The sequence below is a fragment of the Euphorbia lathyris genome, chromosome 4 (genome assembly GCF_963576675.1).
Source record: "Euphorbia lathyris chromosome 4, ddEupLath1.1, whole genome shotgun sequence".
Classification (NCBI taxonomy): domain Eukaryota; kingdom Viridiplantae; phylum Streptophyta; class Magnoliopsida; order Malpighiales; family Euphorbiaceae; genus Euphorbia; species Euphorbia lathyris.
Window position 1 is genome coordinate 11,870,212 of NC_088913.1, and position 72,089 is coordinate 11,942,300.

Sequence of the window (72,089 nt, forward strand, 5' to 3'; positions counted from 1 at the left end):
TATTGTCAAGTAAGATCAGTTTTACTTTTAACTAGCAAAAAAATTTAAACATATTATTTTATTGTTATTTAAGTAGTTATTTAATTATCATGTCAGACCTTACAAACATCTAAAATATTTATTCTATTACTAATACAGTTATAAATAACCTATCGAAATGATAATATTTAAGTCTGCTAAATATAAGTTAATCACAAAAAAACGGTATAAAATGTTTACTTTGTTATTAAAACAGGTATAAACAATCCGTCAAAATATACATAACTGCTTTATTTTATCGATAAACTTATTTAGAAGATCTATCTGATAGATTACTGAATAATATAGGCTTAATACATCATTTGCCCCCTGAACTTGTCCAAAAAGTTTAATTGGCCTCCTGAACTTTCAAAGTGCCCCGATAGCTCCTTTAACTTGCATAAAATATTCAGTTAACCTCCTGAACTTGCGTAAAATGTAATCAATTGACCATTCGATCGTAAAAAAAAAAAAGTAAGTTAAACACGGAAGATGTATTCCACGCATCTTAGAATGTTATTACATAATTCAAAAATAGATTAAAAATGAAGTTATTACTTACTCAACTATAAAACTCGTCTTCTCTAATATTAGAACCGCATACCTCGATTTTGGTCGTTTTACTTTTTTCTAAGACTCGTGCAATACATTTTCCTGATTTAACTTACTTTTTTTTTTTGCAACCGAGTGATCAATTAACTACATTTTGCGCAAGTTCAAGAGGCTAACTGAACATTTTATGCAAGTTTAAAGGGCTATCGGGACAGTTTAAAAGATCAGGGGGCAATTAAGCTTTTTGGACAACTTCACGAGGTAAATGATGTATTAAGTGAATACTATATATAAAAAATAATTATAAAAAAAAACATGATCATAATTTCCAAATTTTAGAAAAGCAAAAGCTCTGTATTATTAATTTCAATAAAAATTGAACAACAAGGATCATAAATCCCAGAGCACTATGAAATCAATACAACAAAATTAACAATCAAACACACAAAATCACAATTAATTTTTCAGGCTGCTGATGATTCCACAACAGGCACCAACTTTTCTACTTCCCCATTACTTGCCTCCACCTTTTCCCCCAAATCCACACTCTTCGGCTTGCCGGCCGCGATCTCAACGCTCCTTCTCCTAACCTCATCAACGAAATACTGAACATTACTGTCGGAGGAACCCCCTTCCGCCACAGCCGCCTCTGCCGCATCCTTCCATTTCAATGCATTGATTTTCAACTCCTCCGCTTTTGCCCCAACTGTTGCCTCTAGCAAGCATTTCTCAACCTCGTCGCGGAGAATCAACCGGTTCTCGGCCTCTCCCCGGCCCATCAAGACACCGACGTTAAAGACGTCGACTAAGTACTTAGCATCAGTCACTTGATCTCCCCATTGAGGGAAACACACCACGGGCATTCCGGATGATAGGGCTTCCATTGTTGAGTTCCATCCACAGTGAGTCACGAAACAAGCCGTTGAAGGGTGAGCTAATACCTGTCGGAGATTATAATAAAAGTTATTATTGAGCATTAAGAATTAGGGTAAATTATATACGTGATGTACAATCTTTGTCCTATTTCACATTTTGATGTACAACCAAACTAAAGTGCACGGTCGGTTGTGACTAGTCAACGCGCCACATCAGCAATTTTACCTCCATAACAGTCAAAATTGCTGACGTAGCACGTTGATTGTTCAAATTTTGACTTTTATAGAGGTCACATTGCTGACGTAGCGTGTTAACCTTCTGTTGACTAGTCAAAACTGCCGGCTTTACATTTTAGTGGAAGGTTACTAAAAAGTTATATACTTTTATGTGCAAAATTGAAGATTGTACACCAAAATGTGAAATAGGACAAAAATTGTACACCACAGTGTGAAATATGACAAAAAAAATTATACACCAAGTATGTAATTTGCCCTTAAAAATTAACTTAAATTTTTGGTTTAAATGACAATACCTTCTCCTGCGGACTCCATTGAACGATCTTCCCTTTGTCTCCGGCTTTTTCGAGGAATCCATCTGGCAAGTGAAGAACTTCGTAACCGGAATCCTTATGCGGAGGTTTCATCACCCACAGAAATGAAACCCCTGAATTCAATAGCCCAAAAGCGATTTCGTCCCATTGATCTTGCTTCAGGTACACCACACTTCCGAACGAAACATACACGACCGATGATTCGGGCTTGCTGTCGAGCCATTCCAGGCAGTCGTCCGCCTTCATTATGTCACCTCGGACAGCCGAGTTCGGCGCTTTCGGATTCATGAACAAAGGTCCAACTGTCTTAATCGGACAAAGCTTGGAGATGTATTCAATGATTTCAGGTTCTAATTCCTGAAAAGACTCCATCAGGATACAAAAAGGCTTGTCAAGATTCTTGTATTGTCCCAAAATTGCCCTTCTCAGAAAAGGATAAGGAGTTGTCGGATACAAGAAACTTGGAATTTCATCAAATTTCAACAAGGGCATACTTGGTAATTCAACATCAATTTCAGGATTTTCTTCATTTGGAAAAGGGACAAGGCCATGATAGTAATGATAATAAGCAGAAAAACAAGCACAAGATTGAACCCAAAGCATCGCCGACGGAACACCGACGGATTCCGCTACGTCGGAAACCCACGGGATAAAAGGATTATTAATCAAACAACTAATCGGCTGCCCGTTTTCTGCATTTCTCTGAATCATTTCAGGGAAGAATTTCTTCCCAACTAGCTCAAGCTGAGGGAGGTACTGATCGAGATCCTGACGCCTCGTTTCATCATCATCCCACCCGTCTTCGAAGAACTCGAAGCGGATGTATCCATCACCGACGGGTGTAGGTTCGTCGGAAATGCTACCGGACTTCCTCATTTGCCTGCCTGTGATTTCGGGTGTGGAAAACGTGACGAGTAGACCCTTGGAGGCGAGACGTTTGCCGAGCCGGAGTAAAGGATTGACATGTCCTTGGCCTGGAAAAGAGATAAGAAGAACATGAACAAGAGGAGATTGATCAGACCCCATTTATGTTTTCTTTGCTTGTTTGATGGATTTAAGGATTCATACTTATCTATATATATATATAGTATGTATATATACATGGATTGTATGAAAATTCTGAAAAATTAAGGTTTGAGGATATGGTTTGACTAGTAGATAGATAGTACATTTGAAAGTTTGTTTTATATTTTTCAGGGGCAAAAGTGGAAGAAATATAAATTAGGTAAATTACAGGATGGCCACTGAACTTTGCCCATATTCACAGTATGACCACTGAATTTCAAACTGGAACATAAAAAGTTACTGGATTTTTCAATTTATTACACCTATGACCATACCATGAAAATAAGTTTTATGTAACGCTTTTAAATTCAGTGGTCATACTGTGAAAATGCGTAAAATTAAGTGGTCAGCGTCAGCGTCATCTATTACCGCGAAGATTTTGAAGGTCTTACTTGTGTCATCTCTTACTTCAGAATGAAAGTGATCTCTGAAAAGAGGAGAAATCATTATGAAATTTCAATCTGTTGTGTTAGGTAATTGTGAATTTTTTAAATTGAGACCAAAAAACTTTTTCTTATTTGAATCCCTAAAGGGATATACAGAGAAAGTTTCAAAAGTCTCATGGATGGAAGTAGATCAGTTCATGGACCGGGCTGGACTGGGCTCGGGCCGGACCTAATCGGGTTTTAAACTAAACTACTTTGTCTAAGCCCAGCTCAGCCCGTGTTATATTTCTATGAGGCTCGGGCTGGACTGGGCCAATGTAAGAAAACTAATTCCCAAGCCCAGTTCAACCCGCCCACTTAATATATAATCATATTAAAAAATTAATTAACATTAAAATTAAACTATAAAAACATAAGATTACTATTATCTCTTGCATTCTTTATTAGTGTCTTCACTCCATTTTTTCAAACTACAAGTCTTATTTGTTGCTGCAAATATTAAGAAGAACGCACAAACTCTAGTCCAACATTGAGGAGCAAAATATAAATTTTTCTAATTCAATTCAAGTATATGAATTCCTATATAGGCATAGGGTCAGACTGTATAATGAATGTATGATTTAATACATGTATGAATAATAAAAAAATACAATAAATTTAAAATTTAATTAATTAATTAATTCAATAAATGTCAATAAAAATAATTTTAAATTAACTAAATAAAAAAGGTAATTAAAAGGTTTTATATAAAACGTATATAATATAATGACGAGTCGGGCTAGGTTGGGCTCGGGCTTTTGAGACATATCCCAAGCCCAAGCCATTCTATGTGCGGGCTTAGCGGGTCCGGGTCGGTCCAATTCTTAAATATATATGTCCAAGCTCAATCCGTGATAGACAGGTTTGGATGGTCTGAACGGGCCAACGGGCTCATGGACAGGTCTAGATAGAAATACGTATCTTGAGGTGTCTCACATATTTCGATGTGTTCCAATAAATACCCACTTTTTATGGAAATGTGAGAATATATATGATGTTTGACCACTAAACGCCGCGCGTTGCCATTGTCCATCACATTTGATTTCCAAAAAAGCACTGAACGAATTTTTGTTCTTCAAAACTAGATATAGAACAACGGCTTATCGTTACGGCTATTATTCATCTTTTTCTGTACCGAAAACAAAATACAAAATTGAGCAATATTTTTTCTCTATGAGTGTATTTAGAATGATTATGTACTGTGCAATTCAAAATCGAATTTCTAACTGAGTTGTTTCATCCTGGATATGACCAGCTTCTAGACTGCTTGCACACTTCAAAGGCAATTCTAATAATGTCTTAAAGAGAGTGACCTCATCCGTGACTTACCCCAGATACTTTTGTTTGGTAAATCCATTCTCTTCTATTACTGTGCAACATCAATTTTAAGACGTTTTTTGTTGCAATTTCTATCGAACAAACCGATGAGCGATTGATATCAACAAAATGTTTCGGTTTAAGGGGCTCACTTCCAACGGTGGAAATAGAAGATGTTGTTTTATTATCTCACCATAAAGTAGGTTGCATCTGTTCTTACGTTTGAAAAACCTGATGTTTTCGAAACTACCACTGAACCAGAAAAGCATGTTGCATCTGTTCTTATCTTTGAACTTATAGATCTCTTTTTTTCAGAGAAAATTCTTCCACCAAATATTTTAATCACGATTGTATTTTCATCGAACTCTAATTAAATAGTTAAGCTAATTTAGTAATTTAACCAATTCAGCTACATGCTTTGTTGTGCTATAAATTGAAATTGATAAGTATATTTTATTCAAGCATATTCTATTATGATAATAAAACAGAATATAAAATGAAATAAATGTTGGGATAAGTTAGTTAAGCCACTTGTTATTCTGTTTTTGTATTATTGGGATGTGTGAAATGTTGTTAAAAATGAGTAAGGACATTAAAACCATGAATTATTATAATTAATAAAGAAGAAAAATCCAAAAACATAATGGAATATCCTTTTAATTCTATTTTCATTTATTTAGGAATGTCATCCCACTTTCTTACTTACAAGTCAGCTAGGTTAAGGTATATTCATGTTATAATGTTATTATATAATTTAATATTGATTAAAATATATTATTTAACTGTAAAATTTGTCTTCTTTTATATTAAAATCTTATATTTCGTATGTAGCTTACTTTTTGAAACCGAATAATTAATTGGTTACATTTTAAACAATTTAAGTGAGTTATTAGAATAATTTAACCAAATTGAGAGACTATCAAAATATTTTAACAGATCAGATGGCTAATGTAAGTTTTTTTCATAAATTTCGAAAAAAACATGTATTAAGCCGAATATCAGTCATGATCACATACACCTTAATGAGCAAGTAGAATTTGCTCGTTCACCATTAGATCTAGACTTATTAGAATCATAAAGTGGAGATTCAAAGCTTCTGAGACTTCAATTTAATAAGCCTATATCTAACAGTGAATGAGCAAATTCACTTGCTCATTAAGGTGCATGTGAAAATTCTTAATAGACGGAAGGGTTAATTTCTAGTAAAATTATGTGGTTTCATATATTTTTTTTTTTCAAATCGGTATACGTAGTTAGTAAACTTTCCATTTTTCTAAATTTGGACTATAACACCTCAAAATGAATTTTTTTAAAAATTAAATGATATTTTAAGTAACTTTAATTCTTTAAACTTTTTAGGTTTACCGTCATTTAGATTGTGTTTTTTTACGAGAGATAAAGTTAATGTTTAGAGACAGAAAATTTCGAAAATGATGATTTTGAAAAATAAAAAAAATATAATTCCATAGTAAATATGATACTAAACGATTTAGTTTTTTAAAATTTTCATTTTGAAATCCTTAATGATTTCAAATAGTTGGAGTTTTAATTGAAAGATGTCAGAACAAAATATTCAAAAAGAATTTATTAATGATAGGATTATGATGCATATAGTTGGTATGTTATTAATTAAGTAATTAATCATCCTAGGAATGGAAGAGCTACTTGCAATTCGTCAATGTGCTAACTATAATTTTCATAAAATGTCTCATTCTTACTTATAAGTCAAACATCTAATAAATTTAGTCAAACTACTCTCAATTGGGACCAAAACTTCTAACACCAGTCACTAATATTGATTGTAATCTTTGACTTAATTACAAAATGTCACCTTAATCCTTATAATTAGATCACAACCGATATGAGTTTTACCAGTGATATGGTTTTAAGTCATTTGGGCTTTCATTAGAAAGACCTATCATGATCCCATGATTTCAGATAGGCCTTGGTCCATTCAAGATAGTGGTGATGTTTAGTCTTGTCATCTTAACCAAAGTTTGACAAAAGTCAAAGCTTCGAACATCCTAATACAGTCGAAAGCTGTTTTTGGAGGAGTGTTTGGGGACACGTGGACCAATCAGCGCGCTGGATTCCAAATAAACGCTCCTCACTATCACAAATACATTGGCACGCAAAGACAGGGTCCTATGACTTATCATAAGCTGACATGTGAGAGGTATTCCAGGATCCCATGTATCTGATTTCTTAATCACTTAACTTCATTTCTTTAGTTTGATATTCTCTGTAATATTACTGACTTTAGCATCAGATAGGGTTCGTCGAACTCCGACCCTTTTTCTGACGGTTGTTGTGGTTTCAGGTGACCGGAACTTCAATTAAGGATCAATCTTCAAAAAATACGATAACAACCAATATTCGATACCTCATGATTAAATAAGCTTACCACTTATATATAAAAGAATTTAGGAAAAGAATGAGATTTAAAAAAAAAATCTGCCACCAACAAGACTACCTTTAAGCTCCGAGCTGATTCTGAGATTTTGAAAGTCTAAAAGCGAAGTAATAGATGAAGATTTTAATAAATAAATAAAAGAAAAAAATCAACTATACAAAATAAAAAATTACTTAAAAATGAAACATCTTTTACTCATATAAAAAATATTTTATTTCACTTTAAACATCCGATTGCTCGTATAAAACATAATTTAAACACATTTTTTGAACTTTCTCCATGTTTATGTTGCGCATTCAAAACAATTTGCAGAAGAGTTTCTGGGCCAGTCCAATAAAAAAAATTAACAGGCCCAAATAGAAAAGAAGTGTAAAAGTGTTTTGTGGGCTTATTTTCAACTTGGTGTCTAACTTTTGTATGGGGTGTCAGAATTCTTTTATTATATAAATATTAAATAAATAATTTTAGCTAATTAAATATTAACATATATAATTAAATAAATAATTTTAAATTAGTTATTTATATAAAATTTTAGCCTCAGACTTTAAATTATAAACTTCATTTCTACATATCTATCTATCTATTACTAAACCTCACTTGACATGTGTCACTCTAATAGCTAATACTTTCTGATGTGTCACTCTGAAGATTTTTTGAATTGTTATTCCACGATTACTTCATTTCCACAAAATCTCCTCAACTATTCCTCTCCCACTCCCTTAATCTCCGCCTTCCATCTCTATCAACTCATATGCTTTTCCGGATTCACTCTCTCTGTACCTATCTTCATCTTCTCTACCCATTTCCTCAACTGCTTCTATCTCTCTCCGAATTAACTGCTTCTATTCATTTATTTTTGGTAAACAACAATGAGATATTACAGAGAAATGGTATCTTAATCTCTTCTTATACGGTGATAACCCCTTTCAACTGATGGGCATCTTCACTGCTTAGGTCGTCTAAGAGAGTTTATAATTAAGCATGATGTAGGTCATTAGTTCTCATTCTCGATTCCAAAGGTATTCTATTTCGTATCTAACCGTAGCCTCTACTCTCATTTTTTACGCACCTCCCACTCTCATTTCTATTCAATCACTATGAATCCTTAATTCGTTACAGTTTGTGCCTATCTGCAGATGATATATTACAGTCGGGAATATGCCAAGCATTCTTTATCCAATTATTCTGGTCAGTTTGATTTGTCTTTGTGCATTTGACCAGGGGTTTCAAATTATCCATTTTCATTTGGCTAACAATTTTTTATTCTTTGTGCGTTGGCTGTGCCAGTTTTGATTGAAAGGGGGTTGAGTGTGCTGTTTGGGTTTTTGAAAGACTCATTTTTTTTAGTTTTTAAGGCATGTCCAATGATTTCAGAGTCTCACAATGAGTTGATGTTGATTATTAAGTCTCAACAGGGTACTAATTTTGGCAGGTAATTTTCACTTCAATTTCAACTTTCACCTCAATTTCAGTTTTTGTTTCTTGAGTTAGTGGAGTTGATATTATTTAAGGCAAATGTTTCTTTTTTATCAGAAATTGCTGGAAAATCCAATGTTGTGTGTGCATTTCCAAGGATATGAGAAATCCTCAGCCCTCAATTGAAGAATTGGAAAGGGCTGACTTCATATTTGATCTTACATTTGATGTTGGGAGGTGCGTAATCTCAGATAGATGATGAAATTGCAGGAGTTCTTTCCTTTTAATCTTTTTCATATCTTTAATTATGTTTTTACTCATCATATTTTTATGTTCGCCCTTTTTGTTTGATTAGGTGGCAATTAATATGCATAAAGATGTATATTTGTTTCTGCTTTATTTTTTATTTTTTTGCAGTTAGCTAAATGCAAGTAGCTCAACATTTCTGCCGGAGTTAATATTAATATTATCTAATTACCATTACAGGCTTCTATCTTTTCAAGATTCCATTATAAAGGTTAGATTCTTGGTACCATGATCGAGATCATGCAAGATTTATGTTAGAAACTATTGCAATAGTTCCTTATTTTCGTGTCTGATAATGTCCTCTTCTTATCAGACATTACCATATTAGATTGATTCTAGGTAATATGATGATTAGATTTACTTTTTTCTCTCATCCTCAATCGATTTCTAACTTGGTGATATTTTTCTTTTGATAATCCTTGATTTTACTGTACCGTTTTTGTTATTTGTATAGTTGATCGAAACCATGAGTTTTTTTTTCTCAGTCCTCTATAAAAGGTATCCTGTTTCAGGACGAATGGCCTTTTGCTTCTCTTCTTTCTCTCTATCCCGATGCCTGGTAGCACTATTGGGTCAGAGCACGTGAAAATTGAAGGCAATACTCAAGTTCTTTTTGATTTTTTACTATTTCATTTGTCATTCTTTATTTCACACAAGTTTATTTGTCTACATGGCATTTTGATGGTTTTCTTGATTATATTGTTGAGAATGATCTTTAATTTGAAACAGATAAAACAGAAAAGGCAAGAGAAGAATTACTTGATGCATACATGGGAGACGCTAAAATTGGGGTTAGACCTCTTCAATTAAAGTTTTGTCCTTTTATATTAAACCTGATTATTAAGTTTCCCGTTGTCTGGCTATTCAAATTCTGTTTTACTAGATTTGTAGCTTGGATTTATATTTAGAATGATAAGCTACGTTTTAGATATTTCTGAAAAAAATAGTTTAGAGGTAAGGTATTTTTGAAGATTGTCAAATTCACTGCATGTTTAGAGGCAAGGTATTTTCTGCCCTTTTTTGGTTTCTCGAGACCAACATTGAGTCCTTAGTGTATCAACTTCACTGCATGTTTACAGGCTTGGTATTTTCTGCCATTTATTGGTTTGTGGACCAACATTGAGTGCTTAGTGTATTATTTCAATAAACAAAATTGAACTGAACCTGGTCTCCTGTCATGTTAGGCAAGCTCTTGAGCAGCCACTCAACTACACCAGAAATTACCCGTCTGTTCTGTTAGATAATTTTCTTTCTGTGGGGTTGCAGAGGTTTCAGTTGGTTTCTAAATTATGGAGACTATATGTCCAAAAAATTTAAAGTAAATATACACTTCTTTTTACTAACATTCAATTTCCCCCTTTTTCTTTGTATTTTCAGCTGCTGTTCATTTATTAACCGTATTTATGGTTGTTCTCACCTGCTGAACTCTGCGTCTTCGGAGATAATTAGATTGCAACACAAACCTTAGAAAAGACAGTTTTTTTAGAAAGAAAAGACAGATCTTCTATGCAGAGACATTATTGAATTTCCTATTTTCACAGGTTTTCCTGATTTCCTGTTGTATCTTTATTGGTTCAGTTCCTTTTTTTCATTTTATTCTCTAATGCTTTTTGTTCTTTAAAAAGTTGTGCAAAGTTTTATAAGGGATAAAGTATCAAAATAGGTGTATGGTTTTTGGGATGTATGAATTTGGCTCCAGTTACAAAATAGCACAAATATATGCCTAGCTTTTAAAAAGATATCAATTTAGGCTCCACTTACTAGCCTTTAAAAAATATATCAATTTAGGCCTCAGTAACGGAACGAGACACATCATTGATATCAATTGTACGTGAAGGGAGAAATCAGAACTTAACGGAATAATAGGAATACCGTGTCTAATTCGTTATTGATGCCTAAATTGGTAACGTTAAGCTTATATTAATGTTATTTTGTACGTAGACCCTAAATTCATACTTCTCCAAAAACCACATGCCTATTTTGGTACATTATCCCTTTTATTAATTGTTGATTACAGTGTAATGAACTAATTTATACGTCCATATTTCCAAGGATGCCCCTATCTTTTTATTGAATTTGGAGCTAAATGGAAGCAACTATAAAGCTGAACTCAAAGATGGTAAAGGAAAAATTGTATATAAAAAAAGGCAGTGCAAAATATCACCATTTCATTGAAGAGGTATTCTTCTTCACTCTCATTGCTTGACAATTTGGACACAAAATTCTTCATTGCTACCATCCTCAATTCTCTGAGCAATGGAAATTCAATTGAATAATGATAAGTGAATTTTACAATTGAAACTAACATCATACAATTTTTACAAATATTTCAGTCACTTAGCATATTATCGTCCATAAATTGGATTGTGTTCATAATTTTTTGGTCCAGATCATTACTCCTTACTCCTGTCTAATTGATTTGTTATATAGAGCTGGAAAATTGTCAGAAGCAAAGTGTGTGATGTAAGAAATGCCTTGTGAGCCTGCAGAATACATGGAAACATCCATCTCGGTGTTCAAGATACTGAACGACTTTTCGAGCTAAAGCCACATCATGATGGAACCTATATACAGTTGTCAACATGTATGCTGCAGCAGGTCGTTGAAAAATAAAGACGGATCCTAGTGATCTTCAATATTTTTTTTAACACATACGGATTTATTGCAACGAAAAATAAGGATTATAAATGTTAAGGTCGTTGAAAGCGGATTCATTGAAGGATCACAACAAGATTACAACAAAAAGATGTATCAAATTGGGCTTTAGTAGCTACCAAGTGAGCTGTCCAATTACCATTTCTACGAATGAACAAAAAATTACTAAACAAACTTAAAGTAAAAACAAAAAATAACACAAAAATCACTACACAAGAAGTCGTAAGCAAAGAGGAAGAAGGTGTGGATAAAGCTTTTATAAGCTCTAGAGAGTTCCCTTTCGTTTTATTTTAGTTTATTTAGTTATTTTAACATCGATGTCAAATCGAGTTAAGTTTTTCTTAGAGCTCATTTATATCTTTTTATAAATCATTTACTTTTTAAACTCAATCAAAGCATTTTGTATCATTTTCAAGATAATCTTTGTCCATTTACGTTTATATGTTTTTATTTAATTAATACTCATACTAAGATGAGATTAATTATGAACTTTGTTATTTTCGTCCTTTCAACATTCAGAATTCTATCATTGGAAGTAAAAAGACGGGCACTTTACATTTTTTCTGCAGTAAATTTAATTAATAGTTTCAAGAATTTGATATAATTTTGTAACAAGCTAACAAATTTCTTTTAATTAATTATGAACTTTGTTTGTTTATCGAAAAATATGATGAAAATACTTTTCTGATTTTTCACCGTTTGTTTCCTCAAGAACACAAGTAAACAGAAAATTTTAAATTATTGGACATGATTTTTTTTAAAGAAATTAAGGAAAATGTTTTATCCGATAAGAGAAGATTAAAACATTTTCTTATGCTTTTGGAACACTAGTCATTTCTTAGGATGTGTTTAGTAGTTTTTTTTTCATGTTCTTGTTTGTCTTTTCATTTTAAAAGCGAGAGTTTCAAGTGTTTGATTATGGACATTTTATTTGCATTTTACTCCCTAAAAAGTAGTATTTTATAAAAGCAGAGAATCTCCGCTCTTTGGAAAAACAATTTTTTCAATAGCAAACAACAACAACAAACAGTATGTATTATCCTTTTAAAAACAGTAGTTACTTTTTTTTTTTTTTTTTCGTTTTTCCATGTTTTTAGCCAAACAATAAAACAAAAAAAATATTTATTTACCAATCCAATTTTTTTCTAAAATAGATTATTTTCCAACAAACACACAATGGACCTTAATTTATAAAATCTAAACGATATGTTATTATATTATTGATCAGACCTATTGGAACCTTATCTCAAGACACCTTTGGACCAAAAAAATCTCGTTTTAAGGGCTCATTGGTCAGTTTGAAATTTCATTGGTTGGAAAATTTTGTGATTTTCTATTTTATTTATTTTCTGTTTAAGATTATTCTAACTTGTTGGAGGTTAAAGTTCAAATTTCTCCCTACTCTTTTTATAAATGTACAAATTTACTTTTCAACGTTTTTAAATAAGATATCTAATAGAAAAATATAAACATATCCATTTACTGTTATTTAATCCATTTACTAACGGTCACAAGACTTTCTAAACATCAATTATATATAAAATGTTAACTTATAAACTAATAATTATAAAAAAAATGCCTACAATATTTATCATGTTTTTAACACAGTTACAAATAATTTGAAAAATGCATGAAATTATTCCGTTAATCATAAACTTGTTTAGAAGGTATACAATTTCATACATTACAAAATAAATCTGTATTTTTTCAAAAATAATAGGGACAAAGGTAGACGTTATTCTAAATAAAAAGGAGATAAAGACCAAATTTAACCTTAATGTTTTAATGGAAATGCAAATTTAGCCTTAACATATGAAATTATGTAAATTTAACCCTAACATATCCAAACACGACCAATTTTAGCATTACGTTATCGAAAACTAGAAAAAACTAGCTTGACTGGTTTTTAACTATCACTTTAGTCCTTCCAAATATCAATTATGTATAAGATATTTACTGTATTACTAACAAAATTACAAAAAAAAAAAAATTGTTAAAATATTAAAAACTAAATCTGCTACATATAAATTAACAACATTTTTTTTTCGACAAACTTGTTTAGAATGTCAGACGTGACAGTTAAATAACAATTAAACCAATTTTGGTAGGCGGAGATAAAATTTTACTTGAAAACATTAGACTTACATCTAAATTTTATTTGAAACGTTAGAGTTAAATTCGTCCCTAATCCCAAATATGTAGAATATTCTATATCAATGTTAAATTTTTACAGAAATGAGTATATGAAGTTGGGTGCTTATATTACTTCTTTCAGCTGAATATATATGATCTAATTAAAAACAAAGAAGATAATTTGGGCCAATTTATTATTAAGTACAAGTTAAAGGATCAAATCATAAAAAAACCCAAATTATTCATTTGACTTTCTACTACTAAACAAAACCACTCCTTGCCTTTACCTCATCCACAAAAGCCTGTATATTCATATCGGAAGAACCACCTTGCGCCACCGCAGCCTCCGCCGCCTCCTTCCATTTCAAAGCATTTTTCTTCAACTTCGCCGCCTTATCTCCGGCGGTCGCTTCAAGCAAGCATTTTTCAACCTCGTCACGTGTGATCACCCTATTTTCAGCCTCTCCTCTACACATTCTAACACCAACCTTAAACTCATCAACCAAGTACTTAGCATCCGTCACTTGATCGCCCCACCGCGGAAAAGTCACCACCGGAACCCCCGAGGAGAGCGCTTCCATCGTTGAATTCCACCCGCAATGAGTCACAAAACAAGCAATTGAAGGGTGAGATAAAACTCTCTCTTGTGGACTCCAATTTACTACTTTCCCTTTCTCTCCTACTTCCTCCAAAAACCCCTCCGGTAAGAAAACCGCCTCGAAAGGCGTGTCTTTCGCGGGTTGTTTCATCACCCATAAGAAGGATACACCGGAATTTCGTAACCCGTAAGCAATTTCCTCCCATTGGTCTTGCTTTAAGGCGACAACGCTACCAAAAGATACGTAAATTACCGACGAATTTGGTTTTCCGTCGAGCCATTCTATGCATTCGTCGGCTTTCAAGAAATCACCTTGCACGGTTGAATTGATTGATTTAGCGACCGTTTTAAACAACGGGCCCACCGGCTTAATCGGTAAAATCTTTGACATATACTCAATAAGGTCATTTTCAAGTTCTTGAAATGTTTCCATTAATATACAAAACGGCTTCTCAATATTCTCGAATTGACCCAAAATCGCTCGTCGCAGAAAAGGAAAAGGTACCATAGGATGCAAGAAACTCGGGATTTCATCGTACTTCAAAAGCGGCATACACGGAAGCTGAACATCAATTTCGGGATTCTCCTCCGTCGGAAAATCGACAAGATTGTGATGAAAATGGTAGTAGCAAGAGAAAGAAGCACAAGATTGAACCCAAAGCATTGCCGACGGAATACCGACGGATTCAGCTACGTCAGAAACCCACGGGATGAAAGGGTTATTGATTAAACACGAAATCGGGCGACCCTTTTCGGCATTTCTCTTTATCATTTCAGGGATTACTTTCTTCCCATGGATCTCAAGTTGGGTTAAGTACTGTTCGAGGTTTTTTCGTCGCGGATCATCTTCTTCCCATCCTTCTTCGAAGAACTCGAAGCGTATAAAACCATCTCCGACGGGGACAGGCTCGTCGGTGATGTTGCTGTTGGCTTTTTGCATCTGTTTGCCTATGATTTCAGGTGCAGAGAAAGTGACAAGCAAGCCTTTAGAGGCAAGAAGTTTTCCAAGTCTAAGTAAAGGGTTTACATGGCCTTGGCCAGGGAAAGAAATGAGAAGAACATGAACAGGAGAAGATGGTGATGATACCATTTTCAAAGAAAATTTATGGGGTTTGCTTAAATTTATGGTTACTGAAATATCAATGTGAAACTTTGATTTATATAAGTAGTTTATGTGGAAATAAGTATATAAATAAAAGAGAAAAAATGGAAAAACTAGCAAACAAACAAATGCTTTGTTGTTGTGCTTTTGTAAGTGGACTAAATTGGTATTTTTTAGAAATAGGAATATGAAATTAAAAAGGAAAGATATTTGATGTGGTGATAACTATGCTTCTATTATCTCGGGATCAGGTCTGTTGGGTTTAGGGGCGGTGGTACGGCACTGTAATGACAAGTTTTGTGGAGCTTTTTTCAAACTTGTGCGGGGTAGCTATATGCATTCGGGAAGCTCTAAGTTCGCTCAACAGAAAGAGTATGGACGGATGTCTTATTGAAACAGGTGCAGAGGTAGTGGGTTTAGATCAACATGCCTTCAGGTCTTATTACGGTTTTGGTATTGATGATTGGAATAGGTTGATTCATTCGTTTAATGATGTTAGTATCATTTTTGATAGTCCTTCTACGAATAGTGTTTCCTGTGAACTTGCAAGGGCATCCTATTCTATGCCAGGACTGATGGAGTGGCATACTAGTCCTCCATATTTCATTGTTCAAACCTTTTATTCTGATTCTATTTAATATATGGTCTTTTCTTTCAAAAAAAAAAAAAAAAAAAAAACTCTCTACAATCGATACTTGTATAGGATAGGTAGGCAACAACTTTTGAACATTCCTTTGTAAAAGTAAATTTACTTTAAAGACTAATTAGTGATGTGAAGTCCTTGAACTATTATATTGTTTGCGGAGAAGGTGTTATACTTCACACAAATACCAACATAACACGATTTTGATTCTCATGGTTATGTTCATTATGATCATGAATGTCTTCTGATCCTGTAAGAACTTTAGATAACTATGTCCCATTAGTCTACATTAAAGTGACTCCACTTCACTCTCACATAACTAATTACTTTTGCTTAAACTTATGATGTTCAAAGAATAATTAAAAGCATATCTTAACGTTTTCCATTTTATATCACTACTTATAGCACATGAATGGACAATAGTTTTACCCCCATAGTGACCTCGCAAGGTCTATACAATTAGATTGTCCTTTTGAACCTAGATCTTGGGATCTCTAGTCAATAAGGTTGGATTTTCCTTCGTATAAAAGCTTAAATCTTAATAGGATTCAGTCATATTCTTTAGATTTATTTTCAACTTGATCTCGGTTTAACCCTTTTGTAAGCATATACGAGATATTATCCTTCGATTTGAAATAATCAATAGGGGTAACCCCGGTTCAGATCAGCTATCTAACAATGTTATGTCGATGACACATGCATGTATCGATTTTTTCATTATACATCACATTCGGTGCTCTATTAATCATAGCTTGATTATCACATTGTATGCAAATTGTGGACACATGATTAGATCATTCAAGAATATCCTCCAAGAAGTTTTGTAGTCACTCGACTTCTTCTCTAGTTTTATCCAATGCTATAAAATCAGACTCCATAATGGATCTCGTTATGATCATTTGTCTTGAGGATTTTCAAGACATTGTTCCTCCTGCTAGAGTAAACACGTATCAATTGTACTTTTGGAATCTTTTACCGTTGATGGTGCATGCTTCCAGGCGATCGATATGGGTGGCTACGGCTTCGTCGTCCGCAACTCGACCAACATGTTCCTTGTAGCATCAAACGACATTCTTCAATCCCCGTTTGATCTGTTACTAGTTGAAGCTTTGTCATACCGTGAGGCTTTGAGTTGGCTCAAGGATAATAGGTGGAGGAACGTCATTTTGGAGTCCGATTTATAGATTCTAGTGTATGCCTTGGGGCGAGAAACTATAGACAATTCGAGTCTAGATCCTATGATAGGTGATTGTCAATCCCTTCTTCAGGATATTGAAAATAGTTCTATTGTGTTTGTTCATCGGTCAGCGAATCTATCAGCCCATATGTTTTACTCGGGTTGCGGTTTCAAAGACCTATATTCAATTATATACATCAATGCATAAAACTGGTAATAGATGCAATCAAATCAGGCAATTTCCTGACTAACTCTCTCTATGATTCTTATGTTGATGTAGCTAATCTCAGTCTGAGATTTTCTTCTTGTTCTTTCAATTTCATTCATAGGGAGGGTAATTTGGTAGCTCATAGGGTAGCAGTTTGGGCTAGAGACCTTGTTTTCCCAATTTTTTATGAAGAATTGTTCTATCTATGTTTGGTCTTCAGTATGTTCTGACATTGCTGATCATTCCGATTAATGAATTTGCTTGATTATATATATATATATAAAAGATAGTGTAATAAAAACAATTTTGTAAATATATATACTTGATTTTATAATTAAATGAAAATGTGCTAAAGAATGCATATGCAAGAAGTCTACTTATTTCCTATATTAGTCAAACACAAATTAATATTATATTTAATTTATAAAAAAATGTTGACAAAAAATGCATTTGGAAATTTTTTCATTACATGGGATCATTTGTCATTGTTAGTATAGCTGCATTCATTATTAAGCAAACATATATTTTTCTTTTTCTAATTAAGAGGATTGATCTTACTCTCCACTAAATTATAAGAATGTATGTCAAAAATCAATATTTTATAAACAAAAAAAGAGACAAAACTATCAGTAAAATATCATTTTCTTAACCATACATTATCTTCTTGGTTGCATAAGCAAGTCTCTTTCAAATTAATTAGCGTTGATTGAAAAAAACCTGTTTGATTCAAGTTTTCGTAGATCGGTATCTGTGAGTGTTTTTGTCAAAAATAACCATATAGTTTCTACTCTATAAGCAAAGTCGCAGCAAATGACTTGATACCGTTATGTCTACCTATATGGCTAGGGGTACTTTAGTCATTAAAAAATTGAGTTATATATAAGCCCAAAAAATTCAAATGACTGAAACCTTCAGTTTGACTCTTTATCTTCTTCATCATCTTCCCAAAATAGCAACCTTCAACGATTTTCTAGCTCTAATTTACACCTAAATCACTACCTTATTCCTGTTAACACTACAACCAATGATCAAAAGAGTTACAAACGAAGCATGTGAAGCCGGAATTTGGAGTTACAAAGCACAAAACTTACTTCGATTTTGCTTTGCAAAAGGAGAAGGTCGCAACAAATTTTGAGGGTTCTTACATGGGAGGTTCCTTATGAAGAGATAGAGGATGATAATAGCGTAGGTTTTATGTGTCTAGTTAACAAAGATCACGATGAATGAGATATCTACTTTGAGGCTCCTAGCCATTGAATGCGGACATGAGTGATGTAGTGCACATGATATGATGTGAGGTGATGATGCAGGTGGTGATGTACATGTAAATCAATATGATAGTGGATAACTTGTTGAAGTTCCAACTCGGCCTTCGGATATCCACCATGATGAAGCCCTAAATTTCTTTGACCCGAAGCTTTTGGTGGGGAGACATCTGATACTACACAATTAATCATATTACATCTACACCCATGAGACCTCTCTTTTCTCAACAATAACCACCAAACCCACGTGGACGAGTCCAAAAAAACCTCAAGGTCATGCACATCCACTCACATCAGACGTTGTTGCAACCGTTTCTAATTGACAGCATGCTCTCACCACTAACTGACCACCATATGGATTTAAGCTCTCATTTAACGCACACAACCTGATTCTTTTATAAACAAAATGTACATTATACACTAAAAAAAATTATTCAATTCATTCATTTTGCTCATCTAAATGTTTACTAGTATCTTTCTTTCAGCAAGTTAAGTATCAAAGCGGAACCCTAAGTTAAGTATCAAAGTGGAATCGTTGATTTTTTTTTCTTAATCTTTTTTTTTTGTGGACATTTAAAAGATCGCAGCAAGCTCAAGTGAGATTGTATCCATCAATATTAATTAGAAATTTGGTTACGCAAAATAATTTATAAATACCTACAAAAATATCTTTATATGGTTTCATCTTGCATCATACCATACGTTTTTTTCAATGTCCACAAGATTCTATCCGGTCCAAATTATTAATTATTAAATTCAGTTTCTACTGGAACTATGAATGGCTGTGACTTACATTCCAAATAAATAAATGACTGGAGTGTGACTTAATAGAAAAAAGAGAAGAAAAATATAGGTTTAATACCTTCTCAGTCCCCCTAAGTTATCCTAATACTATAATTGACTCCCAAACTTAGACTTGTGATAATAAGCTCTCTTAACTTGTTTATTTGGAACAAATAACCATTCAAATAGGTTATTTCGGGAGTTTTTTTTTTTTTTTTTTTGCCTTTTAGTTAATGTATTAGTAGATTAGTTAAATGTAGCAAACGATATTTTGAAACCTTTTATTTTTGATATAATATTATGTTGAATGTTTTTTGGGTTTAGGGGTTATTTGTTCCAAATAAACAACTTGAGGAGTTATTTGTTCCAATTGAGCAATTTGAGGGGTTATTTGTTCTAAATAAGCAAGTACCCAAGGTTAGTTGTCACAAGTCTAAATTCGAAAAGTCAGTTGCAGTATTGGGACAACTTGAGGAGGCTGAAAATGTATTAAACCAAAATATAATTAAAGTGGATTTAAGTGGTTAAAGAGCTCGAGTACATTGGACTTAACCCAGAGGTTATGAGGGTTGAATTCATTTGATCACTGGGTACGATCCTTGAGAAGGAGTGGCGCCGGCCTCTAATAATGCCCCTAACATTCGTTTAGTATCCTTTTAAAGTTTAAGGATGATTAAGTGTAAAAGGTCGTGAGTTCAAATTACATGAAATATATTTTTTTATAAAATTTCTTCAATTATTTTTTTAAATAACTATGTTATCACTTTATTTTTAGACTGAAAAAATAAATTTAATTTATAAAAATGATAAAAAAATTTATATTAAAAACAAAAAGTAAATAAAAATTTATAATTAAAAAATCATTGGATTTATAAAAAAAATTAAAAATGTTTGTTCCTTTTTAGGTGAGAACTTTTTATTATTTAAGTCCTAGCATGTCAAAACTTCATCGTTTTGGCGTACTGAGCCAAAAAAAAATTACTTAACCCAAGTACCATTGGTTTTGAGTCGCTTAATTAAAATATTTAGAAAGTTATAATGTACATATAAAATTTTAATTGAAAACTAATATATTTAAAAGTGTCTAATAAATCTCAAAAGTGGAGCCAGATAAATTATATAAAAAGAAATACAATATCCAAAATGTAGATATAGCTTGGAATAGTTAATTTATTGAATATATATAGGGGAGGGATCAAGTGAGAACCCTCCCTTAGGATTCGAACCTGGCACTCCTTAACTACACTTCACATTGCTTATCACTGAGCCATTTGTTTTCCTTGTGTATATTGTCACGCGCTGTTTAATATACCAGTACCTTTTAGCTTCTATTGTTTAATATTTGACGCATACACTTATTAATATCGATTAAATATGCAAAATAATGAATTATTAATAGAAAAAAAATAAATTTGCATAACATGAATTATTAATAGAAAAAAATGCATATAATAATGAATTACTAATAGAAAAAAATCCAAGAATATGCTCTAATTTCTTATTTATTTTATTCCTTTATATTTTTGTAATTTATGTTATATAAAAAAATATATTTTTTAAAACATACGTTAGAACATATATTTTAACTTTTAAAACACGAACTATGAAGTTTAGAACGTACGTCATATTTTTTAGAACATACGTTATGTTTTTTTAGAACATGCGGTATGTTTTTTCGAACATGAGTTATAAATTATATTATAGAACAAATGAAAAAACGATCCAGATATCTACTGATTGTTTTAGAACATTATACATAATTTTTGGAACACAAACTATATATTTTTTAAAACAAACGTTAGAACATATATTTTAACTTTTAAAACACGAACTATGAAGTTTAGAACGTACGACATATTTTTTAGAACATACGTTATGTTTTTTAGAACATACGTTATGTTTTTTCGAACATGAGTTATAAATTATATTATAGAACAAATGAAAAAACGATTCAGATATTTACCGATTTTTTTTAGAACATTATACTTAATTTTTGGAACAAAAACTATATATTTTTTTAAAACAAACTTTAGAACATATATGTTAACTTTTAAAACACGAACTATAAAGTTTAGAACGTACGACATATTTTTTAGAACATACGTTATGTTTTTTAGAACATGTGTTATGTTTTTTAGAACATGTGTTATGTTTTTTTGAACATGAGTTATAAATTATATTATAGAACAAAGAAAAAACGATCGAGATATCTACTAATTTTTTGGAACATTATACTTAATTTTTGGAACACAAAATATAAACTTTAGAACATACGTTATGTTTTTTAGAACATACGGTATGTTATTTAGAATATGTGTTATAAATTATATTATAGAACAAATACAAAAATGGTACATTATTATTTTTTTAAAACACTATATTTAATTTTTAGAACACAAATTATAAAGTTTAAAACATATGTAACAATATTTAGAACATCGTCCTTAATATTTTAAAATATAAATTACAAAAATATAGAGGAATTAAATAAATAAAAAATTAGAGTATGTTCTTGGATTTTTTTTTTATTAATAATTCATTATAATGCACATTTCTTTTTTTCTATTAATAATTTATTATTATGCATATTTAATTGATATTAATAAGTGCATGCATCAAATATTAAACAATAGAAGCTAAAAGGAACTGGTATATTAAACAACGCGTGACAATATATACAAGGAAAACAATTGGCTCAGTGGTAAGCAGTGTGAAGTGTAGTTGAGGAGTGCCAGGTTTGAATCCCCCTCTATGCAGCAACGTTTTTTTAAATTTCATTACTCAAAACTACGTAGTTTTGAGTGAGTTCTCACCTAGGAAAGGGTTCTCACAAAAGCTCTCTCCTATATATATATATATAATGCTAATTTATTATTTGGATATTATAACTGTTTTTTTAGAAAAGATATTGTAATTGTTAATGCGTGTAGATTTTTAGGCCAAAATAATCTAGTAGAAAGCAATTTGGACACGTCGGAATGTTCATGTTTATGGTGAGAATACAATGTCAAGTTGCCTATGTAATTCCAAATGTATAATGGGCATAGTGTATAGAGAGCTTCTTGGATTTTGTTGAGCAAGCTTTTTAGATTAGAAATCTTCTCTAATTTGATTTTTTAATTAGAATAAAATTGAAAATTTACTTTTTAGCATTATAATAATAATAGATAGTCCTCGAAACTATAATAGATGTTCGTAGCTTTTTTTTAAGGAATGATTTCGTGATTTTCAATGAGCCAGATCTATGTGATGATAGATAAAATTCTTGATGCGGACATCTCCTTCAAGAAATCGAGTCAAGACGAAGGAAGACTTACACAACGTGTGCCGTCAGCCACACATCGTGTGAGATACGAGGTGAAGGATGAATGTGCGGAAACTGACCCACATGGCGTGTCACCAGGGGCGCATGCAGTGTGGAGGAGCTGCTGAGCCCCTGGTTTGAAAAACTATAATTCATACGGCGTGACGTCGTGTGAACTCATGAAGGGCGGGCATCTTCGAAGCGTCGTCAAGCTGACTATCGGAGATTCAGGAGCCACACGCCGTGTCATAGAGTCACATGCGCGTGTGGGAGTGATTTACTCGGCAAGGCTGGGCTAGTGGACAAGAGCTGCCAAAGTTGCTAGAATTCTGATTTCCTTTTAATTGATGTGTATACCATTCCTTATTTACTCTCTTACCATTTAGGCCTAATTCCTAAAATGCCATTTTGACACTCTTGCACATTCTATCCCTGTCATTTACTTTATACTTGTTAACTCTAGCTATGTTATTTGAGTCTTTTACATTATTAATTGGAAGAGCTATTTAAGCTTCCTTATTTGTAAGGATGAATAACTATTTAAGCTTCCATTTAAGCAAGGTTGAAACCTTTCCTTGGGATTAACTTCTTCAAGTTTTAGTTTTAGAAGAAACTCTTTAGTTGATTTAAGATCAAAATCAACAAGTTCAACATTAATTTGTATCAATTCTTCAGTTTTTTTCATCAGGAAACATGATAACATATGTATAGAGAGACAAACAATAATCACCTATATAAGAAAACATACATTGTTCAAAATCATTGCCGTATGGACTGCCTAGGTTCCGTCTAGTCGCTCGAAATCAAGATTTCGTCTATATTTTCTCCAATTAGTCTCTTTTAGCGTTTTTTTTTACATCTATGTGATTTTTAGCCGTCTGGACGTCGCCTAAGCGATGATAAACAAAAACGTTTTTTTATTAATATTTTTTTTTTGCTTTATTATAATTTATTTTAAAAATTGTCTCATGGTTATTCCTAAACTATGTTTGTTATTTTCGAATATTTTGAAGTATGTTCTTTACTTGTTTTCATGATATGATTTAAGACTTTAAGGACATTGTTTAATAACTTTGGTGAATTATATTACTGGATAACATTATATTTTATTTGTTTGAATTGTTTCAATGATATCATTGTTGAAATGTTGATTTTACACATTCATAAAGATATATGTCATATATATACATTTTTAGATAATATAATATATATTTTAATTCAATTTATATTACAATTTTGTGATTAAAAAATAAAGGGTAATTAATTTATTAGTCCCTATATTTTGACAAAACACACTATTTAGTCCCTGTATTTTCAAAAACACACGGTAAAGTCCCTAACGTTTTTCTCGGTGAACTGTTTAGTCCCTAATGTTTTTCTCGGTGAGCTGTTTAGTCCCTGTCGTTAGACTCTCATGAAGATTCTGTTAGTCAATTTGGATTTGCGTTCTTCTTTTCCTTTATTTTCTTTTCCTTTAAACTCTAATGCATCTGAAATCAACTTTGAGTGTTCTTCTTCTTGATTTTCTTCTTAATCGTTCAAATTCGTAAGTATTGGGTCTGTTCTTTTTCTTGTTCTCCATACAAATAGCTTCTTCTTCTAAATTGTATTTCCTCTTCTGAAGTTTGAAGGTAAATAGTAAAGGGTAATTTAATCATTTTCGAAGTCATAAACGGTAAAAAATCTAACAAACAGACGGAAGGACTAAACAGTTCACTGAGAAAAAGGTTAGAGACCTTATCATGTGTTTTTAAAAATACAGGGACTAAACAGTGTGTTTTGTTAAAATATAGGGACTAATAAATTAATTACCCAAAAATAAAAATTACAAAAATATAATTATAATTAATTCCTAATTAATCTCCGATTCAATCGACAAATGTCCTGCCTGCCCGACTAGACATACCACAGTCACCGATAAACTTCCTAAAATTAGTTCTAATTCGGGCAATGCTAGGTTGCATATGCACATGAAATTGTTTAATCTAGAAAAATATGAATAACACAAAAATGAAAGTTGGGCCAAAAAGAAAAAACACAAAAAACAAAAAGTACTAATAAAGTAGAAGTAGAAGTTGCTTTTATTGATGATGTAAGGCTATACCATTAAATATTAATAATGGAGATGGGTCCAAAAAGATAAAAGTTAGACAGATACTTGTTAATAGTTGGATGTAATTGAAAATGTCATTAAGTTTTAGGTCTCTTTTTCTAGAAACTTTTTTGTCTCTTCTTTCTTGTCTTAATTTCAGTGCCTCTTACTAACCAAACAGATTTTTGTGGCTGTTCTTGTTCTAAGTAGAGCTTTTATGTCGACAGTTTAGTGACGACAATAGTGACGATATTATATTTGTCGTTTTTTTTATAAAATGTGATACTAAACTTTTAGAAATGAAAAAGCATAGACGGAAAAATTGTCTTTATGAATTTTTATGTTTCTGGGATGATATGATAAGGTGAAAAAAAAAAATACTTCTAACGTTACGATTAGAAGCAATTTTATTCCTAATGTCTAAAATATATAATTTTATATCTGATATTGACAAGTTGAGTAAATTTGAGAAATAATTCATTAAACTGTCTTCTCAATCATAAATCTTGTCATCTATAATTCACATGTGCTGTTAGATATGTAATTATCTTGTTTAGAAAATATATTATTTGATTGATTTATAATTATCACATTTGCTAATGTGATAATTATAAATCAATCAAATAATATATTTTCTAAACAAGATAATTACATATCTAATATGTGTGTTATTTTATTACTCATTAGTAACAGATAAAAACAAATGATTGGACGTAAACAAAATAAAAATATATATTATCTTTTGTACGAGTTGGAAAAAAAATCACATATTTTGTCGAATTTATAAATATTAATCTCCAATTCTATTATTTTTTTTGGGATGAAGGAAGGCACTAGGCCTAGGCACAAAAAAGAAAAGAAAGAGTAAAAATAAATCCTAATGTACAATCATTCTAGCCGTCTCTCGGCTTTGCCGATCTTCGAGTAGAATGTGCTGGAGACCTGCAGGAGGCGCACCACACTCGTGGTGACCCAGGGCAAATGTGCCTGCGAAGTTTGCCATCCAGTCAGATACCTAATTACCTTCCCTGAAAACATTCTTTAGCTGTACTTCCCAATTTCTATTTATGAGTCTCTTTCATTCACGTATTAAATTATAAAAAATATGAGTTTTTTTTAGAACCAACGGATATGTTATTTGTGCAAAATAAGGAACAAAATATTTATGTTTTATAATAATGTCTGAAATTGACCTCACTTGCCAATATTATGAGTAAAGTTGCTCTTTGTTGCCAACGTTAGGAGTAAAATTGCACCATTTTAAACGTAATAGGTAAAATTGCTTCTGTTACAGATATTTTTTCATATTATAAAGAATACAATAGTTTATAAAGAATACAGTATAGATTTCATGAATTTTTCAAAACCAAATATTTAGTCCCTTCATCTAGAATTATGTTAAGCTTAAGTTTATACACAAAAAAAATGTAGGGCCCGAGCCAGCTCAAAGCTCGGGGGACCAAAGGCCTCTCCCTTCTCCAGCTACCGACTCTACCATTAAATATCGTGATTTCACTCCTTGTAACCTCCGTAATATTGATTTATATTTAGTCTATGTAGTATCATTACAATAGTTGAGATTGGTTGAGTTTGTTTAAGACTTTTAATTGAAAGTAAGAGAGTATGGATTCAAACTGCACTTGTTTTTTTTTTAATTTTTTTTTATTTATTATTATTAATTATTTTTCATTGTTTATTTTCATAACACTTTTTTGAAAGGATTTTATAACACTTTTTTTATAACCATAAAACTTGTATTACGAAGTAAGAAACACAACATCATTCTGAATACAAGATGTAACACAAATAGAGAAAGCTTCAATGAGATTTCCAAATGACAAAGAGAGCATGCCCAAGCAGTTAAATTATGTGCAACAACGTTCACTGAACGTCTCTCATATACGAACTCAATTAAGCCAATTGCTCATGCAACCTTAACAATATCTCCTAGAATTGCAGCCAACTAATTTGATAACATTTGATCTCCTTTAAGTAAATTGATAGATGAAACTAAGTCAGGTACAACCAAAATCGATTGACGCCCACAATCCTTAACCACATGAAGAGAACAGAGTATAGCTAATAATTCCGTGTGCAATGCAAAAATTGTAAATCCGATTGGACCTCCACCGGACAATAAAACCACACCGTTGCAATCCAGAACCACCATGCCAAAAGAGCCTTGGGATGTTCTCAATACGAAAGCAGCATCATAATTAAGTTTATAATAACTTGATTCCGGAGGATGCCACCTGCAAAATGATGGAACTAAACGGACCCCTGCATCAGTCCTTGCCATACCTCCTAGTAAACAACCCGCAACACACAAACCAAAGCCAACAGCTCTTCTAGTAACACCTATTTGAGCGGCATGAGCAGACCTTGATCGAACAGCACCTGCAAAATTTGTTTGTGAAGCACCAAACGACAGGTCAGCACCACTCGAATGGGTAGCACCAAACATTGGAGCAGCACCAATGGACTCTAAACGAACAGCACATGCAAATTCTACATAACCAGCACCGCACAACTGAGTAGAACCAACCAACCAACCAACCTCTAACGACAAATCCACGTAACAAGGAACATGACCAGCATGCTTTTGACTTGCCCATATCACGCCTTTACCCGTCGAGCCATCACTCAAAACTTGTCCACTACCTGCACCAACATTTGCACAAACAAAACCAGCATTGTCACCAGCCACAATCTAATCCAAAATACAACTTCGTCCACCCAACCGTCGACCCCCTGTAAATCAGAAAATACGTTACCATTTCCCAGACAATAGTCACTGATTTTATTTCACCCAATCGCATTTTTCCATGAATAACCTGATTTCTCTCAAACCAGATAAAATGAATAATTCCACAGAACAATGCAAACTCCATCAATAATTCCAAAACAGCAACAAACAAGTCCAGACAAGACAAGCCATCAACCTTATACACAAGATATAAAAGAATCGCTTGTCTCCAATATGATTTTGTACCAAGACATTCTTTGAATAGGTGAATTAAAGTTCCAGTTTAAAAATCACAACAACAACATTGACCAATAGACATTAATTCCTCTTTTTTCAAAGGATTTTCATAATAAGGTAAGATATTCCTAGCAGCATTCCAGACTGTATGAATAAACTTTCAAAGTGCTTTGACCTTCCACAGAAAATTCCAGAATTCATTAGCACCCAAAGAAGAATTAGTCATTGAAGAAAAAGCCTGCAAAGTTCTATGAGCAACTTTATACCCATACTTCATAAGATATTGCCCATATTTTTTGTAAAAAGACCAAAATAAACTATATGTGTTATTCCTTCTAGTCAATTGAGTTTTCAAAATGGTTGAAGCAACATCTGAAGTAAAATAAAAGTTAATCAACTCTTCTTTCCAACAGAATTCATTAAAATCAATCAAATAGGAAACACTTTGTGAGAGGTATCAAAATGGATAAATGGGCAATCCATTTAATAAATGGATCAACAAAACCCAACCCATTTAGTAGATGGGTTGAGACAACCCATTTACATATGGATTAACATGACCTAACCTATTTATTAAATGGGTTATATGAGTTGACTCATTTAATTCAATTAACAAAATCTAATTAAAAATTGAAAAAAAATAAAAAGTATGTAAAACTATAAAAACAGAAAAAAAAACTTATGATTCTACTGGAATTTCAGAATTTCTAGAAATCTATAATTCTAGATTCTGAAATTCTAGAAATTTGGAATTCCAGAATTCTAAAATTTCAAAAATACTGCAAATCTAGATTTTGAAATTTTGAAATTTCAGATAATACTGAAATTAATTTTTATATTTTTTTGGAATTCTAGAAATATGGAATTTTAAGAAATTCTAGAATTTTGAAAAATATTGGAAATTCTAGAATTCAGAATTCTAAAATTTCAGAAAATACTGAAATTCTGGAATTCCACAATTCCAAAACTCTAAATTTCAGAAAATACTGGAATTCTGAAATTTCAAAATTTCAAAAAATACTAGAATTTTAGATTCTAGAATTCCATAATTCTAAAATTTCAAAAAATACTAGAATTCTGAAATTTTAAAATTCGGATGCAATAAGTCTCGCCTCTAAAAAGTTTGATAAATGACAGTGAAACAGATAGAATCTATGAGCAACATCATGAAGAATTCAGATTTAGTCTGTCGCTTCCGTCTTTCACCAATGTTCGCCGATAATCAATTTTGACATATCTGAACCGAAATAGAACCATTAGGGAGAAGAAATAAATAAATGAAATGAATAGAAGATAAAGAAAAGAAAGAAGCAGAAAAACAAAGAAGGAGATCGGGGAAGGAGATCAGAAATAAGAGAAAGAGACCGGAAATAAGAAAAGTAGATAGGAAAAGTCCTTATCACTGTGAAAATATTTACAATAATGTCATTAAAAAGTGTTCTCATATTAGATATGTGATTTATGTTGTTAACAATTAAGAAATCTTTCAACCAATGTCACTTAAAAAATACTTACAATTTAATTCTTTTGCAAAATTAATTCTTTTACATAGATGTTAAGGCAGAAATATCTTTCTTGTTGATCACTCATTTTTAGATAGATAATTTTGATGAAAGGAATGAGTTTCCAAATGACACAAATCGCATATACCTGGTTTATAAACTTTTAAAATACACGGCTAATTTTGCAAATCGAATAAACCACGTATAAACTCTTATTCTATAATTTTTTTATTAACATTACATATATTGGATATAATAATAATATCTCTATGTGAAAAATTCCACTATACACGAAGACCAATACATTGATCTATTAAAAGATGTCACTTGTACATATTTAACAACTCTCACGTAATAGTATGCAAATCTCTTTCAATTTGATCAGATACATTTCTCTCGGTGTATAGTAGAAAGTCTCTATATTACCCAACAACTTTACAATCATTGTCTCCCTCTTTACGTTCAATAATAATATTCTTAGCGAACTCTTCCACTAAACCACAATCTTCGTTACCATTGTCCCTATCATATTGCAAACAACTTCTCTCCACAACTTCTTGAACAAACAACTCAATATTCCGGTCCGACGAGCCGCCACTAGCCACTGCCTCCCTCGCCGCTCTCTTCAATTCCTTCGCATTCGATTTAAACTCATCCGATTTCGGTCCATCCATGATCTCTCTAATACATCCTTCAATCTCATCACTCCCAACAATCCCATCTTGGTTTGCCTTAAGCCTTAAACCTGTCCGGAAAACATCCGTAACAAGCTTCGCATTTGTCGGCTGGTCCGTCCATTGTGGGTACGCGATCACCGGAACACCGGCCACCGTCGTTTCAAGAATCGAATTCCAACCACAATGAGTAATGAAACAAGCAATAGAAGGGTGAGCTAAAACCCTAGTTTGTGGTGACCATGACACAATTAGCCCTTGATCTTTTGTTTCCTCGGTAAATCCCGACGGTAACTCTCCTTTTCCGTCGCCTAAAGATGGCGACTCCGGCAACTTAACCACCCAAAGAAACCGTTTCTTACTACTCTTCAACGCATTCGCGACACATTCCATTTGTTTCGTCGGTAATACGGTAATACTTCCGAAAGAGATATAAATAACAGAAGATGAACTTTGCTTATCTAACCATTCAATACAACACTCTTCAGCTTTCCAAAACTCAACCCCAGCATTCTCTTCTTCATCATCACCTTCCCCGAGTAGCGACGGAGGAACGATCGGACCCACCGAACGAATTGGGGAAATTTCCGACATCGAATCAACCGCATCTTTCTCAAGCTCATAAAACGAACTCCCTAAAACCCAATCATACTTCTCCAAATTCAAGAACAAATCGGAGAAAAGCTTAGGGATACTGCTGAATGGATTCGACGGAAGAACGAACGACGGGAGGTCTCCGGGGAGCAACACCGGCAGCCCGGGCAATTCAACATTGAATTCAGGGTTAATCAAAGTAGGAAAAGTGTTCAATTTGTTGTAAAAACGATAATAAATCGCATAAATTGAACAAGGTTGAATCCAAAACATAGCACAAGGAATTCCATGATCGATTCCAACATCAATTACCCAAGGAACAAAGGGGTTATTGATAATGCAACTGAGCTTTTTCCGGCCATTAATGGGGAAGTTTTCTCTGATAAGATTTGAGAGGTGAATAGGTCCGAATTTCCCCAAAGTTTCGAAGTAGAAGTCTAGGCTTGCCTTGCGGTCATAATCAAGACTTAGACCATCGGAGAAGAAGAGGAGATTGACGCCGGAGATTGAAGTGGCGGCGGAATTGAACATGCGGTGGCGGGTGATTTCGGTGAGAGCAAGTGAGACATGAAGTCCTTTGGAAATTAGGCGTTTTGCTAGTCGGAGTAATGGGTTTATGTGACCTTGAGCTGCGAATGATACCATTAGAACATGAATTTCTTGTTTGGTTGCTGCCATGGATTTGGATTTGGATGTGGAAGAGAAAATTTGGAGAAGAAAGAGAGATTTAAAGGCTTTAAGGTATTAATTAAAGAAATAAATTTTTATGGAAATAATGGTGAAAATGGCATCTCTTTAACCAAATCTATCAATTCAGTAAAGAATCAAACCTTACAAGATCTACAAAGAGACTAAAACGACTAAAAGCATAAAAAAACACAAAACAATAACGAAACATATATTTCTCGTAAATCGAAATCTGCAGAAAAGTAGATGCAATCCAATCTTTAGTATTTAGGTCAATTCGAATATTCGGATCAGAATCCTTTTTTGTTGATGCAACCACGTAGATCTATTAATCCACTGACAAGATAAATCGTTTCCGTTCTTACTAAATTCGAAAAATGTATAAATGAAAGAATAATAGCAAGCAGATACAATTCAGACGGATAAAGAAATCCGATAAAATATATGGAACCCGACTAAAAAGAAAAAAGCAACAAATTAAAATACATAAAATCTAACCCGGAATGGAGTAGGAAGAAGGAAGACAAACTTCATTCATCCTACTCAAAATAGATCATCAAAAGAAGAAAACTTTGAAAACGTGATAGATGATAAATTTGAACAAAAAATGAGAAAAGAAGAGTGGAAATAACTGAAGAGAGGGGACAGTTATTCATTTTGTAGAGAAAATGATGTAAGTTTAACTATAATGCTTTTAAGCAAGATCATTTTTAACTTTACATCATCAAAATTTAGAAAAATTGTTTTGACTGATATTTAACTGTCATTTTTCCAGACCTTCTAAATATTAATTAAGCTAAAATATTTGGTTTAATATTAACAAAATTACAAAAAAAATATGTTAAAATATTGAAAACGGAATCTGCTCCATATAAGTTAATCACAATTTTTTTTTATCAAATTGAGTAAAATATTTACTGTGTTATTAATATAGTTACAAAACAACAACAAAAAATGTACGAAACTGTTTAAATTTATTGATAAACTTGTTTGGAAGGTCCGGTGTGACAGTCAAATCAGTTTTTTCAAAATTTCTATAGTGCATGACTCAATTTGATTTTGGTTGGAAACACTAGGATTAAATCTGCAATTCACTTGAAATGTTAGAGTTAAATTTGACTTTTATTCAAATATTACCAATTTCAAAACTGAATTGATACTTAAACTTTTATTTTTGGGCTAAACTGGTTCTATCTACCAACTTCATAAGTCATTTTGACCTTTAATTCGATTTATATGATTACAAAAAGTATCACGAGATCTCCAATCATTCTTTTTTTGATATATTATGTATTTCATCGTTTATTCAACACATTAAGCTTTTGGTATTTTTATTTTTGACCATATTAACCATCTTATTATTAGAAAAGTCACATTTGAACATGAAATTCCGTTAATACAATGTGATTTATTTTATTTACATCCGAAATTTGTATTTTAATTGTTTGAAAACAATTTTTTATATGCTTATTGTCACTATAGAGAAACTGTAAAAAAAATATGATTTCAGACGTAAAAGAAATTAATATCTCTTTTTACTGAATTTGAGTTTCACTTAATATGATAAAAATAAATAGGGTAAATAGTTATAAAGTCCTTATGTTTTTATTTAACATACTAGTAGGTCCATTCTATTATTATAAGTCCTTAAGTTTTATTTTAATCAACTCTTTAGTCCTTCCATGTGTTTTTGTAGATGAAAGTCCAAATTGTCCCTAGTTATTTACATAAAAAAACTTATTTTTTAATTTCAAATTTAATCGAAATAGTTTTAATAAAGTTTATGAAGTATATATATACCGAAATTTATGTAATTGTATATACTAATCATTAAAAATGTATTTTTATTCTCTTAAATTTTTACTTTTTTAATATAATATCTTTAAACTAGCATTAAATATTAATAAAATTTTTAAAAAATCATATTTTTTTTTCATTTATAAAATTTATTAGAGATAAATAAAGATTACTTTTTACAATTTATATAGTTTTGCTCTTATTTTGATAATTTTTGAAATATTTTTCATTCGTTTTTTTAGTCAATAAAATTTAGGCTACTAAATTAAATTTCTATAATTATATAAAATTTAATAAATTAATTACTCAATATTGTAGAGATTATGCAGGAAAAAAATATTGTAGAGACTATGTAGAAAAAAAGAAAAAACATAAAATAAGAAAAATAGATGTTTTATTATTAAAATATAGAATAAAGGGTAATTTTGGTATTTTAAAATTTATTTGGTATAGTTTGACCATTGACTTAAACATAAGGACTAAGGAGTTGATGAAACTAAAAACTAATGGACTATATAATTATTTCTAAAAACAGAGGGACTAACTAGTATATTAAGTAAAAACTCAGGGACTTTATAATTATTTATCCAAATAAATAAATAAAAAGTCAATAACTTAATATATTAAAAAATAAAAGATAAATTAATAGATAAAATAATAAAAGCCTCAAAATGCATTTTACCTTTTTATATGATGTAAGGATATATGGCATATCCTTCATGGCAGGAATCTGCCCTGGCGTTTTCTCTATCACATGTTCCGGCAGAGTAAAGATTTTTATGGATAAGATACAATTACAATATGTACCACTTAGGAAGTGTTTGGGTGCTCCTTTTCGTGCTCCTGTTTGTCTTTTCAGTTCGAATTTGAGAGTTTTAGGTGTTTGGTTAGTAACATTCATGTTTACCTTTTACACTTGAAAAGCAGTATTAGATGTTTGGTTAGTGACATCCTGTTTGCTTTTTACACCTGAAAAGTAGCCTTTTACAAAAGCAGAGAATCTCTGTTTTTTGAAAAAGCAGCTTTTTCCAACAGCAAACAGCAAACCGTAACAGCAAACAACAACTAGCAACAGCAAGCAGCAACAACAAACAGCAAACTGTAACAGTAAACAGCAACAGCAAACAATAGGTAAAACAAACGGGACATTAGTTTTTCATCACATTATTAAGGGAGTTTTATAAAGTATTATATTATCATTAATTATTATATAAAGTCTTCCATAGTTTGTTTTTTCCACAATTGGATGGTGACGAACTTTGACAAAGTAAGCTCATCCAATGGTAGAAAAAACAAAGTAAAGCTTACTTTGTCAAAAACAAAGTAAGCATAGAAAATACTCCATTCTCAAACCTATTTTGATATCGAAAAAATCCTTATTTTTACAAATTACAATTGTTACATAATACGTATTACAAAATGTTTATGTTTTTCAATTATGGTTGAAATTTATTCCGTTTGCTAAGTTATGATCTTAATTGCGTCGTTTATGATATTAGGGATAAATTTTTCTTCGCTGACAACAACATGGGTATTTTATAATTTATTCCAATAAAATATGCATTTTAAGGTATATTTGATTCAATTGTTAGCTAATAATTATATATTACTATATTTTTTTTGGTATACTTTTTAGAAGGTAAGTTCTGAACCCACAACGTCTCACCTCTTAAGTTAAGAGGTACGCTTTATTTAGTGTTTATTATTGTTGTTTGTTATTAGCTAATTAGTAAATATTAGTGGTTTATAGAATTATGATAAATTTGGTGTTGTTAGTGTGTATAATTTTAATGCGAAAATATTTTAAATTAATTAATAAATAATTAAATAATTATAAAAGTAGAAAATCTAATACAAAATGTTTATAAAAATAAATTAAATAATAATTTATTAAGTAGAGCAAACCTTTATCTTTTTCGAAAAGAAAAGTATTATAGAATTTAAAAGAACTTAAACAAATTTTGTAAAATATGATAAAAAAAATTGAATAAATATTTTTTTAAAGCTCTAAACTAAAGTTTTAGTGGAAAACTTGAATACTATCGGTTTTACACATATTTACTCAAGTCCTGTATTTACACATTTAAATAGATTTGTCCATGTATCAAATAAACGCATATATTTATCTTATAAATTTTAAAAAAACAGTAAAAATACACTAATCTAAACGGAATGCTTATTCGACATAACACAATTTGTAGGTTCATTACACATCTAATTATCTACATGCGTGCAGCCGTCCCTTCGAGTCCTATTAGATTGGGATTTGTTTTGTTTATTTAATTAAATTTGAAGAAAGATAATTAGAAATAAAATAGGTTTATTTTATTTTTGAATTAATTAAATCTACTAATAAGTATATAAGGTTTAATTGGACTAAACCTAAGTTCACCCAAGCAAAATAAGGAAGCCTCTATATACTTATTTTGAGAAATAAGAACGTTAAGAAATTCAAGAGAGAGCGTCCGCCCTTTAAGAGGAATTCAGCCAACATAGGTTCTAGTCTCGGGGAATTTAGTGATTGCGAGCCTCGTCTAGTCGTTGTTCCTGTTGAATATACAATGGACATTGATACAAAAAGATATATTGTGTTTAATGAATTTTCCTAAAAAATGGTTGATCATAGAACCATGTATATATAGTGGATTACATGCGTTAGAGTTTATTAAGATTGACAATACGTAATATAGATAAATATAAACACTAGTTATTAAATAACTCTAAACAATCCTAATTGTTATCCGTTAATATCTAATGAACAAATAAACGAATAAATAAATCATATTTTTCAACATTTTTTTTTTTCGTTTTCTCACTTTTTATGTTTTTTCCATTTTTCCATTTTTCATGTTTTTTTTTTCATTTTCATATTTTTTTCCATTTTACATTTCTTTCATTTTTTTTTAACATGTATCATATTTTGAAGGTATTTTTTTTACGTTTTCGCCTTGTTTCACTTATTTCTTTTTCCGTTTTTTCATATTTTCCAATTTTTCCATTTTTACAGTTTTTCATGATATTTTTTCATAAAAAGTAGAGTTTTATGTGTTTGGTTAGTGACCTCATGTTTGCCTTTTACACCTTGAAAGACAGCATTATATGTTTGTTATCCTGTTTGCCTTTTACACCCGAAAAGCAGCATTTTACAAAAGCAGAGAATCTCTGCTTTTTGGAAAAGCAGCTTTTTCCAACAACAAACCATAACAGCAAACAACAACAACAACAAATAGCAAATCATAATAGCAAACAGCAACAGTAAACAGTAGGTAAAACAAACAGACCCTTAGTTGAGCCAAATAAACATTTCGTTTATTAAAAAAATGTTTTATAAAAATATTTTCTAAATTTTCTTTATATTTAATATTTTTCTTTGATTAATTTTTCCAATCAAAATTAATGTGATTAAAACTGCCTTATAAATATAAAGAAACACTGGATTCCCTAGTGATCCGAATAATCCACAACTCATCGCTATCACTCCATAGAAATACATAATAGCTACATGTTCAAACCAAACGTACACAATGACGAAATCAAAGATTGCCACTTTCACTTAATATAACTTTATTTATAACTATTTTTTTTATTTCTCCTACCAATTGAAAAATCATAAAAAGAGTTCTCGACGAGGACAGCGGGGGAGGCTGTGGATTTTACGGGTACGAAATTCTTCACCCACCATATTAAAATGTCTTTTTAAACTGACCAGAGGATATAGATCTTATTACATTATACTATTCTTTTTTCAGTTTAAGCTAATATCTATATTTGACTAAACACGTATTAAATTTTGGAACACTTATAATTTTGAGACCTGTGCAGAAGGGCTCCTTGCACACCCTCATCTACCCTCCTGCCAGTCGTATTGTCGATCCGCCCATGAAGCTAATAACAAAAGAAATAAATAACTCATTATATGTGTGAGACAATTCTCACTTTTTAAGTATATTTTTGGAGTGAGTTAAACTTTTGATTACATAGCTACAGAGCAATGCTTCATTGTGGCTTTTTCTGCTACAATTAGCTTCACGCTCTGTTAAGCCCAAAATATACCTAAAATATCATCGTTAATTGCATCAATATTGCTATGAATTTATGCTATTCATACCTATTTAGAATACTTTTACTCTCGAATATGTTTCTTTCATGCAAGGTACATAAATATTTGGTAAAATCCAAATAGGAGTAAAAAGAGCTCAAAAATAGAAGAAAAGCCCTACAAAAGGAGTCGAAGACGACGAAAATTAATAACGCCAAGTCGAGGACACGAACGAGAGCCGAAGAAGTGAAAAATGCTCCGTGCCGCGACCGCGGCCCCCACTATTCACGGTCGCAACACGCGTCCCTCAGCCCTCCTTCCCTTCGTCCGAAGAACAATTTGTTGCTCCCCCATTCTCGGTAGAGAATTTAATATTCTCGGTACGAGCATGAGATTTTAGAAGCCTAGCTACACACTTTCGTTTTTGACGAAACGCGATCGTTCGGGTGGATAAAGACGTCCTTTCGCAGCGGACACGATCCTTCACAGCGGACACGATCCTTCACAGCGGACACGACACTTCAATCAAGACTCTTCAACATCTATAAATAAAGAGTTGATGGAGAGTTGATAGATAATGTAATATGTATAGAAGAAAGAAATTAGTGTAGAATTTATGCAGAAATTCCGAGTCAAGTGATTCAGAAGTTAGATTTAGATTCTGTAAAAAGCAATATGATGTACACACATTGTTTACTAAATAATAACAAATTCAGTAGCGTTTAGAAATTGTTCCAGTTTAGTTTTCATTTTGGTAGTAGACCGACCCAGTCTCTATTACGAAGATTCAACGAGAAGATTGAGTAGAGGATTCGCCCCTGAGCCTGACAAACTCTAACGAAACCCAAGGAAAGGATTGACAACCCATTCACTTACACGCCGTCGAAGAATTCAATGCTCCATGTTCTCTGTAAACTTGTATCAATTTATATTTCATCTAATAAAGTCCGTTCTATTCGATAGATTTTTATGCAGCACTTATGGTAACCAATCCACTAAAGTGACTGCTGGTGTTTTCATTAAAACGTATTTAATTCAAAATCTTTACAAGGAAACTTTGTTGAACACTTAGGCAAATTATTATCTCGGTAGAGTTTTAATTTGGTTAAGGGCAATTATCCCGGATAAGGGTTTTGTCGCGTTCAAAGCCAATTAATTAGAGGTTCCGTCATTTATTTTATCTTTATAATTCGTACAAAGTTTAAAGTTGTTTTCTTTGCTTAATGCAAACAAATATACTTGTTTACTTTTCTAAAGTACTAAAACGTTCCTGTTTTGCAAATTCATTCTTAAATCAGAAATTTTCTAACATCTTCATATTCTAATCTAATTCTTATTCTAGCAATTTCAAAACCAAAACCGATTAAACGATTTTCCCATATTATAGACCTAAAAGTAAATTTAACCGATTCAGAATAAGTTTTTGTTGAAAAACGTTCCCTATGGGATCGATATCTTTTATTACTACAAGCGTATACCGTGCACTTGCGGAAATCGCTCAACACACTCCAAATGAATTGAATTTGAAAAGATATGTTAAATATCACACATTGCTTAACTATGGGGCTAAATTGCTCATTATATATGTGAGACAATCATCTTTTTTTAGGTACACTTTAGGATGATTTAGACATTTGCTTACATGGTATCAAACTGATGGTTCAATGTTATGCCCCGATGATATTAGAATCATGCTCTAGATGAATTAAGCGTGATGAGATAGTGTTAAATATTTACATTGCTTAATAATCGAGCTAACTCCTTATATATATGAGACAATCTTCATCATTTAATGTGTATTTTAGGTTGAGTTAAATCTTTATTCACAAGTTGATTTTGCGAGAGAAATCTCTCGTTTGATTCCTTGCTACTAAATATATGAGTCGCATGGAGCAGTGAGAAACCTTAATTGTGACAAAATCCCTGACCATAATTATTTCAAGGGATAAGGTTTAAAAATGCTCTAGCGTTTATAGCTATGAGCAATTTTACTCTTAATGTCTAAAATGTTACAATTTCACCCCTAACATTGACAACAAAGATAATTTTACCCATAAAGATTTCATATTTTTTGTGATTTAATAATAGAATTGAAGATTAATATTTTTAAATTCGATAAAATATAGTTAGACCCCAAATTAATGCACATCATTTTGAAATTAAGTCTGCGTTGCTTAATATGTTGCAAAATAATGTAACGTTTTACGGGTTACCTAACGAAAATCCTAATAGCCATTTGACAAATTTCTTAGAAATTTGTGACACTTTTAAAATTACTGATGTAACTGCAGAAGCAATCAAACTTCGCCTTTTTCCTTTTACTTTGAAGGATCGAGCCAAAGAATGGTTAACTTCTATGCCAGCCGCATCATTTGAGACTTGGGAGCAATTAGCCCAATCATTTTTATCAAAAAAATTTCCCTTAGCAAAAACCGCAAGAATCATTAAAGAGTTAACGTCTTTTTCTCAAAATGATAGTGAAACTCTTTATGAGGCTTGGGAACGTTTTAAAGAACTTCAACGTTTATGCCCACACCACCAATTGCCCGCTGAACTTTTAATGCAAACATTTTATAATGGACTAAATCCTACAACTAGAGGTTCATTGGACGCTATGTCTGGAGGATTATTCATGAAGAAAACATCTGCCCAAGCAAGAGAACTTTTGGAGGAAATGGCAATCAACAGCAGTATGTGGCCCGCGGAACGTGGACACATACCAGTAGCGAAACCATCATCCTCAACTACATCATCAGTTAAAGGTATAGTGAATCTTGATCCAGTAGCGATGTTGCAAGCCCAATTTTCTGCCTTGTCGCACAAAATTGATAGGTTTATGACACCGTGTGACCCAAATGGTAAGCCAATCCAAACGGATGTGGATTACGAAGGTATGAGTGAAATCGAATAGGTAAATTTTGTCCAAAACAAAACCAAACTAATAACTCTTATTCCAATACATATAATCCTGGATGGAGAAATTATCCTAACTTTAACTGGAGAGACAATAATAATGCTAATGCTAATCAAAATCGTACTACCAATTATCAAAATCAATCAAGACATACGATTAGCACTTTATCTTCTAAAATCGACAAATTCATTGATGCTATGAGCGGAAAAATAAGTAATCACGACGATGGTTTTAAACGGATCGAGACTAAATTCGATCAGCTTATTAAAAACCAATCATCTAGCATCCATAATTTGGAGGTTCAAATTGGACAACTCGCTAAATCAATTCCATCCCGCAAAGAGGGAAGTCTTCCAAGCCATACGGAAGAAAATCCGAAAGAGCATGTTAAGGCTATCACTCTTCGTTCAGGGAAAAACTACTTAGGCCCGGAAATGCCCGGAAATTCGACTTTATCTGGAACTGATTTACCAAAGTCCAAAGAAGATACATTAAATCAAAAAGATGCACCGATTGACTCTAGTACAAAAACTTTTGTACCCAAACCACCTTTTCCACACAAAGTCCGCAACAAGGACTATGACAAACAACTTTTAACATTTTTAGACAAACTTAAAAATTTGCATATTAATTTGACGTTTATGGATGCAATTACGCAAATTCCCAATTATGGTAAATTCCTCAAAGATTTAATTTCAAAGAAAATCAGTTGGGAAGGAATTTCATCCATTTTGCTAACTGAAGATTGCAGTTCGATTGTGTCAAGCAATTTGCCCACAAAACTCAAAGATCCCGGATGTTTTACCATTCCGTGTAAATTGGGCGATATAGAATTCCCAAGCTGTCTTTGTGATTTAGGAGCAAGCATTAACTTGATGCCATTATCTATTTTCAATAAGTTAGGTTTAGAAGAAGACATCAAACGTACCAATATGGTTTTGCAATTAGCGGATCAAACCACTAAAAGACCATACGGTATAATTGAGGATGTTTTAGTTAAAGTTGACCAATTTATTTTTCCTACCGATTTCGTTATTTTAGATTTTGCTTATGATGTAAATTGTCCGCTAATCTTTGGTAGACCGTTCATGAACACGGGACGTGCTCTAGTTGATGTGTCGGAAGGGAAAGTAGTTTTACGAATAGGAGATGATAAGATCAAGTTTGATATGAACCAAGCGATGAAATATCCTATGGAAGATTTCGCTTGTATGAAACTTGATTTAATTGAAGAATGTGTAAATGACATTGTTCAGAAAGAAGAAATAATAGAACCTATAATGAGTGAGGAACTAGAAGATAAGGACCCAGAACCTTTGATTCATGAAGATGGACCAGTTCCGCCTTCGATCGTAGTTCCACTTGAATTAGAACTTAAGGAATTACCAAGTCATTTGAGGTACGCTTTCTTAGGCGAAGGCGACTCTCTACATATAATTATCTCTAACAAGTTGACACAAGTTCAAGAAGAAAAATTGAAAGAAGTTGTTAGAAATAGGATATGAAGTATGGGTTGGAAAATTTCTGACTTAAAAGGTATTAATCCAAGTATTGTAATGCATAGAATTCACTTAGAAGAAGATAAGCCACCTAAAGCGGATAGGCAAAGACGCCTAAATCCGAACATGAAAGAAGTAGTAAAAAATGAGATTACTAAACTTCTTGACAATGGAATCATTTATCCTATTTCGGATAGTGAATGGGTTAGTCCAATCCATTGTGTACCTAAAAAGGGAGGCATAACAGTTGTAAGGAATGAAGAAGGTGAATTAATACCCACACGAACCACCACTGGTTGGAGAGTTTGTATAGATTATAGAAATCTAATAAGCAACTAGGAAATATCATTTTCCTCTTCCTTTCATTGATCAAATGATCGAAAGGATAGCTGGTCATGCTTTTTATTGTTTTTTAGATGGTTACTCCGAATTCTTTCAAATATACATTTACCCGGATGACCAAGATAAAACAACATTCACATGTCCTTACGGAACATTTGCATATAGAAGAATGCCCTTTGGTCTATGTAACGCACCTGTAACATTTCAACGTTGTATGACTGCAATTTTTAATGATTTCATTGAAGATATCATGGAAGTCTTTATGGACGATTTTTCAGTTTATGGAGATTCTTTTGATTCGTGCCTAGAAAATTTGGATAAAGTTTTGTCTAGGTGTGAAGAAACAAATTTGGTATTAAATTGTGAAAAATGTCATTTCATGATTGATGAAGGAATTGTTTTAGGTCACAAAATATCTGAAAAAGGATTAGAAGTAGATAGAGTAAAAACCTCAGTAATAGAGAAACTACCCCCTCCAACTACTATTAAAGGAGTAAGATCATTTTTAGGACATACTGGTTTTTATAGAAGATTTATTAAGAATTTTTCTGTAATTTCCAAACCACTCACTAATCTACTCATGAAAGATTCTACCTTTGATTTTAATGAAGAATGCGTTAAAGCTTTCGAAACATTGAAAACTGCTTTAGTCAGTGCACCTATTATTGCTAAACCCGATTGGGATTTACCATTTGAAATTATGTGTGATGCAAGTGATTTAGCTGTCGGATGTGTCTTAGGTCAAAGGAAAGATAAGAAACTTCATGTCATTTATTATGTAAGTCACACACTGTCTGGTGCACAATTAAACTACACCACAACAGAAAAAGAAATGTTAGCCGTAGTTTTTGCATGTGACAAGTTTAGGTCATATTTATTAGGTTCGAAAGTTATTATTTATACTGATCATGCAGCATTAAGATATTTATTTGCTAAAAAGGATGCAAAACCACGTCTAATTAGATGGGTTTTATTATTACAAGAATTTGATATAGAAATAAAAGACAAAAAGGGAGTTGAAAACCTTGTCGTCGATCATCTATCGAGACTTGAAGATGAAAACGGTCCTATAGGTGAAACTATCGGTATACGAGATGATTTCCCTGATGAACACCTCTATCAAATAAAAAGTGCCATGTCACCGTGGTATGCAGATATTGCTAATTATCTTGCAGCCAATATTGTTCCAGAAGGATTAGATTTCCAACAAAAGAAGAAATTTTTCTTCGATATTAAACAGTATTTTTGGGAAGATCCTTTTCTGTTCAAAACTTGTGGTGACGGGATAATTAGGAGATGCGTTGGTGAAAATGAATACGAATCCATAATGTCGGAATGCCATTCTAGCTCTTATGGAGGACATAATGGAGTTAACAAGACAGCAGCTAGAATATTTGAAAGCGGTTTCTTTTGGCCTACGATGTTTAAGGATGTCCGTTCATTTATTACTCATTGTGATAAGTGCCAAAGAACAGAAAATCTAGGAAGGAAAGATGAGATGCCCCTCACAACCATATTAGAAGTTGAAGTCTTCGATATGTGGGGAATAGATTTCATGGGACCTTTTCCCCCTTCTAGTGGTAAAACTTACATATTAGTTGCCGTTGATTATGTTTCAAAGTGGGTTGAAGCAATTGCAACCCCGACGAACGATTCTAAAGTTGTCGTTAATTTTCTTGACGATATATTCTGTAGATTTGGTTGTCCGAGAGTCATCGTTAGTGATGGCAGTACTCATTTTATAAACAAGAGTTTTGAAACGCTTATGAAAAAATATGGAGTACGCCACCGCGTATCAACGTCGTACCATCCTCAGTCAAATGGTCAGGCGGAGATATCAAATAGAGAACTCAAATGGATTCTCGAGAAAACAGTTTCATCTTCTAGAAAAGATTGGTCTTCTAAACTCAATAGTGCATTATGGGCATACCGTACTGCATTTAAAACACCAATAGGAATGACTCCGTACCGTTTAGTGTATGGGAAGGCATGTCATTTGCCTGTCGAATTAGAACATAAAGCCTATTGGACTATTAGAGAACTTAACTTTGATTTACAACAAGCAGGTAAGAAACGTTTGCTCAATTTGAATGAGTTAGATGAGTTACGTCATCTATCTTACGAAAATGCAAAGATTTATAAAGAAAAAGTGAAAAAATGGCACGATGCCAAAATTAGAGTTAAACACTTTAATGTTGGGGATAAAGTGCTGTTATTTAATTCACGACTTCGTTTATTTCCAGGAAAACTTAAGTCCAGATGGATAAGACCATATTTAGTCGTCAAAACGTTCGATTATGGTTCTTTAGAACTGGAAGGTCCTACCGGAGTTCGATTCAAAGTTAATGGTAATTGATGTAAAATCTATTACGAAAATATTTCCCAACTAGGAATTGAGTTCGTAACAAGATTGTCTGACATATAAATTACTCAGTTTTTCTTACACAGTATTTTGTTTTATTACTTTTTATATTTTTGTTTATTTTATTTTATTTTTCAAAATGCAAATTTTATGATTAGATGACTTTATGTTATGCTTTAAAAACATAAAATATTTTTATTTCATGATTTTAGATTTAATTTTTAGGAATTTAAGATGATTTTGAAGTTTCAGGAAATTCTCTGCCGAGAATTTAAAATTCCCTGCCAAGAATCCCCTTTTTAAGAATAGTACAAACAGGTTCGGATTTCTCTGTTCATACCGAGAATTTTAAATTCTCTACCGTGAATTGGGAGGTAGTTTCGATGCCCGATTTCCGCAAGGAAATCAGCGTGTCGCGACCGCGGCTTTGCCATTCTCGGTCGCGACATGCGTGTTTCCTGCACTATCAGGGCTGAAACACTCTAACCCCTTCGACGAACCTCTTGACAAACGAAACATTAAGTTTCTTCATTCCCGAAAGGTGAAATTTATACCTTTTCATAATTAAAACAATACCTCTTTTCATCTTAAACTCTTATAAATTAATCCTAGAGGATTCAAGTTCTGTTACGATTCATTTCATCTTTGTCAGAACTCTGATTTTCTTCGCAAACACCGTTCTTTGCTAAAGTAACACAAACTTTGCACCATGCCTACCAAATACAAACCATCTAGGCACAATGCTGCCTCAATCAACAAACGCCCAGACTTATCTAAGCGATATGGGGCGCCTTTTCCTATCTTCAATCACGATGAAGGTAGGCGTTATTGGAATCACCGTTACAAATTCTTCGCCGGAATGTTGTATATGGATGAATTTCTTAACAGCCAATTAGGCATTTCTGATGACATAAGCCGCTATATGGAGCGCCTAGGGTGGACAAAATTCGCCCAAATGCGATTTCCAATAATAGGCGACTGGATACTCGAATTCTTTTGTACCGTGCGTTTCACTAATAAACGACGAGTACGTCTCAGTTTTCGTCGAGAAGGCGAAATCTTCACTTTCGGCTATCCCGAGTTGCATGCTTGGTTTGGTTTTCCCCCGAGGGATACAATCAAACGTCATCCTGGAAGAGACATGACATCCACTGATATTTGGAGAATGCTCACTGGATTCTGGCGATTCAATTCAAAACTCGCCTACAATAAGTCTTTTCGCTCAAACTCCATGCTGTATCTGCACAAATTCTTGTGTCACAGTTTATTCGTTCGCACGTTCAGTAGTGTAGTCCGTGACACAGATCTCTATGTCCTTGGGGATATTTTCCAGGGAAATGCAGTAGATTCTTTAAAAATTCTGATGGAGGGTCTGATCGCCGCTTCTCGATCCAAGGATAAGAAGATTGGGTTCGACAATATAATCTGTGGGATAATTCTCGGTACAAAGGGTACCATTGATGTTCCCTGGAGTGATGATGAATTCTTCCCGACAATTGACTATGACGAAGGACTTGTTAAACGTGTCTTTCGAGCAGGGCCTCACTTTCTATCTGCACCAGAACGTGAAACTTTCGTGCAGTTTCAAATTGATCGTATTAAGGCTAGAAATATCCCGCTTGATAGGGATGAGTATATAGAATAGTTTAGGTTTTCTTTTTGTAAATATTTATGTGTTTTTTGTATTATTTGGTTTCACTCTTTGTTTTTATAATTTTATTTTATTCAATAAAATTCTATTTCATTTGAGTCCATTTATTAAATTTACAAAGGTTATATATATGTTTGATTTCATTTTTTATAATCATGGTTAAAACTCTATAAAATCTATAATATTGAACATTCATGGTTTTCTATTGAATACATAAAAAAACTTCATTCATTGAGTTTAAAGCATTAATTCATTCAATGGATTAAATTCATATTGTTACTATGTATTAACATGCACTTATTATGCATTTAATATGGTTCTCTTAACTTATATGCATAGATGAACATTTAAGTTTCATTAATTATTCATAAACCAATTTATTACACTTTAATTCAAATTATTAAGGATAAACTTTTGGTTTTTCTTGCAATTAATGTCATTTATTCTAGTTTTTGAGTGCAGGGACACTTTATATTAAATTCAGGAACCAAATCATCAACATAATTGCACAAACCATGTCAAAAGGCACCCAAATAGGCCATTTTTACTAATTCTCTACCGAGAATTAATAATTCTCGGTATGACCAGTAAGTTCGGCCAATTTTCAGGGCGAAAATTGCCTAAAAGTCGCGTGCCGCGGCTTTGCCATTCGCTGTCGCGACACGCGTATAATTTGCCCATTTCAATCCGATTTTGACACTAAATTTTGCCTATTCCTATTCCTATTCTACCTATTCACCTGCCTATACAACCCTATATAAACCTACCTCTTACACAAACCTCACATCACCTCTATTTTTACCCACTCCCTTACTCTAAACTCTTCCCCAAAAATCTACTTTTACTCTTCCCAATTTATTCACTCCCATTTATATCCTCTTTTCTATTTTCAATCACTTCCAATTCAACACCCCCAAACTCATCTTCAAGCTTTAGTTTTTCTCTCAATTCCTTTTTCTTCTTCTTCTTCATCTCAAACCCTAAAAACCACTAAACACCATCACTATGGTTAGGACTAAGCGTGTTGGTAACAAACCTGCTGTTACGGAAGCTAATCGCCTTCGGGTTCAATGTGGGGCTTATTTCGACATCTATTCAGAGGAAGAAGCCGCTCGTTTCAAACATTTTTCACAAGCCGACCGCCAATTTGTAGATATGCACTTCTTAGACTTCCATTCGGTAAGAGTATTAAATTTCTCTACTCGAATTGATGCCTTTCTTGAAGCTTTGGGTTGGCAAGAATTCGTTAATATGCGTTTCCCGCGTATTAATGAATATGTGGTGGAATTTTTGGTCACTTTGACCATGAACAAGAAGAAAACTTCCATCTCTTTTAGGAATAATGGTATCACATACACCATTGATTATGAAGCAATGGGAAATATGTTTGGTTTCCCTACTTCTAATTTTTATGATAAGCCTAAAGATTTTGATAATGATGCTGTTTGGCAAACTCTCTCGGATCAAGATTATTTTAATTCGAAAAACACTTCAAGCAAGTTGATTAAGGACAATTGTGTGTTCTTCTTTCATAAGTATTTCAGTATCTCCTTGTTTGGTCGTGTTGAGAGTTCCAAGATTCAGGTTCGGGATTTGTATGTTTTGGATAGTTTGCTTAAAGGCTTGCGGATTGATAGCATTGGTATTTTGTTTGATAATTTGTTCCGTGCTTCGAGGGCTAGTACCATTCAAATCCCTCTTTGTAATTTTATCACCGCTATTGTGTAGGGAGCACGGGGTGAATTGGCCGACTATGACATGTCCACCTACCGTGGGTATGTTCCGCTTTTGGACATCTCGGCTCTTGAGCGAGCTCATTTATTGCTTCCACAAGGACCCCGTCTTTATTTCCTATGCTACCCGCATTGCCCATCTTCGTGGCACTATGGGTGGTGGCGCTTCAAGTTCTCACTTTGTAGGTACCGAAGGCGGCGGAGAGGCGGAAGGCGAGGAGGATGAACCACCGGCTCAAGCACAACCCCAAGCACCTCATGCGGAGGATGATCCGGTAGATTTGCGGAGGATTTTGAACCAAATCAATTCCAACAATCGTCAAATGAATTTAAGAATTGATGATTTGGTTGAAAACAATATGGTGATGAATGACAACCTCAACCTTTTGAGGCGTGAGCATCGATCAACTCGGCATCAGATGCTTTCCTTTTTCTGACGCCGCAATGTGGAGACATCACCTACACCTCCCGATTCCCCACCTCAAGCTTAGGTTGTTTTCTTTCATTTTATTATCTTGTTATAATTTGGTACAATTTCATTTTCCTATGTTTGGTACAATTTTCAATTTTTCATTTTATGTTGAATGTTTCATTTGTGCCATTCCTATCTTTATTTCGTATGCTTACTTTTTGTGCTTATTATTCTTGATATCTCGCTTTTGCACCAATGAGGACATGGTCCAATTTAAGTGTGGGAGGAGATGTACATCATTTTCGTTTTTCTAGCACAAATAACAAATGCAACGAATCATTTATAACAAATGCAACATATTTTGCAACATAAACTCGTTTAAAACGCTATTTTTTTTATTAACTTTACATTTTCATATGTTCATAAACTAACCATAAGTTATATGATTATTTATTTAGGTTATCATTTTCGATAGAAATGATATTTCTATATGGGTTTTATTTTTCAAATTTTTCACAAATCTCCGTTACGATTTTAAGTAAAATTGTCTCGAGTGAATGTATTTTAATTAAATAAATTTTTTATTTTCAATCTCTATTTTTATATCATGAAATCATGATTCAATAAATCTTATTTTAAATTTTCAATTAGGTTTATAGGCATTGAATTGAACTAACAATTTTTAGCTCGGTTTGATTTCGTCTTACATTAACACTAATTGAAGTTTTTAAGGAAACTTTAGCCATAATACATGTTGAATTTTAAATCAATATAGGATGAATGTGCTATTTTTCTTTTTTCCAAGTTACAATTTTATAATTTATGTTAATTAATCGATTAGTTGAATTCTTAACTTTTGGCCACGATTGAGACCAACCTTATCACAGTCGAGGTATGAAAGGGAAAAAAATTAAGTACCGTTTACTTTTGGTCACGGTTGCGACCACCCTTATCACAATCGAGGTATGGAAGGAACGTTTAAAATATATATATATATATATATATATATATATATATATATATATATATAAAAATAAGCATGTTTAAGTTTAAAGTAACGATTGCGTCCACCCATGGCATGGTCGGTACCTCTTAAGCAAACACAAAGCAGTAAAAATACGTATAAAATTACGATCAAGACCACCCTTATCTCGGACGTAACTAAGTAAATAATTAATCCTAAGTACTTATTCATTTAATATATCTCATATACTAGTTTAGGTTTGGGAAAGGAAATTTTTGTGCTTTGAAATACCTTGAGATGAAAGACTCAATAACATGCGTGCTTATATCGTCCCGAATGCTTCAATTCAAAATTGGAAATACAAGACGAATGATATATCGTATTTATGCTAAGTTAGTTTGATAATTTGCGTATAAATTTGCCATGCGAAGTTAGTCTTTTCGGCTTAACTAATTTAAAAGATAATACAGAGATATATGTTTTATTTTTATAAAGAGATTAGTTAGAGAATAAGTTCAGTGAAATTTTGCTCGGGACTAGCAAAAGATTAAGTGTGGAGATTTGTTAAGCCCAAAATATACCTAAAATATCATCGTTAATTGCATCAATATTGCTACGAATTTATGCTATTCATACCTATTTAGAATACTTTTACTCTCGAATATGTTTCTTTCATGCAAGGTACATAAATATTTGGTAAAATCCAAATAGGAGTAAAAAGAGCTCAAAAATAGAAGAAAAACCCTACAAAAGGAGTCGAAGACGACGAAAATTAATAACGCCAAGTCGAGGACACGAACGAGAGCCGAAGAAGTGAAAAATGCTCCGTGCCGCGACCGCGGCCCCCACTATTCACGGTCGCGACACGCGTCCCTCAGCCCTCCTTCCCTTCGTCCGAAGAACAATTTGTTGCTCCCCCATTCTCGGTAGAGAATTTAATATTCTCGGTACGAGCAGGAGATTTTAGAAGCCTAGTTACACACTTTCGTTTTTGACGAAACGCGATCGTTCGGGTGGATAAAGACGTCCTTTCGCAGTGGACACGATCCTTCACAACGGACACGACACTTCAATCAATACTCTTCAACATCTATAAATATAGAGTTGATGGAGAGTTGATAGATAATGTAATATGTATAGAAGAAAGAAATTAGTGTAGAATTTATGCAGAAATTCCGAGTCAAGTGATTCAGAAGTTAGATTTAGATTATGTAAAAAGCAATATGATGTACACACATTGTTTACTAAATAATAACAAATTCAGTAGCGTTTAGACATTGTTCCAGTTTAGTTTTCATTTTGGTAGGAGACCGACCCAGTCTCTATTACGAAGATTCAACGAGAAGATTGAGTAGAGGATTCGCCCCTGAGCCTGACAAACTCTAACGAAACCCAAGGAAAGGATTGACAACCCGTTCACTTGCACGCCGTCGAAGAATTCAATGCTCCATGTTCTCTGTAAACTTGTATCAATTTATATTTCATCTAATAAAGTCCATTCTATTTGATAGATTTTTATGCAGCACTTATGGTAACCAATCCACTAAAGTGACTGCTGGTGTTTTCATTAAAACGTATTTAATTCAAAATCTTTACAAGGAAACTTTGTTGAACACTTAGGCAAATTATTATCTCGGTAGAGTTTTAATTTGGTTAAGGGCAATTATCCCGGATAAGGGTTTTGTCGCGTTCAAAGCCAATTAATTAGAGGTTCCGTCATTTATTTCATTTTTATAATTCGTACAAAGTTTAAAGTTGTTTTCTTTGCTTAATGCAAACAAATATACTTATTTACTTTTCTAAAGTACTAAAACGTTCATGTTTTGCAAATTCATTCTTAAATCAGAAATTTTCTAACATCTTCATATTCTAATCTAATTCTTATTCTAGCAATTTCAAAACCAAAACCGATTAAACGATTTTCCCATATTATAGACCTAAAAGTAAATTTAACCGATTCAGAATAAGTTTTTGTTGAAAAACGTTCCCCGTGGGATCGATATCTTTTATTACTACAAGCGTATACCGTGCACTTGCGGAAATCGCTCAACACGCTCCAAATGAATTGAATTTGAAAAGATATGTTAAATATGACACATTGCTTAACTATGGGGCTAAATTGCTCATTATATATGTGAGACAATCATCTTTTTTTAGGTACACTTTAGGATGATTTAGACATTTGCTTACATGGTATCAAACTGATGGTTCACTGTTATGCCCCGATGATATTAGAATCATGCTCTAGATGAATTAAGCGTGATGAGATAGTGTTAAATATTTACATTGCTTAATAATCGAGCTAACTACTTATATGTATGAGACAATCTTCATCATTTAATGTGTATTTTAGGTTGAGTTAAATCTTTATTCACAAGTTGATTTTGCGAGAGAAATCTCTCGTTTGATTCCTTGCTACTAAATATATGAGCCGCATGGAGCAGTGAGAAACCTTAATTGTGACAAAATCCCTGACCATAATTATTTCAAGGGATAAGGTTTAAAAATGCTCTAACGTTTATAGCTATGAGCAATTTTACTCTTAATGTCTAAAATGTTACAATTTCACCCCTAACATTGACAACAAAGAGAATTTTACCCATAAAGATTTTATATTTTTTGTGATTTAATAATAGAATTGAAGATTAATATTTTTAAATTCGGTAAAATATTTAAAAAAATTGTGTCCAACTTGTACAAAATACAGTATATATATATATATATATTTAAAATTTTTTTACCTTTAACCATATGTTTGTGATCTGTTATTAATGAGTAATAAAATGACGCACATGTGAAATGTAGATGACAAAATTCATGACCGAGAAGACAATTTGATGAATAATTTCTCGAATCAACCCAACTTATCAACGTCAGGGATAAAATTACTATTGGCTGTCAACATTAAGAGTAAAATTGTACCATTTCAGACGTAGAGGTAAAATTGCTCCTAGATATAAATATTAGGGCATCTTTATACCTTATCCCTTATTTCAATATATATAAAAAAAGTTAACTTCCTAATTTAGTGGTTAATTAAACTGGTCTACCTATTAGATTTAAGACCCGTTTGTTTTACCTAATGTCTGTTATTGCTGTTTGCTGTTGGAAAAAACTGTTTTTACCTACTGTTTGTTGTTGCTGTTAGAAAATGCTGTTTTTCTAAAAAGCGGAGATTATCTACTTTTGTAAAAAAAAAAAACTTTTATGAGGTAAAAGAAAAACAGGAGATCACTAACGAAACACCTAAAACTCTATTTTTTTGAAGTGAAAAGGAAATCAGGAATATAAAAATCAGCTACCAAACACCCTTTAATTAAAATAATTAATTCTCTTAACTTATGTAAAAACATATTTTAACATCAATGTCAAAGTTTTAGGGCTATTTTTGAATTAAAGTTAATTTTAGAATAAATCAATCATATCTTTACTTGGAAGTACACAATTCTTGTAAGCAAATTCCAATTTGGCAAAGCCAATTTGTCTACGGACATAAATTACTTAAAATAGTTTATCTTAATGTCAATATTAAATAATTTGTAATTTCTAGTAATAAGTAATTAATTTCCCCAACTGAAAGAGACAATAATATAAATAAATTATTAAATATTTTGCAAGCTTTTGTTTGGAGTTAGCCAACATATCATTTTCAATAATTAATGAAAAAAAAAAGTATACCATTAAAATCCAATTAAAAGGTAGTGGATTGTCATTTTCTTTTATGAGGGTCTCTTTATTAATTAACAAAATGACAAAACATTTAATTTTATGTTCCTCAAAATAGATGCTTATTTAATTCCACTGCCAATGAAGAGAAAATTTGATTTTGATGTATATAGGAATGCCTTTATAATATTTCAATAAGCCACAATAGATGATAGATATAACTCTTTTATTTTTTCTACAAGAAAAACATAATTATATTAGAGGTGGTATCCAATTCTACGATACAAAATTAATACGTAATTTTAGTGTTTAATTTAGTAGGTAATGTATTATTTTTTAATTAACACGAAACTGATACGTAAATTTTTGAATTGGATTAGAATTGATATGTTTACCTGAAAACGAAATGAAATGACATGAATATTTAAAAAGTATTGTTATATCTTATCATATTTTATATGTTGCTTTATTAATAAAGATAATACAATTATAATTATTGCTTGCAATTATTATTCCAACCTCGTAAATTTTTATAAACACATTACATGACCCCCTAATATGATATTAGGTGACTTTTTTATGGTTAGTGTAAACATAATAATATAAAAATGTCATAAAGTATTTGAAAATAGTACCATATTTTCTTATATTTTTAAAAGTTATCCTTAATATATATAAATAACAAAATTACATGTAATACGAAAACATAATACGAAATCGACACTAACTCGAATAGGTTATGATTGTGATACAAAAGTTTTTAGGTTGGGTTTGGGTTTATTATTTTCAATAAAAACCCGAAATGACACGACACGAACACGATAATTACCAGGTATGGATAACATTAATATAAGAAGACATACCACAACCACCTATAAGAGGAGAAAAAAAACTACAAATAAAGGAGAATCTATGAAATCTACCATAGTAATAGTAGATCAATCAAAAATTTATTTAATAAATAAAATAAAACAAAATAAAGAAGATTATCTTCCAGCAACCTCAAAACTTGTATGAGGAAGAGAATTTTAACAGTATGTATTATTTTTTTAATAAATATAAATAAAATGAATAATACATGCATATATATAATTGTCTAATGTATTTAAGTTTGATTAAACTGTGTAATTAATTCTTTAAGTTTAATTTTAATCAGTTAAAATTAAATATTAAAAAATATCAAATTTATTTAAGAAGAGATATATAATTATCTTCTTGCTGACTGTTCTTGGTATTTTTTTTTTTAGGTTGAAATGAATTTTGGGCTTAAATGGGCTCAGTTTGGAATATTGATTTCAAAAGAGGCCTTAATGGAATGGGCTTTCTGTTTGACCCGACTCGATTCTGATGTGGATCTTTGACCTGAATTACACATGTTTCTGACTCAATTTATTGTGGATCTCGAATCGACCCGAACCTAAAATGAATCGTAACCCGAACTTATTATGGATCTTGACCAGTGGACTTCTTCTAGGACTCTGATTGGATGTGGGTTTTTTCCCAATTGAGGTTGAACATGAATTTTTAACATTATACATGGAGCATAATTGATTTGAAAATAAATGGATTTAAAATTAAAACCTCGATTTGATAAATTAATAATTTTGATTAAATAATGATTTTCTTTGGTTCTGACTCGGCTAATAGGATGAAATAATAACCTCACTAAATGCATAATATAACAACTTAAAAAAAATAGGATCAAATATATGAATATCATAATTTAATACTATAATTTAAAAACTTTAGACCCCTATTCATATATCATAAACCCTAAAAATATATTTTAGACTTCTAATTTATAAATTTTAATTCTTAAAATATATTAAAAAGTACTGATTTTACTAGTTCAACATAATTCAGAATCATTACTTGACATAATTATAGATAAAAAAAATTTAAGTGAATTTATATGTAAATTTTTCAAAAAAAATTCCTTAAGACCCGTTAAAAATATAAAATAATAATTCATTAAATACGTACGAAAATTATATCTATAATTTATAAAATAAAACACTTCTAAATAATTTTTTAAAAAAAATTAATGCATAGCTAAAATATATATCTATAATCAATTGTTTCTTCTTTTCATGCAATCTGCACTCAATTTCATCTTAACCTTTTGGAGGGCATAAACTATATTACATTCTTCTTATTTTGAAGCAAGTAATTTTTCAAAGTTTGTATCGTAAGAAAAGCTTTTTTTTGGAGAAGCATGTGGTATAATATTATTTTCATATAGATCTTGATTGTCATCATCTTCCACGCTCATTATTCCTTGAATAATTTTTCGACCGTGGATGATTTATTAAAGCTTCATTTTCAATAGGATAATCCAGAATCTGATTTACATTCATAGCATTTCTATAAAGTAGATTGAAAATAACTTCCTCTAATCTGGAATGTCTTCAATATCACCGGTTTCTTCTTCTAGAAGCATACTTTGCTCAGACTGAATTCTTTAATTTGAGAAATATAATATACAAAGTAAAAATTAGAGATAAGTATAAAAAAAAAAATGTCTGTGGTATACCGGTTTTGCGAACTCGAACAAAAATAAAAAAAAAAAAAAAAAATACCATCTTTTCTATCTCTTTTTCATTTCTTCTTCTTCTTCTTCTTCTTCTTCTTCTTCTTCTTCTTCTTCTTCTTCTTCTTCTTCTTCTTCTTCTTCTTCTTCTTCTTCTTCTTCTTCTTCTTCTTCTTCTTCTTCTTCTTCTTCTTCTTGATGGATTTTTATTTTTCCAGATTTCTTGATGGATCCTGCATCATAGCTCGAATCGAACCCAGAAACGGCGGTTCACGGCATTCACACCGATAACAGTTTTGCTGGATTGATGAAGTTGGAACTGCATTGATGAAGTTCGAACTGATTGCTGCACCCCAAGCGTCTTTCTCATCGCCGGCGATCTTTACGGACTGAGTGAAGGTAAGCGAATCGGAAACGACGATCTCGGAGTCGGATAGAAAGGATAAGAATCGAAAGGAGAAGGAGGAGGATTTAGAATGAATGTCTGGATTTTTAGACGTTCTAGAAAATCCAAAAATTTTGGAATTTTTCTGGAAATTTCCAGATTCAGTGACGATGGTGTTGGGTAAAAATCAAAATCTAATTCTTGGTTAGCCATGTTGATTTTTAACGAATTGTATGAAATTGAAGGACAAGTATGAGAAATTGAGTTAATTCAATCTCATAAGAAGAAGAAGAAGAAAAAGAAGTAATGAAAAAGAGATGGAAAAGATGGTATTTTTTATTTTTATTTTTGATTTTGAGGTTTATTTGTGATAATTAGATAATTAGGGGGGTTAATTTATAAAATAAATAAATATAAAGACCAAATTAACTCTTTTTTCTTTGAATTTTAACACCGTTAGTCAATTTAGCCTCTGTTTGCTAACGGTCTGTAACACATAACTCTGTTTACAAAAAAAATACCACAGGTTCGAGTTCGCAAAACCGGTATACCATAGATATTTTTTTTTTGTACTTATCCCTAAAAATTATTCTATAAATTAATAAATATTAATTAATCAATAAATTAATAAAATCTTCATTTATCGATAAATTAATAATCCCATATAAGATAATAATTTTCTAGACCCCAAGAATATTCATTTATAGGTTTTACTGTACTATTTCAAATCAACTAAATTATATTTGAATATATTAGGATAACTAAATCAAACCAATTCAAATGTAATGAGTTAGAATTTGGATATAATTAAGAAAATAAATTATACTTAGGATATATACTAAATTCAATTTATAAAAATCAATTAGATCCAAAGTATAAAAATCCAAAATGACTCGGGAAAAGTGCTATAGAAATTGAAGATTATCTAAATTAATCATCTTTAACTATGCATTAAAACTAAATTAGATATTAATGAAACCAATAAGTACAAAAATAGGAATAAACATATCCATACCACCATTTGTAAGTTTTCATGTTTGACCATTAAATCAAACAACATTTTCTTTCTCTTGATATAAAATCCTATTCTAATTTCATCACATTATATAATTACTACAACAACATAGCCATGAATGATAATGTTGAACTACGCTTCGAACGATCAATCAACCACACAGAAAAACAAAGTACACAAAGATCACAGATTGGATCTTGAAACAACAATCAAAAGAATACACACAGAATTTACCCTGGTTCGGCTTAACTGCCTACATCCAGCAACTTCACTAATCAATGGAGATTACAACAAGATTGAAACAGTTTCTCCTTTTCCAGAAACTCTCGTGTTTTCCCAATCCCCAATTCAGATTTTCACAGTGTACACTTATGACTTAGTCTAAGAATCTCTCGTGTAAAACTACTTCCCAACCCAGACCTTTTATAGCCTTTACAAGATTGTGAAAATACCCAAAATATCCTTACTCAAAATGTACTAACTCAGCAAGACCTACTGACTAGTGGTAACACAGCAAGACCATGTTGACCTGTATTATCACCTCAGTACCATGCTGACCACAGCCATGCTGACTTGATAACTCAGCATTCCGACTTCTTGATTTTACTCTTGCTGACGGGTTGACTTACAATTACGCTGACTTGTTGACTCAGCATCATCATCAGCAAGTGATAGAAAACCCATACTCTTCTAGAGTAATCATCAATAAGAGTCATAAAATAGGTCCTCCCACCATGAGACTTAGTTCTTGTTGGCCCCCATAGGTCAGAGTGAATGTACTCAAGAATGTCCTGGGTTCTATGTATTGCTGACTTAGGAAACTTGACTTTACTAGACTTCCCTAAGACACAGTTCTCACAGAAATCTATCTTTCCTATGTGATCTTTACCAAGACAACCCTGCTTCCTAAGTTCATGTAAACCAACTTCACTCACGTGACCTTGTCTAAGGTGCCAAATATTGGTTCTATCAGTTTTAGACTCGGTGAGATTTGCGGTAGAGACTAACACAGTACTACCTAGGAGTGTGTATAGGCCATTACTCATGGTACCTTTCATAACAACTAAAGGTCCTCTAGATATCCTTATGATACCCCCTTCGGCTCTATAATTGTATCCTTGTTTATCAAGCGTACCCAAAGAAATTAAATTTCTTTTCAGTTCTGGCACATACCTCACACCGGTCATAATCCTTTCTTGACCATCGAACATCTTCAGCCTAATGGAGCCTTGACCCAGTACCTTGCACAACTTGTTGTTGCCTAGAAGAACCCTCCCACCTTCCTCTTGAAAGTCTTCGAACCACGTCCTGTTGGGAGTCATATGGAACGTACATCCGCTGTCCAAGATCCAGTCAGTGTTTGGATCTTTATCAGTGACAGCAAGGACCTCAGCGCTCTCATAACCTTCTTCTACCACAGCGGCTTCGCCTTGATCTTTAGGCTGACCTAGACTCTTGTTCCTCTCAGGACAGTTTTTCCTGAAATGTCCTTCCTTATGGCAGTGAAAACACTTGTAGACCTTGCCTTCTTTATTGCTTGAGGATGTAGTTTTGGACTTTTTCCCGTTCTTGTTCTTTGGCTTGTGAGAGTCCTTTTTCTCAGACCTTCCACGAACAAACAATCCTTCTGCAGCTTCAGTGTTGGTGTTGGCCTCAATCTGTTTTGACTTTAGCGCCATCAGAACTTCTTCCAGACTTAGTGTTTCTCTAGCGTACTTCATGGTTTCAACAAAATGACTGAAAGACTGGGGTAAAGAATTCAAGATCATTATGGCCTGATCTTCATCTTCAATCTTTACCTCTATGTTCTCTAGGTCAATTATGATCTTTGAGAAATCATCAAGATATTCTTCTACTGGCTTGTCCTCGTTCATCTTGAAGCCGAAAAGCTTTCCCTTAAGATAAACCCGATTGGTGAGTGTCTTCGTCATGTACAACTGTTCAAGCTTGAGCCAAACCCCAGCAGCTGAGGTTTCCTTCGAAACTTCTCTTAGCACTTTATCGCCAAGATACAGGACGATCGTACTGTAAGCCAATTCAAGAAGATCTTCTTTCTCCTCCTTCGTCATTGTCGCCGGAAATTCCTTCTCGCCCTTCAGAGCCTTCGCAACCTTCATTTGAACCAAGATTGCCTTCATCCTCTGTCTCCATAGGGCAAAATCTCCCTTACCATTGAAACGCTCGATCTCGATCTTTGTAAAACCCATTGCTCTGTTCTTGATTAGCTCTGATACCAATTGTTGAACTACGCTTCGAACGATCAATCAACCACACAGAGAAACAAAGTACACAAAGATCACAGATTGGATTTTGAAACAACAATCAAAAGAATACACACAGAATTTACCCTGGTTCGGCTTAACTGCCTACATCCAGCAACTTCACTAATCAATGGAGATTACAACAAGATTGAAACAGTTTCTCCTTTTCCAGAAACTCTCGTGTTTTCCCAATCCCCAATTCAGATTATCACAGTGTACACTTATGACTTAGTCTAAGAATCTCTCGTGTAAAACTACTTCCCAACCCAGACCTTTTATAGCCTTTACAAGATTGTGAAAATACCCAAAATATCCTTACTCAAAATGTACTAACTCAGCAAGACCTACTGACCAGTGGTAACACAGCAAGACCATGTTGACCTGTATTATCACCTCAGTACCATGCTGACCACAGCCATGCTGACTTGATAACTCAGCATTCCGACTTCTTGATTTTACTCTTGCTGACGGGTTGACTTACAATTACGCTGACTTGTTGACTCAGCATCATCATCAGCAAGTGATAGAAAACAACCACTTACAGATAATTTTATAGATATTGAAGAAGATGTGTTCTACGAAGAACTTCGAAGGCAGATGTTACGTCTAACTGAAGATGATAACGAAGATTATGATGATTTTATAATGAGTCGGAGCTCGAAAAAATCAATGGATAAAGCAATTAAACCAGCAGGAAATTATTTTAATTTGTGGGAGATTCACAATGGAAATTCAGCTCCAACTCCAATTTGGCTTGTGAATTTATGGAGAAATGGAACTGGAGGAACGGGTGTTTTTATACCTCAAATTTTCAATTCTTCAAGAAATTTCAGACCAGGTTTGTTTATGCACTAATTAATTACCAATAATGTTTTAAATTTTTGGTTAACCACATCCATTGGCGAATGTAGGATTACTCGGTTGGGGTGCTACATCAAACTTGCTCAATTTTTTTCCGTATATATGTGTGTTATAATTTGAGTGGTCAAGAGCCAACTTTTAAGTATTAATGTACAATTTCTCAAAATTAAGCTAGATTTTGTTTAAGATTCCTAACATGTAAATTGGATTTAGGGAGGGTCGAATAGGTAAATAGAAATTAAAAATTTTGATTTGAGGCAATTTTTTTTTTAATAATTTGGATTTAAGGAGGACCTAACATGCCAAAAAATTAGAAATTTGGATTTAGAAAGGCCTAACAGGCTAAAATAAATAGAAATTTAGATTTAGAGAGGTCTAGCAGGCCCAAAAAAATTAGAAATTTGTATTTAGAGGGTACCTAATGGGCCCAAAATATTAAAATTTTGAATTTTGGACAAGCTTAATACTTAATGTGCAATCTTGGGAGGCTAATTCAACACCCTGATAAAAAAAATTTGAGACAGAGGGCCGAAACTACCTGGGATCAAGGTGGTTCCGGCGGCCGGAGGACCCGAGCCCCAGGCCCCTGTCTATGCCCCTGACCACATCATTAATTTTCAGTAATTAATTGGAGTTTATTGATTGATTTTTTGCAGGCAAGAAGAAGAATAATGGGAGGAGAAGAACATACAAGCAAGTTCAAAACATTCAATTATTTTAAATTATATGCACATCACTATTCTTTTGGAAAGGCTTAAGTATTAATTATTCATTACTTTGTACATATATACGTATAAATAAAAATAGTGGGATTCCATAATTCTTCTTATTTATCTAATTTTTTGGGTTAATGCATAGGGGTGTTTGGTTGCTCATTTTCATGCTCCTTTTTGCCTTTTCACTTCAAAATGGAGAGTTTTAGGTGTTTGGTTAGTGAACTCCTGTTTGCCTTTTACATCTGAAAAGTAGCATTAGGTGTTTGGTTAGTGATCTCCTGTTTGCCTTTTAGACCCGAAAAGCAGCCTTTTACAAAAGCAGAGAATCTCTGCTTTTCGGAAAAGCAGCTTTTTCCAACAACAAATCGTAACAGCAGCACCAAACAATAACAACAAACCGTAACTGCAAACAACAAACCGTAACAGCAAACAACAACAACAAACAGTAGGTAACACAAACGGACTTTGGTAAGTTTTGACTAATGACACTCTGAATTTTTTAAATAACCTATCACACACTTATAGTTGACTTCAAAAACTTATCACGCAACTATAATTGACTTTAAAAATCTATCACACACCTATAGTTGGTTCATTCGGACATCCTGCACATAAAATCATTGATCTGTCATCTTTGACAGATGAGATGACATACAAAACGAACTCACGCACTTTTCTTTTTTTCTATAGCACACATGTCCCCTCATCTGATAAAGATAATAGATCAATGATTTTGTGTATAGGATGTCCAAATGAGCCAACTATAGGTGTGTTATACGCTTTTAAAGCTAACTATAGATGTGTGATAGATTATTTTAAAAGTTCAGATTGCCATTGTTGAAATAATAAATTTATAATTAATAGTCTTTATTTTCATTGTTAGAAAAATTAAGTTAACTTGTAACTATTAGAGTTACTTAAGTTACTTTAGAATAACTTATAAAAAGTTATGTGATGTTAAGTTAAATTCTTAATTAGTCATTAAGAGTCATTAACTTTATTTATTAGGTTTGTAATAGTTACACTTTCATGTTCTATAAATAGTTATCTTGTATAAGCAAAAAGTGAAAAAGCATAAATTAAAAAAGAAATAAAATTAAGAAAAGTTTCCTCCTCTCTTTCTTTCATTTTTTTATATTCATCTTTTCTCTCCAATAAATTGGTATCAGGCTTGATCAGATGTTTTCATGTTCATTCTCAGTTGATTTGTTTGACAACTTCCTCCTCAACCACTGCCAAATCATTATGACATTCATCTGTGATGGTAAGTTGATCATATTCATACCCGACAAACACCACAATGTTGTTAGATCATCGTCTCCAAATTCAAAATCAGAGCTCTGAGTCAATTGTTTAACAGCCTCAGTCTCACCTACTACCACTGCCATGGCCACCATTAGATCATCATGATATTGATCTTCATTTGTAATATTAGTATTGTTGAACAACTTCATATTCTTTGATTTTGAATTAACTCAGAACTCTGATTTTGAATTTGGAGACGATGATATAACAATATTGTGGTGTTTGTCCGAGTATGAATATGATCAACTTTTCATCACAGATGAATGTCACAATGATTTGGCGGTGGTTGAGGGGGAGGTTGTCAATCAATTGAGAATGAACATGAAAACATCATATCAAGCTCCCATACCAATTTGTTGGAGAGAAAATATGAATATAAAAAATGAAAGAAAGAGAGGAGGAAGCTTCTTTTTTCTTTTTTAAATGAAATTGATTGATATGGGATAAAAACCGATTAGGTTCTTAGGTACAAATTATATTCAACTTCTATCTTCCCTTTTTCGATAATCAGAAATTAATCATATCTATTGTTTTTACACCATTCATCATCTCCTTAAATAGGTAGTAAGTTTTGATCAAAATAGTTTGTCACGTTTTCATCTGCAATGAATTTGAGAGCTTTTAGACAGAGACAGTGATGAGGCTGACGAAGATGAAGTAAAACCAAAGACGAAAATTACTGCAAAGCAAAAGGTTCAAAGTTTTGAAGTAGAAGTCAAAGTAACATGCAAGAAGCAAAGCAAGCTTGTGGAAGAAACAACGAAGGACAACAATGGTGCCTTCAAGCCCTTGGAAGAAACATCCAAGGACAACCATGATGTAAAAGTCACTGGGAATGCCTCTAATGATAGTTGTTCTCAATCATCTACAAAAGAAGTTTCAACATAAGCATATGTATGGTAAAGATGTTAAGCATCTAAAATCTGTAATCAAATCATGCAGGATGAGTGTACCTCCAGTAATTTCTAAGAAAATCAAGCATGTGCTTGAGAACAAATGTGAGGTCAGGCTGATGAAGGAATTGGAGGAGACATTTTCCAAAGAAGGATTTGTTGGTCCCTTATAACGTTACAAGTATAGTTCCAAGGGGGGTTAGGAACTATTTAAACTTTTTCTTGATTTAGGGCAGACTTCTTTTCTTAGGAGAAAAGGTTTTAACAGCGGCGCGGAGCAAACAGCAAGACACTGGCTTAGTCAACTGGTGACTAGGTCAGTTTCTTAAATTGAGTCAGGAGATAGCACTTAGAGTCTATTCCTGAGCTCAGATGTTTGATGCGCACAACTCAGCTTGACCTCTTTACTTGGTCAGTTTTTGGTTATTTAAGCAAGCAATATATATAGGGAGTTTAAGGTAAGAAATATGTTACCCAGCAGATTTATCCAGGTTCGGCTTCTTAGCCTACGTCCTGTCCCCGGAACACGTTCCGAGCTTTCGAATCCTCTACTGAGCTCTTTAAAGGTAGAGCCTCAAACCTTTTACAATATTAGCAACTGAGTATAACAAGAGTACCTTCCTCTATACCTCTACTCAATCCTAATCTCTCGCTGAGTACTATAACCGAGTACTCAGCCTCTCCTTTCTAATCTCTAGAAATGATAAGTGTTTGTCCTAAACAATGATTGCTAAGACACCTTAGATGATTGAATAATCACTCTAGACTTTTACACAAAAGATATGAAATATAGTGTAAGATTGCTTTGCTTTTTGCTTGCAGAACTTGCGTAGAAATTTGGTTAGCGTAATGGCTTGATCAAGTTCTGTGTTGAATGAAGCTTCTGATGGCACTATTTATAGAGACGTCTTAAGGCATCGGTCATTTCGAATTTCGAAATAACCGTTGGAGGGAAACGGCTTCCTGTCGTTGTCATCCTGACTTGCTCAGAGCTCTCGGCCAATCAGATTTGAGTATCTTCTGTCCTCGGTCAGCTTTTAGTCAGCTCGGCAGAGTGTCTCTCCATTTATGGTAATGTCAACTAGACAGCATACTGCGTCGTCTGAACTTTACCCAAAGTGGAAACTCTTTGTCTGGAAGTTTTCCTTAGCCAGCTGCTGTCTTGTACGCTTTGTCGAATCAACTCAGCAGCTTCGTTCCGAAGTTGTTCCCTGAAGGTCTTCTAGATCCTTCTTCCACTGAGTTGCGTTTTGTCCACAACGACAACGTTTTGACATTCACGGGCCGAGTTGCCTTGAACAGTTTGACTTGGGCTTTGACTCTTGTATTGAGCTTGGGCCTTTTAATCCTTATGTCTTATAAGCAATTTTTAACTCAACATTGAACAAACACATTAGTAGAATTAAATCAAAGTATTTAAACTTAGTGTGTTTAGAATATGTTTTTAATTATAGTTAAACAATTTTGTCAAATCAAAATTATGTGGAAAGGTGTTTCAACAAACTCCCCCATTTTGATGTTGGCAAAACTATTCAGCGAAGAACTCAGTATTGAGCTCCCCCATGATAGTTGACCTAATATAACTTAGCAAACTCCCCCGTAAGGGTTGAGCTACTGACTTAGTTTTACTCTAAACAATTGAAGGTTTAATTGAGTAAGTCTAAGGTCAGTTTTCAGATATAGGTCAGCTCATGAAACATATTCTATTTTACTCAGTGTTAAGCGGAAGGTTTTAACATTCAGAGAGCGTTGAGTAATTTGTTGTTCAATGAGTTTTATAAGACAATGTTTTATAATCATATAGGTCAATGTCAAACATGTTATCAGCATTTGGTTCAATCAGTAAATTTTATAAGCATTAAACATAGCTGATTTCAATTGAAGATACATAATGACATAATACACAGCATCGCATAAAAAACAATTCATAACTCAGAATTTGAACAGAAGATGCAAGTATTGATATTTCATATAGGTAGTCAGCGTTTACACACAAAAGTTCAAGACAGACATAGACATAGAGACTACATACTTAGCCTATACTGAGCTAGCCTATATCTATTTCTTTCTCTTTTGTTTGGACTGACTAGACTCATGCTGTGTTCTCGCTTGTTCTTTCTCCCCCGTTTTGTCAGCATCGGGAGGAGGAATCCTAAAGGCATTGGTTAAGACGACTCTGGTCAGTTCTGTGGACAACGCTTTAAGTCTATCGGCGCTTTCATTGACACCATCAAAAATAGCCACTCCATTATCTGAGACCTCGGTAGGTATTTTAAGCTCAGCAGCGCTGATCATGCTGACTGTGAAGGCTGAAGATTTGCCTATCCATGTAAGTGCATCGGTCAGACCAACAATGACTTGATGGAATGTTTTGAGTAAGTAGGTGTCATAGTATTGACGCTGAACATTGCTGTGACGTATGTGGTTGAAGGTTTGTCTGGTGATAGACAACATTTCATTTTGCTTCATAGCGTCAGTATCCATCTCTTGCTTGTTCAGATTCAGCAGTCGAACGGCCTCACCAATTTGCTCCACTGAGCACTGAGAATAGGAGACCATTTGCTCGTTGGGTTTGATTTGCTCGGTGTGAAGCTGAGCAAAGAGCATTTTAACTTCATCAGAAGTAGCATAGCGTGTGTTCGCAGCTGACAAAGTCTGAACTTATTCGTGAAGAGCATTGAGATGTTGAACTGTTGTCAGCTGGATCTCAGCCAGCTTTGCAATGGAATCCTGCTTAGCTTGCTGTGCTTGAAAGGTAATGATGACATTCAGCAAATCCTTGAATCCCTTAACTTCGTTGAGAAGCTGAGTGACTTAGGAAAGCTGAGTTGTCTCAACAGTGGAAGACCCAGCAGCAGGAGGAGTAGCTTGTTGAAGGTCGTTGATCAATGCTTGCACTGAGTCGATTATTTTTTTGCCAGACTCAGTGGCATTTAAGTAGGTTCGAGAGCCTTCATTAAGTTGTCCAGTGACATCAGTATGACCTGTTGGAAGAGGAGTCAAGGGAATGACGTGGTCAGTGACTGGAAGTGTGGTTCCAATCTGCACTTGAGGTTCTGGTAGAACTGATTGATCGGCAGATATGTTGAGTGGAGAAGAGGTAATTCTTATGCTGTCAGTGCTGACTTGAGCAGGAATGTCCTGAGTCAGTGGAATGCTTATGGTAACAGCATTGACAGGAATCGGCTCAACTTGACTTGTTGAGTTTGCGGAAGCATTCAATTCGGCGTGTTCCTTTGGTGAAGAAACAGAGGCTTGCTTTTCAATGGAAGCCGATGTAGTAGAAGTTGGTTGTCTTTTGAAAAATTTCAGCTTGAGTTTAGAAGGGTCTTGGGTTGGCTTCTGAATAACAAAGTCAGGAAGGGTTGGTGGTTGAACAGGAATGTCACTGACTGTCTTCTGACTTGCCTTAACCAATCTTCTTCTGTGAGGAGGAGGAGGGTCAGCTTGAATAGACTCTCCTGAGTGAGATGGAGAAGTTTCTTCTTGATCAGCTTCTTGATCAGCATTAAGCTGGTCAGCTTGTTCTTGTACCTGATCAACATTGTGTTGGTCATGTTCTTATTCTTCTCCAGTAGCTAACTCAGTATTGGCTTGCTCAGCTTCAACCTCACTGGTTGTTTCCTCATTGTCCTCAGCATCATCCTGACCGCTGGCCTCTTCTTCTTCTTCGTCATCTTCTGAACTGTCACCATCTAGCTCTTCCTCAACTTGTGCAATGAACTGATCGTCCAAATGCACCTCATCTTCTTGATGCTCAGCTACAGTTCCTAGACACTGTGTGTAGTGAGAGTCACCAGGAACAATGACGTCAGTAGGGATAGCATCAATGGGAGTCAGTGAAGAAGACTTCTGCTTCTTTTGAGACAGCACATCAGCATCTTGTCTTTCCTCAATTTCAGGCTCATCTTGCCTGCTCCTTTTCTCAGCTGACTTAGGTCTCTCCTGACCTGATTCAGCAACTGACTTAGGCTTCTTTGCCTTAGGCTCTGCTTTCTTTGAAGTGGTCTCAACAGCTTTCCTCTTGCGGGCAGCTGGAGCCTTAGTTCTTCTCCCTTTCTTCGGGACAGCTGTTTCCTCAGCTTGTTGTTCACCAGCAGCAGCAGTTTTTCCTTTCTTTAGAGGCTGATTGAACTTCAAAGCCCTCAGCGAAGCTGCTGTGATTTCAGATCCTCTAGCTTTAACTTCATCAGTTAGGTCTATTTGATGATCAATGAGGATCCTGGTGATGAGCGAGCCCAGCCTTAGAGTTCCAGTGCTTCGTAGGAACCCAGCAATCAGGAATACTGGCATGTTGATCGGTTTGTATGTCAGCATATGCCATATGAAGCATTGCTCAAAGTTCGTTGCTGAGGTGGTGCAGTTGATCTTAGGATAAATGAAGTAGGACAGCAGATAGTGAGCCATCTTTTGATGCTGACCCATAGAGGAACTGGAGACTTCTCTTGAGTGACCTTCAGGTTTACAGAAGGTGACTTCGTACCCAGTACCTTCATGATCTCCAGATCTTCTCAACTTTGCTCCTTCATTTTTCAACTTCAGCAAATTCGCCAAATAGGCGAGATTGATGAAAATCGTTTTGCCCCTTACTATTGTTGCCAGACAGTCCTGGTTATCATCAGCGACTTGGAGGTTCTTGTAGAATTCCCTTACTAGGTCAGGATAGGTGTGATCCCTAATAGAGAACAGCTTGGTCCATCCATTTTGCGATATCCATTCGCAGAAGGGTTGCTCGGAAGTTACGAAGGACTCAGAGACCCATCGAGAGAAGTCCACTTTCCATTCGCTAATATTACCGAAAACCTTGGTATAGGTTCTGGTTTTGGTCGGTTTTCCTTTAGAGGAGGTAACTTGCCCAGTTTTTCCTTTACTCGGCGTAGTGACCTTGGCAGTTTCAGGCATAGAAGTTTGCCTGGAGGGTTCATCGGAGCTGGTCTTAGGGTGACCGGCACCGGAGATGTTGATGGAAACTTTAGTCATAGTTTCAGAACAAGTTTGGGAAGCTTTGAGAGTTTTTAGAGAGAAAGCTTTGCTTTAGAATTCGATAGGTGTAAAGAAAATAAAGAATGGGGATTTACCCATTATTTATAGCGGTGAAGAGTGGATCTTATCGAATCCATGTGTCAGTTTTGCCTTGGGATTGTCAATCGACAAAGATCCTGGCTTTTATGACACATTCGGCGCATACGTCATCCTAGGTGTCTATACGCGTGCTTTTGCATTTAATGCAACGGATCTAACACTCAGCGTTTAGAATACTAAGCGTTTTGGATTCTGAGTGGTCAGTAGTATATGAAAGGATGATTTCTCAGTTTAAGATTACTACTCGGTGTGCATATTGACTCAGTATTGATGTGTATTTTGTGTTAAGTACTCAGCATAACAATCACTCAGCATGCATTTGCATAAATCATTCAGCATAGTAATTCACTCAGCATAAATTTACATTTTAGAACAGGAATTTACTGAAGAGGATTAAACATACCAATGGCTTCTCTCAGTATGCTGAACTGTTCACGAGCCAGTGGCTTTGTGAAGATATCTGCAAGCTGCTCATCCGTTGGGACGTAGGTCAGCTTTATCTCACTTTTGAGTACATGGTCTCTAATGAAGTGATGCCTTATGCTGACATGCTTCATTCTGCTGTGTTGAATTGGGTTCTTTGATAAATCAATTGCACTTTTGTTGTCGCATTTGACCTCAATTGTCTTTGTTTGAACACCATAGTCTTCAAGCTGTTGCTTAATCCATAGGACTTGAGCAACACAATGACCGGCAACAATGTACTCAGCTTCAGTGGTAGACAAGGCTACTGACGCATGCTTCTTGCTGAACCAAGATACAAGACAGCTTCCTAAGAAATGACATCCTCCAGAGGTGCTTTTTCGTTCTAGCTTGTCTCGACCATAGTCAGCGTCAGTGTATCCAACGAGTGTAAAGCCATGAGTGTTGGGATACCATAAACCTGCGTTCACTGAGCTTTGCAAGTATCTAAGGATTCTTTTTACAGCTATGTAATGAGATTCCTTAGGGTTAGATTGATATCTAGCACAGTAGCATACTGAGAACTGAATGTCCGGTCTACTGGTTGTTAAGTAAAGTAGAGAGCCTATCATACCTCGATACAATTGCTGTCTACTGACTTACCATTCTCATCAGCGCAGAGGACAGTGTCAGTGCCCATAGGAGTGGATATTGGCTTGCAATTTTCCAAGTCATATTTCTTTAATATCTCCTTGGCATATTTAGCTTGACTGATGAAGATGCCATTCTTTCCTTGTTTTATTTGAAGTCCGAGGAAGAAGTTGAGTTCTCCCATCATCGACATTTCAAACTCAGTCTGCATTTGTTTGCTAAATTCCTTACACATTGATTCGTTAGTTGCACCAAATATTATATCATCAACATAAATTTGAGCCAACAGGGTATCCTTACCCTTTCTCTTAATGAATAAGGTTGTATCAGCTTTGCCCCTGACATAATTTCTAGTCAGCAGGAAACTGGCCAGCCTCTCATACCAAGCACGTGGTGCTTGCTTGAGGCCGTACAGAGCCTTTTTTAGTTTATAAACGTGGTTTGGAAATTTTGGATCCTCAAACCCTGGAGGTTGATTAACATAAACTTCCTCGTTTATAACTCCATTAAGGAATGCACTCTTAACATCCATTTGGAATAATTTAAAGTTCATGTAAGATGCATATGCACATAAGATCCTAATAGCTTCTAGCCTTGCCACTGGGGCAAAATTCTCACCGTAGTCAATACCTTCTTGCTGACTGTAGCCCTGAGCTACAAGCCTTGCTTTGTTCCTGACTACGTTTCCTTGCTCATCCAGCTTGTTTCGGAAGACCCATCTTGTTCCAATTGTCTTCTGACTCTTTGGATGTGGCACTAGCTCCCATACATCGTTTCTTCTGAATTGGTCAAGTTCCTCTTGCATTGCGCTCATCCAGAATTCATCTTCCTCAGCATCAGCGAAGTTCTTAGGTTCCTGAACTGAGACAAAGGCTACATTGTTGAGGTACCTCCTGAGTTGATTCCTCATCATCAGGGTATTCCCAGCAGAATCAAGGATTGCACTCTCTGAGTGCCCTCTTGGAATCCTTATCTCTTTAGGTAGATTGATGTCTTGTGCTGTCTGTGTTTCAACAAGCTCTGCAGAAGTAGACTGGTCAGTGAAATTAATCTTAGGTTCACTCTTACTCTTGGTCAGCCTTTTAGTGAATGACTCAGCAGCTGGTTCTTGGTCAGCGGTTACTGAGTGTGGATCATCCTCGGTCAGTGGCTGGTATCTACCTGCAGGGTTAGTCTCGTCGAACTCAACATGTACTGACTCTTCTAAAACTTGAGTTCGTTTATTGAAAACTCTGTATGCTTTGATGTTTGTTGAGTAGCCTAAAAAGATAGCCTCATCAACTTTTGAGTCAAACTTTGCTAAGCTATCTTTGGTATTCAAAATAAAACATTTACAGCCAAAGGCACGAAAGTATCCAATGTTGGGCTTTCGTCCTTTCCAAAGTTCATAGGGGGTTTTCTTTAATATAGGTCTAACTAGAGCCATATTCAGAATATAGCACGCTGTGTTAACAGCCTCTCCCCAAAAATACTTTGGAAGCCTATGCTCATCCAGCATTGTCCTGGCTATTTCAACCAGAGTTCTGTTCTTCCTTTCAACAACCCCATTTTGTTGAGGTGTTCTAGGAGCAGAAAAATTGTGATCAATACCGCTGGCTTCACAGAATTCAACAAACTTTTGGTTTTTGAATTCTCCACCATTATCACTTCGGATGTGAGCCAATTTTAGGTCTTTATCATTTTCAATTTTTCTAACCAAATTTGAAAATGTCTCAAAGGTCTCATCCTTGCTACTCAGCAAGATGACCCAAGTGTACCGAGAGAAGTCATCTACAATGACCAAGGAAAATCTTCTTCCACCCAGACTCAGCGGCTGGACTGGACCGAAGAGATCCAAGTGTAGTAACTCTAACGGACGCTTAGTTGAGACAATGTTTTTGCTGTGAAAAGATTGTTTGGTTTGTTTTCCAGCTTGGCAAGCGTGGCATAATTGATCTTTTTCAAATTTAAGTTCAGGTAGTCCCTCAACCAATTGCTTTCTTGCTAATTTGGCCAGGAGGTCCATGCTTACATGACCAAGTCTCCTGTGCCATAGCCAGGAATTTTCTTCCTTTGATACTAAGCATACAGTTTTTGAAAACTTTTTCTCTAAATCTAGCATAAAGACATTATCTATGCGAGGGGCAGTTAAAATTAACTCATTTGTTTTACCCTCGTATATTTTACATCCAGTAGCATCAAATATAACTTTTCTCCCATTGTCACATAGCTGAGCTACGCTGAGTAAGTTATATTTGAGTCCGCTGACTAGGGAGACTGACTCAATAGTAGGATTACCTCCGATGGTTCCTGACCCTACTATCTTACCCTTTTTGTTGTCTCCAAAACTTACACTTCCTCCTCGTTTACGCTCAAACGTGATGAACTGAGTTTCATCACCAGTCATATGCCTCGAGCATGCGCTGTCAATATACCACATCTTTGACTTCTCAGCACATCTCAGGCTTACCTGCATTGTAACTAGTTACTTTTAGGTACCCAATTCTTTTTGGGTCCTTGCTTGTTAGGTGCAATAGGTAAAGCATCATATTTTATTTTATGGCGACATACATGGACAGTATGGCCATTCTTTCCACAGAAGTCACAGCTGACCTTCTGTTTAGGTTGTCTCACTGACTGGTCAGCACCCCAGTGCTGAGCATGCTAGCACACCTTTGTGGTGTGACCTTTCTTCCCACAGAAGTCACACTGTACATTCCGCAGGGGATTCCATCTCTGCTGAGTACCTTGGTACTGAGTTCTCAGAGGAATGTTTCTTTTATTTGGAACCTTTAATTGGTTCTGGATAGTTGTGACGTCCTTTCTCAGTTTCTTCGAAACTGATTGGACTTCAGAGACAGACTCATGTATGATCTTCATGTTATCATGCAAAGTTGAGTTGTCCTGAAGAAGGTATCTGAGGTCACTCAGCTTGACCTCTTCAACCTCATCACAGCGCCTGCTGAGTGCTCTAATTTTCTTATTACACTTTTTGACAAGTGTATAGAGATCACTCAGGGCATTACCCATTTCGTTTCTGAGCTGGGAAAGTGGTATTACCTCATTTGATTGCTCCTCATCGTCAGATGCAACGGAGGGGTCAGTGTGCACAGAGACGCACGGCTCAGCAAGTTCGTCAGCCATGAAGCATATCTTTGCTGACTCGGTGGCCTCAGCTTCTGTTGATGAAGACTCATCACTGTCGCTCCATGTAGCCACCATTGCCTTTTTGCCGTTCTTCTTATCTTTCCTCAGCGTGGGGCAGCTTGACTTTATGTGGCCACTTTGATGA

General features: G+C 33.7%; 3 protein-coding genes and 1 non-coding gene across 4 annotated transcripts; all 4 read right to left on the bottom strand.

Annotated features, from left to right (window-relative positions):
* Positions 1-903: 903 nt before the first annotated feature.
* LOC136226560 (gallate 1-beta-glucosyltransferase 84A23-like) lies at positions 904-3,065 on the bottom strand. The gene is made up of 2 exons (XM_066015123.1): positions 1,979-3,065; positions 904-1,511 (listed from the first exon to the last, which is right to left on the bottom strand). The coding sequence occupies exons 1-2, from the start codon at positions 3,020-3,022 to the stop codon at positions 1,035-1,037; spliced, it is 1,521 nt and encodes a 506-aa protein (XP_065871195.1). The 5' UTR covers positions 3,023-3,065; the 3' UTR covers positions 904-1,034.
* Positions 3,066-13,792: 10,727 nt separating this feature from the next.
* On the bottom strand, positions 13,793-15,480 carry LOC136225745 (gallate 1-beta-glucosyltransferase 84A24-like). The gene has a single exon (XM_066013846.1). It carries the CDS (start codon positions 15,412-15,414, stop codon positions 13,987-13,989), a length of 1,428 nt encoding a protein of 475 aa, XP_065869918.1. The 5' UTR covers positions 15,415-15,480; the 3' UTR covers positions 13,793-13,986.
* A 14,084-nt stretch (positions 15,481-29,564) lies between these two features.
* On the bottom strand, positions 29,565-31,362 carry LOC136225615 (UDP-glycosyltransferase 84B1-like). Its single transcript, XM_066013697.1, has one exon. It carries the CDS (start codon positions 31,327-31,329, stop codon positions 29,806-29,808), a length of 1,524 nt encoding a protein of 507 aa, XP_065869769.1. The 5' UTR covers positions 31,330-31,362; the 3' UTR covers positions 29,565-29,805.
* Positions 31,363-39,611: 8,249 nt separating this feature from the next.
* LOC136228096 (small nucleolar RNA R71) lies at positions 39,612-39,718 on the bottom strand. Its single transcript, XR_010688430.1, has one exon. It is a non-coding gene; the product is annotated as a small nucleolar RNA R71 (small nucleolar RNA).
* Positions 39,719-72,089: the final 32,371 nt, after the last annotated feature.

Excerpts from the sequence above, each read along its gene's own strand:
- LOC136226560 (XM_066015123.1), bottom strand. The coding sequence starts at position 3,022 with ATGGGGTCTGATCAATCTCCTCTTGTTCATGTTCTTCTTATCTCTTTT. Across the intron at positions 1,512-1,978 it reads AATGGAGTCCGCAGGAGAAG|GTATTAGCTCACCCTTCAAC; the intron begins GTATTGTCATTT and ends AATCTCCGACAG.
- LOC136225745 (XM_066013846.1), bottom strand. The coding sequence starts at position 15,414 with ATGGTATCATCACCATCTTCTCCTGTTCATGTTCTTCTCATTTCTTTC.
- LOC136225615 (XM_066013697.1), bottom strand. The coding sequence starts at position 31,329 with ATGGCAGCAACCAAACAAGAAATTCATGTTCTAATGGTATCATTCGCA.